This window comes from Stegodyphus dumicola, chromosome 1 (genome assembly GCF_044657685.1).
Source record: "Stegodyphus dumicola isolate Sdum_Otavi_A_Nest chromosome 1, ASM4465768v1".
NCBI classification, from domain to species: domain Eukaryota; kingdom Metazoa; phylum Arthropoda; class Arachnida; order Araneae; family Eresidae; genus Stegodyphus; species Stegodyphus dumicola.
Genome location: NC_140768.1, coordinates 194,942,278 through 195,014,366, shown reverse-complemented (window position 1 = coordinate 195,014,366; position 72,089 = coordinate 194,942,278). Strand labels below are relative to the sequence as shown.

The window sequence follows — 72,089 nt, the reverse complement described above, 5'->3', positions numbered from 1 at the left end:
TTGAGGGGGCTGGGAAACATTTTCTTAGAGCTCAGGGAAAAAAAGGCTCTTTCCATGACACCTAACACGCTTGAGCTTTACAAATGTATGAAACAATTCATTTTTAATCCATTTCAGCGATTGAGTGGGCTCGGAAAATTTTCTTAGAGCTCAGGGAATGTGTCTCCAGGTTGAATGCACAGAACACACGGATGGGAAGTCGAAACTCGAATGGCTTAAATAAATATACGAAATTTGGGTCATCGAGTGACTAGGAAAAATTCTCAGATCTCTGGAAATAATTCTGAGTTCAAGTATCGGACATGAGAACAGAAATATATTACAATCATCATGTCATCGTTGTTTTCGAAAGCCAAAAGAATTCCTCATCAAAGAACATCTTTTTTCCTGGTTGTGGGATGGAGTAGAGTTGCTGCATCTTGAACAACCCACACTGATCTGAACAGAAATATGAAATGTTTTTATAGATATAAGAAATGAACTCAAAGTGAAAGTAAAAATGAAATTGTATTGGCTGGAAATATTTCTTGGCTGTTGAATGGGAAAAATATTTCCAGAGCTGAAAAAAAACTGTTCCTTTTTTTCTATTAATTTGATGTCTTCACTTTGTTTACTTTGGAATGGAGAAACCCAAAGACTATGACTCATCCTTTCTAAAACATATAATTCCTAGAATGAGTCATGGTCTATTTTTAGAAACAGTGAGACAACATTCCCAGACAAAAGGGGGTAGGGTTAATTTTTGTCATGTCTAGAAGACATGATAAAAATTAACAAAAAGTTTTTTTTTTATCTTAGAATTTTTTTCTGAGCTCTGAAAATTTTTTCCCAGTCGGCAACCAAGTGAAAATTTTTCAGCCAAGACGATTTGGCTTTTACTTTCACTTTCATCGCTTTTCTATAAAAGTATTCCACGTTTTCTATTCAGAACCGTGCGGGCTATCCAAGGGGCAGCATGCTTTTTCTCTTTCTCTATCTCATCTGAACCCAGGAACATTCTTCTAGAAAGAGCTTCTGTGAACACAAGTTTCTTTCCACATTTTAATGTCTCACAGAATAGAAATCATTCTTCTGTTTAGGGGAAAATGTTTCCCTTTTGAAAAGCTAGGGCCCCTCGTTTGGATTTCATCAGCAACCGTTTATCAGGTTCTAGCGAAATTGGATGATCCATCCATGAATCAGAATTTCCCATCCGTGGTTTGGATGCAACAAGATTTCAACATAGTTTAATAAAAATCCTTCAATCCTATTTGAAAGGAGATGTCATGATATTGAAAGACACCTCAAACCATACCGTTGACGACGTGTGAGACACAAACCATGACATAAATTTCAATTTCTATGACAGCTAACACGCTTGAGCTTTAAAAATGTATGAAAGAAGTTATTTTTAATCCATTTCAGCGATTGAGTGGGCTGGGGAAAAAAGGCCCTTTCCATGACAGCTAACACGCTTGAGCTTTAAAAATGTATGAAAGAATTTGTTTTTAATCCATTTCAGCGATTGAGTCTGCTGGGAAACATTTTCTCAGAGCTCAGGGGAAAAAGGCTCTTTCCATGACAGCTAACACTCTTGAGGTTTAAATATGTATGAAAGAATTTATTTTTAATCCATTTCAGCGATTGAGTCTGCTGGGAAACATTTTCTTAGAGCTCAGGGGAAAAAAGGCTCTTTCCATGACAGCTAACACTCTTGAGGTTTAAAAATGTATGAAAGAATTTATTTTTAATCCATTTCAGCGATTGAGTGGGCTGGGAAACATTTTCTTAGAGCTCAGGGAATGTGTCTCCAGGTTGAATGCACAGCACACACGGATGGGAAGTCGAAACTCGAGTGGCTTAAAAAATAAATATACGAAATTTGGGTCATCGAGGTGACTAGGAAAAATTCTCAGAATTCTGGAAATAATTCTGAGTTCAAGAATGGGACATGACAACAGAAATGTATTACAATCATCATGTCATCATTGTTTTCGAAAGCCAAAAGAATTCCTCATCAAAGAACATCTTTTTTCCTGGTTGTGGGATGGAGTAGAGTTGCTGCATCTTGAACAACCCACACTGATCTGAACAGAAATATGAAATGTTTTTATAGATATAAGAAATGAACTCAAAGTGAAAGTAAAAATGAAATTGTATTGGCTGGAAATATTTCTTGGCTGTTGAATGGGAAAAATATTTCCAGAGCTGAAAAAAAATGTTCCTTTTTTTCTATTAATTTGATGTCTTCACTTTGTTTACTTTGGAATGGAGAAACCCAAAGACTATGACTCATCCTTTCTAAAACATATAATTCCTAGAATGAGTCATGGTCTATTTTTAGAAACAGTGAGACAACATTCCCAGACAAAAGGGGGTAGGGTTAATTTTTGTCATGTCTAGAAGACATGATAAAATTTAACAAAATGTTTTTTTTTATCTTAGAATTTTTTTCTAAACTCTGAAAATTTTTTCCCAGTCGGCAACCAAGTGAAATTTTCAGCCAAGACGATTTGGCTTTTACTTTCACTTTCATCGCTTTTCTATAAAAGTATTCCACGTTTTCTATTCAGAACCGTGCGGGCTATCCAAGGGGCAGCATGCTTTTTTTCTTTCTCTATCTCATCTGGACCCAGGAACATTCTTCTAGAAAAAGCTTCTGTGAACACAAGTTTCTTTCCACATTTTAATGTCTCACAGAATAGAAATCATTCTTCTGTTTAGGGGAAAATGTTTCCCTTTTGAAAAGCTAGGGCCCCTCGTTTGGATTTCATCAGCAACCGTTTATCAGGTTCTAGCGAAATTGGATGATCCATCCATGAATCAGAATTTCCCATCCGTGGTTTGGATGCAACAAGATTTCAACATAGTTTAATAAAAATCCTTCAATCCTATTTGAAAGGAGATGTCATGATATTGAAAGACACCTCAAACCATACCGTTGACGACGTGTGAGACACAAACCATGACATAAATTTCAATTTCTATGACAGCTAACACGCTTGAGCTTTAAAAATGTATGAAAGAAGTTATTTTTAATCCATTTCAGCGATTGAGTGGGCTGGGGAAAAAAGGCCCTTTCCATGACAGCTAACACGCTTGAGCTTTAAAAATGTATGAAAGAATTTGTTTTTAATCCATTTCAGCGATTGAGTCTGCTGTGAAACATTTTCTCAGAGCTCAGGGGAAGAAAGGCTCTTTCCATGACAGCTAACACTCTTGAGGTTTAAATATGTATGAAAGAATTTATTTTTAATCCATTTTAGCGATTGAGTCTGCTGGGAAACATTTTCTTAGAGCTCAGGGGGAAAAAGGCTCTTTCCATGACAGCTAACACTCTTGAGGTTTAAAAATGTATGAAAGAATTTATTTTTAATCCATTTCAGCGATTGAGTGGGCTGGGAAACATTTTCTTAGAGCTCAGGGAATGTGTCTCCAGGTTGAATGCACAGCACACACGGATGGGAAGTCGAAACTCGAGTGGCTTAAAAAATAAATATACGAAATTTGGGTCATCGAGGTGACTAGGAAAAATTCTCAGAATTCTGGAAATAATTCTGAGTTCAAGTATGGGACATGACAACAGAAATGTATTACAATCATCATGTCATCATTGTTTTCGAAAGCCAAAAGAATTCCTCATGAAAGAACATCTTTTTTTCCTGGTTGTGGGATGGAGTAGAGTTGCTGCATCTTGAACAACCCACACTGATCTGAACAGAAACATGAAATGTTCTTATAGATATAAGAAATGAATTGAAAGTGAAAGTAAAAATGAAATTGTATTGGCTGGAAATATTTCTTGGCTGTTGAATGGGAAAAATATTTCCAGAGCTGAAAAAAAAACTCTTCCTTTTTTCTATTAATTTGATGTCTTCACTTTGTTTACTTTGGAATGGAGAAACCCAAAGACCATGACTCATCCTTTCTAAAACATATAATTCCTAGAATGAGTCATGGTCTATTTTTAGAAACAGTGAGACAACATTCCCAGACAAAAGGGGGTAGGATTAATTTTTGTCATGTCTAGAAGACATGATAAAAATTAACAAAAAGTTTTTTTTTTATCTTAGAATTTTTTTCTGAGCTCTGAAAATTTTTTCCCAGTCGGCAACCAAGTGAAATTTTCAGCCAAGACGATTTGGCTTTTACTTTCACTTTCATCGCTTTTCTATAAAAGTATTCCACGTTTTCTATTCAGAACCGTGCGGGCTATCCAAGGGGCAGCATGCTTTTCTTCTTTCTCTATCTCATCTGGACCCAGGAACATTCTTCTAGAAAGAGCTTCTGTGAACACAAGTTTCTTTCCACATTTTAATGTCTCACAGAATAGAAATCATTCTTCTGTTTAGGGGAAAATGTTTCCCTTTTGAAAAGCTAGGGCCCCTCGTTTGGATTTCATCAGCAACCGTTTATCAGGTTCTAGCGTAAATGGATGATCCATCCATGAATCAGAATTTCCCATCCGTGGTTTGGATGCAACAAGATTTCAACGTAGTTTAATAAAAATCGTTCAATCCTATTTGAAAGGAGATGTCATGATATTGAAAGACACCTCAAACCATACCGTTGACGACGTGTGAGACACAAACCATGACATAAATTTCAATTTCTATGACAGCTAACACGCTTGAGCTTTAAAAATGTATGAAAGAAGTTATTTTTAATCCATTTCAGCGATTGAGTGGGCTGGGGAAAAAAGGCCCTTTCCATGACAGCTAACACGCTTGAGCTTTAAAAATGTATGAAAGAATTTGTTTTTAATCCATTTCAGCGATTGAGTCTGCTGGGAAACATTTTCTCAGAGCTCAGGGGAAGAAAGGCTCTTTCCATGACAGCTAACACTCTTGAGGTTTAAATATGTATGAAAGAATTTATTTTTAATCCATTTCAGCGATTGAGTCTGCTGGGAAACATTTTCTTAGAGCTCAGGGGGAAAAAGGCTCTTTCCATGACAGCTAACACTCTTGAGGTTTAAAAATGTATGAAAGAATTTATTTTTAATCCATTTCAGCGATTGAGTGGGCTGGGAAACATTTTCTTAGAGCTCAGGGAATGTGTCTCCAGGTTGAATGCACAGCACACACGGATGGGAAGTCGAAACTCGAGTGGCTTAAAAAATAAATATACGAAATTTGGGTCATCGAGGTGACTAGGAAAAATTCTCAGAATTCTGGAAATAATTCTGAGTTCAAGTATGGGACATGACAACAGAAATGTATTACAATCATCATGTCATCATTGTTTTCGAAAGCCAAAAGAATTCCTCATGAAAGAACATCTTTTTTTCCTGGTTGTGGGATGGAGTAGAGTTGCTGCATCTTGAACAACCCACACTGATCTGAACAGAAACATGAAATGTTCTTATAGATATAAGAAATGAATTGAAAGTGAAAGTAAAAATGAAATTGTATTGGCTGGAAATATTTCTTGGCTGTTGAATGGGAAAAATATTTCCAGAGCTGAAAAAAAACTCTTCCTTTTTTCTATTAATTTGATGTCTTCACTTTGTTTACTTTGGAATGGAGAAACCCAAACACCATGACTCAACCTTTCTAAAACATATAATTCCTAGAATGAGTCATGGTCTATTTTTAGAAACAGTGAGACAACATTCCCAGACAAAAGGGGGTAGGATTAATTTTTGTCATGTCTATAAGACATGATAAAAATTAACAAAAAGTTTTCTTTTTATCTTAGAATTTTTTTCTGAGCTCTGAAAATTTTTTCCCAGTCGGCAACCAAGTGAAATTTTCAGCCAAGACGATTTGGCTTTTACTTTCACTTTCATCGCTTTTCTATAAAAGTATTCCACGTTTTCTATTCAGAACCGTGCGGGCTATCCAAGGGGCAGCATGCTTTTCTTCTTTCTCTATCTCATCTGGACCCAGGAACATTCTTCTAGAAAGAGCTTCTGTGAACACAAGTTTCTTTCCACATTTTAATGTCTCACAGAATAGAAATCATTCTTCTGTTTAGGGGAAAATGTTTCCCTTTTGAAAAGCTAGGGCCCCTCGTTTGGATTTCATCAGCAACCGTTTATCAGGTTCTAGCGAAAATGGATGATCCATCCATGAATCAGAATTTCCCATCCGTGGTTTGGATGCAACAAGATTTCAACATAGTTTAAGAAAAATCCTTCAATCCTATTTGAAAGGAGATGTCATGATATTGAAAGACACCTCAAACCATACCATTGACGACGTGTGAGACACAAACCATGACATAAATTTCAATTTCTATGACAGCTAACACGCTTGAGCTTTAAAAATGTATGAAAGAAGTTATTTTTAATCCATTTCAGCGATTGAGTGGGCTGGGGAAAAAAGGCCCTTTCCATGACAGCTAACACGCTTGAGCTTTAAAAATGTATGAAAGAATTTGTTTTTAATCCATTGAAGCGATTGAGTCTGCTGGGAAACATTTTCTCAGAGCTCAGTGGAAAAAAGGCTCTTTCCATGACAGCTAACACTCTTGAGGTTTAAAAATGTATGAAAGAATTTATTTTTAATCCATTTCAGCGATTGAGTCTGCTGGGAAACATTTTCTTAGAGCTCAGGGGGAAAAAGGCTCTTTCCATGACAGCTAACACTCTTGAGGTTTAAAAATGTATGAAAGAATTTATTTTTAATCCATTTCAGCGATTGAGTGGGCTGGGAAACATTTTCTTAGAGCTCAGGGAATGTGTCTCCAGGTTGAATGCACAGCACACACGGATGGGAAGTCGAAACTCGAGGGGCTTAAAAAATAAATATACGAAATTTGGGTCATCGAGGTGACTAGGAAAAATTCTCAGAATTCTGGAAATAATTCTGAGTTCAAGTATGGGACATGACAACAGAAATGTATTACAATCATCATGTCATCATTGTTTTCGAAAGCCAAAAGAATTCCTCATGAAAGAACATCTTTTTTTCCTGGTTGTGGGATGGAGTAGAGTTGCTGCATCTTGAACAACCCACACTGATCTGAACAGAAACATGAAATGTTCTTATAGATATAAGAAATGAATTGAAGGTGAAAGTAAAAATGAAATTGTATTGGCTGGAAATATTTCTTGGCTGTTTAATGGGAAAAATATTTCCAGAGCTGAAAAAAAAACTCTTCCTTGTTTCTATTAATTTGATGTCTTCACTTTGTTTACTTTGGAATGGAGAAACCCAAAGACCATGACTCATCCTTTCTAAAACATATAATTCCTAGAATGAGTCATGGTCTATTTTTAGAAACAGTGAGACAACATTCCCACACAAAAGGGGGTAGGATTAATTTTTGTCATGTCCAGAAGACATGATAAAAATTAACAAAAAGTTTTTTTTTTATCTTAGAATTTTTTTCTGAGCTCTGAAAATTTTTTCCCAGTCGGCAACCAAGTGAAATTTTCAGCCAAGACGATTTGGCTTTTACTTTCACTTTCATCGCTTTTCTATAAAAGTATTCCACGTTTTCTATTCAGAACCGTGCGGGCTATCCAAGGGGAAGCATGCTTTTTTTCTTTCTCTATCTCATCTGGACCCAGGAACATTCTTCTAGAAAGAGCTTCTGTGAACACAAGTTTCTTTCCACATTTTAATGTCTCACAGAATAGAAATCATTCTTCTGTTTAGGGGAAAATGTTTCCCTTTTGAAAAGCTAGGGCCCCTCGTTTGGATTTCATCAGCAACCGTTTATCAGGTTCTAGCGAAATTGGATGATCCATCCATGAATCAGAATTTCCCATCCGTGGTTTGGATGCAACAAGATTTCAACATAGTTTAAGAAAAATCCTTCAATCCTATTTGAAAGGAGATGTCATGATATTGAAAGACACCTCAAACCATACCGTTGACGACGTGTGAGACACAAACCATGACATAAATTTCAATTTCTATGACAGCTAACACGCTTGAGCTTTAAAAATGTATGAAAGAAGTTATTTTTAATAGATTTCAGCGATTGAGTGGGCTGGGGAAAAAAGGCCCTTTCCATGACAGCTAACACGCTTGAGCTTTAAAAATGTATGAAAGAATTTGTTTTTAATCCATTTCAGCGATTGAGTCTGCTGGGAAACATTTTCTCAGACCTCAGAGGAGAAAAGGCTCTTTCCATGACAGCTAACACTCTTGAGGTTTAAAAATGTATGAAAGAATTTATTTTTAATCCATTTCAGCGATTGAGTCTGCTGGGAAACATTTTCTTAGAGCTCAGGGGAAAAAAGGCTCTTTCCATGACAGCTAACACTCTTGAGGTTTAAAAATGTATGAAAAAATTTATTTTTAATCCATTTCAGCGATTGAGTGGGCTGGGAAACATTTTCTTAGAGCTCAGGGAATGTGTCTCCAGGTTGAATGCACAGCACACACGGATGGGAAGTCGAAACTCGAGTGGCTTAAAAAATAAATATACGAAATTTGGGTCATCGAGGTGACTAGGAAAAATTCTCAGAATTCTGGAAATAATTCTGAGTTCAAGTATGGGACATGACAACAGAAATGTATTACAATATTCATGTCATCATTGTTTTCGAAAGCCAAAAGAATTCCTCATGAAAGAACACCTTTTTTTCCTGGTTGTGGGATGGAGTAGAGTTGCTGCATCTTGAACAACCCACACTGATCTGAACAGAAACATGAAATGTTCTTATAGATATAAGAAATGAATTGAAAGTTAAAGTAAAAATGAAATTTTATTGGCTGGAAATATTTCTTGGCTGTTGAATGGGAAAAATATTTCCAGAGCTGAAAAAAGAAAAAAAACTCTTCCTTTTTTCTATTAATTTGATGTCTTCACTTTGTTTACTTTGGAATGGAGAAACCCAAAGACCATGACTCATCCTTTCTAAAACATATAATTCCTAGAATGAGTCATGGTCTATTTTTAGAAACAGTGAGACAACATTCCCAGACAAAAGAGGGTAGGATTAATTTTTGTCATGTCTAGAAGACATGATAAAAATTAACAAAAAGTTTTTTTTTATCTTAGAATTTTTTTCTGAGCTCTGAAAATTTTTTCCCAGTCGGCAACCAAGTGAAATTTTCAGCCAAGAAGATTTGGCTTTTACTTTCACTTTCATCGCTTTTCTATAAAAGTATTCCACGTTTTCTATTCAGAACCGTGCGGGATATCCAAGGGGCAGCATGCTTTTTTTCTTTCTCTATCTCATCTGGACCCAGGAACATTCTTCTAGAAAGAGCTTCTGTGAACACAAGTTTCTTTCCACATTTTAATGTCTCACAGAATAGAAATCATTCTTCTGTTTAGGGGAAAATGTTTCCCTTTTGAAAAGCTAGGGCCCCTCGTTTGGATTTCATCAGCAACCGTTTATCAGGTTCTAGCGAAATTGGATGATCCATCCATGAATCAGAATTTCCCATCCGTGGTTTGGATGCAACAAGATTTCAACATAGTTTAAGAAAAATCCTTCAATCCTATTTGAAAGGAGATGTCATGATATTGAAAGACACCTCAAACCATACCGTTGACGACGTGTGAGACACAAACCATGACATAAATTTCAATTTCTATGACAGCTAACACGCTTGAGCTTTAAAAATGTATGAAAGAAGTTATTTTTAATCCATTTCAGCGATTGAGTGGGCTGGGGAAAAAAGGCCCTTTCCATGACAGCTAACACGCTTGAGCTTTAAAAATGTATGAAAGAATTTGTTTTTAATCCATTTCTGCTGGGAAACATTTTCTCAGAGCTCAGGGGAAAAAAGGCTCTTTCCATGACAGCTAACACTCTTGAGGTTTAAAAATGTATGAAAGAATTTATTTTTAATCCATTTCAGCGATTGAGTCTGCTGGGAAACATTTTCTTAGAGCTCAGGGGAAAAAAGGCTCTTTCCATGATAGCTAACACTCTTGATGTTTAAAAATGTATGAAAGAATTTACTTTTAATCCATTTCAGCGATTGAGTGGGCTGGGAAACATTTTCTTAGAGCTCAGGGAATGTGTCTCCAGGTTGAATGCACAGCACACACGGATGGGAAGTCGAAACTCGAGTGGCTTAAAAAATAAATATACGAAATTTGGGTCATCGAGGTGACTAGGAAAAATTCTCAGAATTCTGGAAATAATTCTGAGTTCAAGTATGGGACATGACAACAGAAATGTATTACAATCATCATGTCATCATTGTTTTCGAAAGCCAAAAGAATTCCTCATGAAAGAACATCCTTTTTTCCTGGTTGTGGGATGGAGTAGAGTTGCTGCATCTTGAACAACCCACACTGATCTGAACAGAAATATGAAATGTTTTTATAGATATAAGAAATGAACTCAAAGTGAAAGTAAAAATGAAATTGTATTGGCTGGAAATATTTCTTGGCTGTTGAATGGGAAAAATATTTCCAGAGCTGAAAAAAAAAACTCTTCCTTTTTTTCTATTAATTTGATGTCTTCACTTTGTTTACTTTGGAATGGAGAAACCCAAAGACTATGACTCATCCTTTCTAAAACATATAATTCCTAGAATGAGTCATGGTCTATTTTTAGAAACAGTGAGACAACATTCCCACACAAAAGGGGGGTAGGGTTAATTTTTATCATGTCTAGAAAACATGATAAAAATTAACAAAAAGTTTTTTTTTTAATCTTAGAATTTTTTTCTGAGCTCTGAAAATTTTTTCCCACTCGGCAACCAAGTGAAAATTTTCCAGCCAAGACGATTTGGCTTTTACTTTCACTTTCATCGCTTTTCTATAAAAGTATTCCACGTTTTCTATTCAGAACCGTGCGGGCTATCCAAGGGGCAGCATGCTTTTTCTCTTTCTCTATCTCATCTGGACCCAGGAACATTCTTCTAGAAAGAGCTTCTGTGAACACAAGTTTCTTTCCACTTTTTAATGTCTCACAGAATAGAAATCATTCTTCTGTTTAGGGGAAAATGTTTCCCTTTTGAAAAGCTAGGGCCCCTCGTTTGGATTTCATCAGCAACCGTTTATCAGGTTCTAGCGAAATTGGATGATCCATCCATGAATCAGAATTTCCCATCCGTGGTTTGGATGCAACAAGATTTCAACATAGTTTAAGAAAAATCCTTCAATCCTATTTGAAAGGAGATGTCATGATATTGAAAGACACCTCAAACCATACCGTTGACGACGTGTGAGACACAAACCATGACATAAATTTCAATTTCTATGACAGCTAACACGCTTGAGCTTTAAAAATGTATGAAAGAATTTATTTTTAATCCATTTCAGCGATTGAGTCTGCTGGGAAACATTTTCTTAGAGCTCAGGGGAAAAAAGGCTCTTTCCATGACAGCTAACACTCTTGAGGTTTAAAAATGTATGAAAAAATTTATTTTTAATCCATTTCAGCGATTGAGTGGGCTGGGAAACATTTTCTTAGAGCTCAGGGAATGTGTCTCCAGGTTGAATGCACAGCACACACGGATGGGAAGTCGAAACTCGAGTGGCTTAAAAAATAAATATACGAAATTTGGGTCATCGAGGTGACTAGGAAAAATTCTCAGAATTATGGAAATAATTCTGAGTTCAAGTATGGGACATGACAACAGAAATGTATTACAATATTCATGTCATCATTGTTTTCGAAAGCCAAAAGAATTCCTCATGAAAGAACATCTTTTTTTCCTGGTTGTGGGAGGGAGTAGAGTTGCTGCATCTTGAACAACCCACACTGATCTGAACAGAAACATGAAATGTTCTTATAGATATAAGAAATGAATTGAAAGTTAAAGTAAAAATGAAATTGTATTGGCTGGAAATATTTCTTGGCTGTTGAATGGGAAAAATATTTCCAGAGCTGAAAAAAGAAAAAAAACTCTTCCTTTTTCTATTAATTTGATGTCTTCACTTTGTTTACTTTGGAATGGAGAAACCCAAAGACCATGACTCATCCTTTCTAAAACATATAATTCCTAGAATGAGTCATGGTCTATTTTTAGAAACAGTGAGACAACATTCCCAGACAAAAGGGGGTAGGATTAATTTTTGTCATGTCTAGAAGACATGATAAAAATTAACAAAAAGTTTTTTTTTTATCTTAGAATTTTTTTCTGAGCTCTGAAAATTTTTTCCCAGTCGGCAACCAAGTGAAATTTTCAGCCAAGACCATTTGGCTTTTACTTTCACTTTCATCGCTTTTCTATAAAAGTATTCCACGTTTTCTATTCAGAACCGTGCGGGATATCCAAGGGGCAGCATGCTTTTTTTCTTTCTCTATCTCATCTGGACCCAGGAACATTCTTCTAGAAAGAGCTTCTGTGAACACAAGTTTCTTTCCACATTTTAATGTGTCACAGAATAGAAATCATTCTTCTGTTTAGGGGAAAATGTTTCCCTTTTGAAAAGCTAGGGCCCCTCGTTTGGATTTCATCAGCAACCGTTTATCAGGTTCTAGCGAAATTGGATGATCCATCCATGAATCAGAATTTCCCATCCGTGGTTTGGATGCAACAAGATTTCAACATAGTTTAAGAAAAATCCTTCAATCCTATTTGAAAGGAGATGTCATGATATTGAAAGACACCTCAAACCATACCGTTGACGACGTGTGAGACACAAACCATGACATAAATTTCAATTTCTATGACAGCTAACACGCTTGAGCTTTAAAAATGTATGAAAGAAGTTATTTTTAATCCATTTCAGCGATTGAGTGGGCTGGGGAAAAAAGGCCCTTTCCATGACAGCTAACACGCTTGAGCTTTAAAAATGTATGAAAGAATTTGTTTTTAATCCATTTCTGCTGGGAAACATTTTCTCAGAACTCAGGGGAAAAAAGGCTCTTTCCATGACAGCTAACACTCTTGAGGTTTAAAAATGTATGAAAGAATTTATTTTTAATCCATTTCAGCGATTGAGTCTGCTGGGAAACATTTTCTTAGAGCTCAGGGGAAAAAAGGCTCTTTCCATGACAGCTAACAATCTTGATGTTTAAAAATGTATGAAAGAATTTACTTTTAATCCATTTCAGCGATTGAGTGGGCTGGGAAATATTTTCTTAGAGCTCAGGGAATGTGTCTCCAGGTTGAATGCACAGCACACACGGATGGGAAGTCGAAACTCGAGTGGCTTAAAAAATAAATATACGAAATTTGGGTCATCGAGGTGACTAGGAAAAATTCTCAGAATTCTGGAAATAATTCTGAGGTCAAGTATGGGACATGACAACAGAAATGTATTACAATCATCATGTCATCATTGTTTTCGAAAGCCAAAAGAATTCCTCATGAAAGAACATCTTTTTTTCCTGGTTGTGGGATGGAGTAGAGTTGCTGCATCTTGAACAACCCACACTGATCTGTACAGAAACATGAAATGTTCTTATAGATATAAGAAATGAACTCAAAGTGAAAGTAAAAATGAAATTGTATTGGCTGGAAATATTTCTTGGCTGTTGAATGGGAAAAATATTTCCAGAGCTGAAAAAAAAAACTCTTCCTTTTTTCTATTAATTTGATGTCTTCACTTTGTTTACTTTGGAATGGAGAAACCCAAAGACTATGACTCATCCTTTCTAAAACATATAATTCCTAGAATGAGTCATGGTCTATTTTTAGAAACAGTGAGACAACATTCCCAGACAAAAGGGGGTAGGGTTAATTTTTGTCATGTCTAGAAGACATGATAAAAATTAACAAAAAGTTCTTTTTTTATCTTAGAATTTTTTTCTGAGCTCTGAAAATTTTTTCCCAGTCGGCAACCAAGTGAAAATTTTCCAGCCAAGACGATTTGGCTTTTACTTTCACTTTCATCGCTTTTCTATAAAAGTATTCCACGTTTTCTATTCAGAACCGTGCGGGCTATCCAAGGGGCAGCATGCTTTTTCTCTTTCTCTATCTCATCTGAACCCAGGAACATTCTTCTAGAAAGAGCTTCTGTGAACACAAGTTTCTTTCCACATTTTAATGTCTCACAGAATAGAAATCATTCTTCTGTTTAGGGGAAAATGTTTCCCTTTTGAAAAGCTAGGGCCCCTCGTTTGGATTTCATCAGCAACCGTTTATCAGGTTCTAGCGAAATTGGATGATCCATCCATGAATCAGAATTTCCCATCCGTGGTTTGGATGCAACAAGATTTCAACATAGTTTAATAAAAATCCTTCAATCCTATTTGAAAGGAGATGTCATGATATTGAAAGACACCTCAAACCATACCGTTGACGACGTGTGAGACACAAACCATGACATAAATTTCAATTTCTATGACAGCTAACACGCTTGAGCTTTAAAAATGTATGAAAGAAGTTATTTTTAATCCATTTCAGCGATTGAGTGGGCTGGGGAAAAAAGGCCCTTTCCATGACAGCTAACACGCTTGAGCTTTAAAAATGTATGAAAGAATTTGTTTTTAATCCATTTCAGCGATTGAGTCTGCTGAGAAACATTTTCTCAGAGCTCAGGGGAAAAAAGGCTCTTTCCATGACAGCTAACACTCTTGAGGTTTAAATATGTATGAAAGAATTTATTTTTAATCCATTTCAGCGATTGAGTCTGCTGGGAAACATTTTCTTAGAGCTCAGGGGAAAAAAGGCTCTTTCCATGACAGCTAACACTCTTGAGGTTTAAAAATGTATGAAAGAATTTATTTTTAATCCATTTCAGCGATTGAGTGGGCTGGGAAACATTTTCTTAGAGCTCAGGGAATGTGTCTCCAGGTTGAATGCACAGCACACACGGATGGGAAGTCGAAACTCGAGTGGCTTAAAAAATAAATATACGAAATTTGGGTCATCGAGGTGACTAGGAAAAATTCTCAGAATTCTGGAAATAATTCTGAGTTCAAGTATGGGACATGACAACAGAAATGTATTACAATCATCATGTCATCATTGTTTTCGAAAGCCAAAAGAATTCCTCATCAAAGAACATCTTTTTTCCTGGTTGTAGGATAGAGTAGAGTTGCTGCATCTTGAACAACCCACACTGATCTGAACAGAAATATGAAATGTTTTTATAGATATAAGAAATGAACTCAAAGTGAAAGTAAAAATGAAATTGTATTGGCTGGAAATATTTCTTGGCTGTTGAATGGGAAAAATATTTCCAGAGCTGAAAAAAAAACTCTTCCTTTTTTCTATTAATTTGATGTCTTCACTTTGTTTACTTTGGAATGGAGAAACCCAAAGACCATGACTCATCCTTTCTAAAACATATAATTCCTAGAATGAGTCATGGTCTATTTTTAGAAACAGTGAGACAACATTCCCAGACAAAAGGGGGTAGGATTAATTTTTGTCATGTCTATAAGACATGATAAAAATTAACAAAAAGTTTTTTTTTTATCTTAGAATTTTTTCTGAGCTCTGAAAATTTTTTCCCAGTCGGCAACCAAGTGAAATTTTCAGCCAAGACGATTTGGCTTTTACTTTCACTTTCATCGCTTTTCTATAAAAGTATTCCACGTTTTCTATTCAGAACCGTGCGGGCTATCCAAGGGGCAGCATGCTTTTCTTCTTTCTCTATCTCATCTGGACCCAGGAACATTCTTCTAGAAAGAGCTTCTGTGAACACAAGTTTCTTTCCACATTTTAATGTCTCACAGAATAGAAATCATTCTTCTGTTTAGGGGAAAATGTTTCCCTTTTGAAAAGCTAGGGCCCCTCGTTTGGATTTCATCAGCAACCGTTTATCAGGTTCTAGCGAAAATGGATGATCCATCCATGAATCAGAATTTCCCATCCGTGGTTTGGATGCAACAAGATTTCAACATAGTTTAAGAAAAATCCTTCAATCCTATTTGAAAGGAGATGTCATGATATTGAAAGACACCTCAAACCATACCGTTGACGACGTGTGAGACACAAACCATGACATAAATTTCAATTTCTGTGACAGCTAACACGCTTGAGCTTTAAAAATGTATGAAAGAAGTTATTTTTAATCCATTTCAGCGATTGAGTGGGCTGGGGAAAAAAGGCCCTTTCCATGACAGCTAACACGCTTGAGCTTTAAAAATGTATGAAAGAATTTGTTTTTAATCCATTTCAGCGATTGAGTCTGCTGGGAAACATTTTCTCAGACCTCAGGGGAGAAAAGGCTCTTTCCATGACAGCTAACACTCTTGAGGTTTAAAAATGTATGAAAGAATTTATTTTTAATCCATTTCAGCGATTGAGTGGGCTGGGAAACATTTTCTTAGAGCTCAGGGGAAAAAAGGCTCTTTCCATGACAGCTAACACTCTTGAGGTTTAAAAATGTATGAAAAAATTTATTTTTAATCCATTTCAGCGATTGAGTGGGCTGGGAAACATTTTCTTAGAGCTCAGGGAATGTGTCTCCAGGTTGAATGCACAGCACACACGGATGGGAAGTCGAAACTCGAGTGGCTTAAAAAATAAATATACGAAATTTGGGTCATCGAGGTGACTAGGAAAAATTCTCAGAATTATGGAAATAATTCTGAGATCAAGTATGGGACATGACAACAGAAATGTATTACAATATTCATGTCATCATTGTTTTCGAAAGCCAAAAGAATTCCTCATGAAAGAACATCTTTTTTTCCTGGTTGTGGGATGGAGTAGAGTTGCTGCATTTTGAACAACCCACACTGATCTGAACAGAAACATGAAATGTTCTTATAGATATAAGAAATGAATTGAAAGTTAAAGTAAAAATGAAATTGTATTGGCTGGAAATATTTCTTGGCTGTTGAATGGGAAAAATATTTCCAGAGCTGAAAAAAGAAAAAAAACTCTTCCTTTTTTCTATTAATTTGATGTCTTCACTTTGTTTACTTTGGAATGGAGAAACCCAAAGACCATGACTCATCCTTTCTAAAACATATAATTCCTAGAATGAGTCATGGTCTATTTTTAGAAACAGTGAGACAACATTCCCAGACAAAAGAGGGTAGGATTAATTTTTGTCATGTCTAGAAGACATGATAAAAATTAACAAAAAGTTTTTTTTTATCTTAGAATTTTTTTCTGAGCTCTGAAAATTTTTTCCCAGTCGGCAACCAAGTGAAATTTTCAGCCAAGACGATTTGGCTTTTACTTTCACTTTCATCGCTTTTCTATAAAAGTATTCCACGTTTTCTATTCAGAACCGTGCGGGATATCCAAGGGGCAGCATGCTTTTTTTCTTTCTCTATCTCATCTGGACCCAGGAACATTCTTCTAGAAAGAGCTTCTGTGAACACAAGTTTCTTTCCACATTTTAATGTGTCACAGAATAGAAATCATTCTTCTGTTTAGGGGAAAATGTTTCCCTTTTGTAAAGCTAGGGCCCCTCGTTTGGATTTCATCAGCAACCGTTTATCAGGTTCTAGCGGAATTGGATGATCCATCCATGAATCAGAATTTCCCATCCGTGGTTTGGATGCAACAAGATTTCAACATAGTTTAAGAAAAATCCTTCAATCCTATTTGAAAGGATATGTCATGATATTGAAAGACACCTCAAACCATACCGTTGACGACGTGTGAGACACAAACCATGACATAAATTTCAATTTCTATGACAGCTAACACGCTTGAGCTTTAAAAATGTATGAAAGAAGTTATTTTTAATCCATTTCAGCGATTGAGTGGGCTGGGGAAAAAAGGCCCTTTCCATGACAGCTAACACGCTTGAGCTTTAAAAATGTATGAAAGAATTTGTTTTTAATCCATTTCTGCTGGGAAACATTTTCTCAGAGCTCAGGGGAAAAAAGGCTCTTTCCATGACAGCTACCACTCTTGAGGTTTAAAAATGTATGAAAGAATTTATTTTTAATCCATTTCAGCGATTGAGTCTGCTGGGAAACATTTTCTTAGAGCTCAGGGGAAAAAAGGCTCTTTCCATGATAGCTAACACTCTTGATGTTTAAAAATGTATGAAAGAATTTACTTTTAATCCATTTCAGCGATTGAGTGGGCTGGGAAACATTTTCTTAGAGCTCAGGGAATGTGTCTCCAGGTTGAATGCACAGCACACACGGATGGGAAGTCGAAACTCGAGTGGCTTAAAAAATAAATATACGAAATTTGGGTCATCGAGGTGACTAGGAAAAATTCTCAGAATTCTGGAAATAATTCTGAGTTCAAGTATGGGACATGACAACAGAAATGTATTACAATCATCATGTCATCATTGTTTTCGAAAGCCAAAAGAATTCCTCATGAAAGAACATCCTTTTTTCCTGGTTGTGGGATGGAGTAGAGTTGCTGCATCTTGAACAACCCACACTGATCTGAACAGAAATATGAAATGTTTTTATAGATATAAGAAATGAACTCAAAGTGAAAGTAAAAATGAAATTGTATTGGCTGGAAATATTTCTTGGCTGTTGAATGGGAAAAATATTTCCAGAGCTGACAAAAAAACTCTTCCTTTTTTTCTATTAATTTGATGTCTTCACTTTGTTTACTTTGGAATGGAGAAACCCAAAGACTATGACTCATCCTTTCTAAAACATATAATTCCTAGAATGAGTCATGGTCTATTTTTAGAAACAGTGAGACAACATTCCCACACAAAAGGGGGGTAGGGTTAATTTTTATCATGTCTAGAAAACATGATAAAAATTAACAAAAAGTTTTTTTTTTAATCTTAGAATTTTTTTCTGAGCTCTGAAAATTTTTTCCCAGTCGGCAACCAAGTGAAATTTTCAGCCAAGACGATTTGGCTTTTACTTTCACTTTCATCGCTTTTCTATAAAAGTATTCCACGTTTTCTATTCAGAACCGTGCGGGCTATCCAAGGGGCAGCATGCTTTTTCTCTTTCTCTATCTCATCTGGACCCAGGAACATTCTTCTAGAAAGAGCTTCTGTGAACACAAGTTTCTTTCCACTTTTTAATGTCTCACAGAATAGAAATCATTCTTCTGTTTAGGGGAAAATGTTTCCCTTTTGAAAAGCTAGGGCCCCTCGTTTGGATTTCATCAGCAACCGTTTATCAGGTTCTAGCGAAATTGGATGATCCATCCATGAATCAGAATTTCCCATCCGTGGTTTGGATGCAACAAGATTTCAACATAGTTTAAGAAAAATCCTTCAATCCTATTTGAAAGGAGATGTCATGATATTGAAAGACACCTCAAACCATACCGTTGACGACGTGTGAGACACAAACCATGACATAAATTTCAATTTCTATGACAGCTAACACGCTTGAGCTTTAAAAATGTATGAAAGAATTTATTTTTAATCCATTTCAGCGATTGAGTCTGCTGGGAAACATTTTCTTAGAGCTCAGGGGAAAAAAGGCTCTTTCCATGACAGCTAACACTCTTGAGGTTTAAAAATGTATGAAAAAATTTATTTTTAATCCATTTCAGCGATTGAGTGGGCTGGGAAACATTTTCTTAGAGCTCAGGGAATGTGTCTCCAGGTTGAATGCACAGCACACATGGATGGGAAGTCGAAACTCGAGTGGCTTAAAAAATAAATATACGAAATTTGGGTCATCGAGGTGACTAGGAAAAATTCTCAGAATTCTGGAAATAATTCTGAGTTCAAGTATGGGACATGACAACAGAAATGTATTACAATATTCATGTCATCATTGTTTTCGAAAGCCAAAAGAATTCCTCATGAAAGAACATCTTTTTTTCCTGGTTGTGGGATGGATTAGAGTTGCTGCATCTTGAACAACCCACACTGATCTGAACAGAAACATGAAATGTTCTTATAGATATAAGAAATGAATTGAAAGTTAAAGTAAAAATGAAATTGTATTGGCTGGAAATATTTCTTGGCTGTTGAATGGGAAAAATATTTCCAGAGCTGAAAAAAGAAAAAAAACTCTTCCTTTTTCTATTAATTTGATGTCTTCACTTTGTTTACTTTGGAATGGAGAAACCCAAAGACCATGACTCATCCTTTCTAAAACATATAATTCCTAGAATGAGTCATGGTCTATTTTTAGAAACAGTGAGACAACATTCCCAGACAAAAGGGGGTAGGATTAATTTTTGTCATGTCTAGAAGACATGATAAAAATTAACAAAAAGTTTTTTTTTTATCTTAGAATTTTTTTCTGAGCTCTGAAAATTTTTTCCCAGTCGGCAACCAAGTGAAATTTTCAGCCAAGACGATTTGGCTTTTACTTTCACTTTCATCGCTTTTCTATAAAAGTATTCCACGTTTTCTATTCAGAACCGTGCGGGATATCCAAGGGGCAGCATGCTTTTTTTCTTTCTCTATCTCATCTGGACCCAGGAACATTCTTCTAGAAAGAGCTTCTGTGAACACAAGTTTCTTTCCACATTTTAATGTGTCACAGAATAGAAATCATTCTTCTGTTTAGGGGAAAATGTTTCCCTTTTGAAAAGCTAGGGCCCCTCGTTTGGATTTCATCAGCAACCGTTTATCAGGTTCTAGCGAAATTGGATGATCCATCCATGAATCAGAATTTCCCATCCGTGGTTTGGATGCAACAAGATTTCAACATAGTTTAAGAAAAATCCTTCAATCCTATTTGAAAGGAGATGTCATGATATTGAAAGACACCTCAAACCATACCGTTGACGACGTGTGAGACACAAACCATGACATAAATTTCAATTTCTATGACAGCTAACACGCTTGAGCTTTAAAAATGTATGAAAGAAGTTATTTTTAATCCATTTCAGCGATTGAGTGGGCTGGGGAAAAAAGGCCCTTTCCATGACAGCTAACACGCTTGAGCTTTAAAAATGTATGAAAGAATTTGTTTTTAATCCATTTCTGCTGGGAAACATTTTCTCAGAACTCAGGGGAAAAAAGGCTCTTTCCATGACAGCTAACACTCTTGAGGTTTAAAAATGTATGAAAGAATTTATTTTTAATCCATTTCAGCGATTGAGTCTGCTGGGAAACATTTTCTTAGAGCTCAGGGGAAAAAAGGCTCTTTCCATGACAGCTAACACTCTTGATGTTTAAAAATGTATGAAAGAATTTACTTTTAATCCATTTCAGCGATTGAGTGGGCTGGGAAACATTTTCTTAGAGCTCAGGGAATGTGTCTCCAGGTTGAATGCACAGCACACACGGATGGGAAGTCGAAACTCGAGTGGCTTAAAAAATAAATATACGAAATTTGGGTCATCGAGGTGACTAGGAAAAATTCTCAGAATTCTGGAAATAATTCTGAGGTCAAGTATGGGACATGACAACAGAAATGTATTACAATCATCATGTCATCATTGTTTTCGAAAGCCAAAAGAATTCCTCATGAAAGAACATCTTTTTTTCCTGGTTGTGGGATGGAGTAGAGTTGCTGCATCTTGAACAACCCACACTGATCTGAACAGAAATATGAAATGTTTTTATAGATATAAGAAATGAACTCAAAGTGAAAGTAAAAATGAAATTGTATTGGCTGGAAATATTTCTTGGCTGTTGAATGGGAAAAATATTTCCAGAGCTGAAAAAAAAACTCTTCCTTTTTTTCTATTAATTTGATGTCTTCACTTTGTTTACTTTGGAATGGAGAAACCCAAAGACCATGACTCATCCTTTCTAAAACATATAATTCCTAGAATGAGCCATGGTCTATTTTTAGAAACAGTGAGACAACATTCCCAGACAAAAGGGGGTAGGATAAATTTTTGTCATGTCTAGAAGACATGATAAAAATTAACAAAAAGTTTTTTTTTTTATCTTAGAATTTTTTTCTGAGCTCTGAAAATTTTTTCCCAGTCGGCAACCAAGTGAAATTTTCAGCCAAGACGATTTGGCTTTTACTTTCACTTTCATCGCTTTTCTATAAAAGTATTCCACGTTTTCTATTCAGAACCGTGCGGGCTATCCAAGGGGAAGCATGCTTTTTTTCTTTCTCTATCTCATCTGGACCCAGGAACATTCTTCTAGAAAGAGCTTCTGTGAACACAAGTTTCTTTCCACATTTTAATGTCTCACAGAATAGAAATCATTCTTCTGTTTAGGGGAAAATGTTTCCCTTTTGAAAAGCTAGGGCCCCTCGTTTGGATTTCATCAGCAACCGTTTATCAGGTTCTAGCGAAATTGGATGATCCATCCATGAATCAGAATTTCCCATCCGTGGTTTGGATGCAACAAGATTTCAACATAGTTTAAGAAAAATCCTTCAATCCTATTTGAAAGGAGATGTCATGATATTGAAAGACACCTCAATTCCATACCGTTGACGACGTGTGAGACACAAACCATGACATAAATTTCAATTTCTATGACAGCTAACACGCTTGAGCTTTAAAAATGTATGAAAGAAGTTATTTTTAATCCATTTCAGCGATTGAGTGGGCTGGGGAAAAAAGGCCCTTTCCATGACAGCTAACACGCTTGAGCTTTAAAAATGTATGAAAGAATTTGTTTTTAATCCATTTCTGCTGGGAAACATTTTCTCAGAACTCAGGGGAAAAAAGGCTCTTTCCATGACAGCTAACACTCTTGAGGTTTAAAAATGTATGAAAGAATTTATTTTTAATCCATTTCAGCGATTGAGTCTGCTGGGAAACATTTTCTTAGAGCTCAGGGGAAAAAAGGCTCTTTCCATGACAGCTAACACTCTTGATGTTTAAAAATGTATGAAAGAATTTACTTTTAATCCATTTCAGCGATTGAGTGGGCTGGGAAACATTTTCTTAGAGCTCAGGGAATGTGTCTCCAGGTTGAATGCACAGCACACACGGATGGGAAGTCGAAACTCGAGTGGCTTAAAAAATAAATATACGAAATTTGGGTCATCGAGGTGACTAGGAAAAATTCTCAGAATTCTGGAAATAATTCTGAGGTCAAGTATGGGACATGACAACAGAAATGTATTACAATCATCATGTCATCATTGTTTTCGAAAGCCAAAAGAATTCCTCATGAAAGAACATCTTTTTTTCCTGGTTGTGGGATGGAGTAGAGTTGCTGCATCTTGAACAACCCACACTGATCTGAACAGAAATATGAAATGTTTTTATAGATATAAGAAATGAACTCAAAGTGAAAGTAAAAATGAAATTGTATTGGCTGGAAATATTTCTTGGCTGTTGAATGGGAAAAATATTTCCAGAGCTGAAAAAAAAAAACTCTTCCTTTTTTTCTATTAATTTGATGTCTTCACTTTGTTTACTTTGGAATGGAGAAACCCAAAGACTATGACTCATCCTTTCTAAAACATATAATTCCTAGAATGAGTCATGGTCTATTTTTAGAAACAGTGAGACAACATTCCCACACAAAAGGGGGGTAGGGTTAATTTTTATCATGTCTAGAAAACATGATAAAAATTAACAAAAAGTTTTTTTTTAATCTTAGAATTTTTTTCTGAGCTCTGAAAATTTTTTCCCAGTCGGCAACCAAGTGAAAATTTTCCAGCCAAGACGATTTGGCTTTTACTTTCACTTTCATCGCTTTTCTATAAAAGTATTCCACGTTTTCTACTCACAACCGTGCGGGCTATCCAAGGGGCAGCATGCTTTTTCTCTTTCTCTATCTCATCTGGACCCAGGAACATTCTTCTAGAAAGAGCTTCTGTGAACACAAGTTTCTTTCCACTTTTTAATGTCTCACAGAATAGAAATCATTCTTCTGTTTAGGGCAAAAGTTTCCCTTTTGAAAAGCTGGGGCCCCTCGTTTGGATTTCATCAGCAACCGTTTATCAGGTTCTAGCGAAATTGGATGATCCATCCATGAATCAGAATTTCCCATCCGTGGTTTGGATGCAACAAGATTTCAACATAGTTTAAGAAAAATCCTTCAATCCTATTTGAAAGGAGATGTCATGATATTGAAAGACACCTCAAACCATACCGTTGACGACGTGTGAGACACAAACCATGACATAAATTTCAATTTCTATGACAGCTAACACGCTTGAGCTTTAAAAATGTATGAAAGAAGTTATTTTTAATCCATTTCAGCGATTGAGTGGGCTGGGGAAAAAAGGCCCTTTCCATGACAGCTAACACGCTTGAGCTTTAAAAATGTATGAAAGAATTTGTTTTTAATCCATTTCTGCTGGGAAACATTTTCTCACAGCTCAGGGAAAAAAGGCTCTTTCCATGACAGCTAACACTCTTGAGGTTTAAAAATGTATGAAAGAATTTATTTTTAATCCATTTCAGCGATTGAGTCTGCTGGGAAACATTTTCTTAGAGCTCAGGGGAAAAAAGGCTCTTTCCATGACAGCTAACACTCTTGATGTTTAAAAATGTATGAAAGAATTTATTTTTAATCCATTTCAGCGATTGAGTGGGCTGGGAAACATTTTCTTAGAGCTCAGGGAATGTGTCTCCAGGTTGAGTGCACAGCACACACGGATGGGAAGTCGAAACTCGAGTGGCTTAAAAAATAAATATACGAAATTTGGGTCATCGAGGTGACTAGGAAAAATTCTCAGAATTCTGGAAATAATTCTGAGTTCAAGTATGGGACATGACAACAGAAATGTATTACAATCATCATGTCATCATTGTTTTCGAAAGCCAAAAGAATTCCTCATGAAAGAACATCTTTTTTTCCTGGTTGTGGGATGGAGTAGAGTTGCTGCATCTTGAACAACCCACACTGATCTGAACAGAAATATGAAATGTTTTTATAGATATAAGAAATGAACTCAAAGTGAAAGTAAAAATGAAATTGTATTGGCTGGAAATATTTCTTGGCTGTTGAATGGGAAAAATATTTCCAGAGCTGAAAAAAAAACTCTTCCTTTTTTTCTATTAATTTGATGTCTTCACTTTGTTTACTTTGGAATGGAGAAACCCAAAGACTATGACTCATCCTTTCTAAAACATATAATTCCTAGAATGAGTCATGGTCTATTTTTAGAAACAGTGAGACAACATTCGCACACAAAAGGGGGGTAGGGTTAATTTTTATCATGTCTAGAAAACATGACAAAAATTAACAAAAAGTTTTTTTTTAATCTTAGAATTTTTTTCTGAGCTCTGCAAATTTTTTCCCAGTCGGCAACCAAGTGAAAATTTTCCAGCCAAGACGATTTGGCTTTTACTTTCACTTTCATCGCTTTTCTATAAAAGTATTCCACGTTTTCTATTCAGAACCGTGCGGGATATCCAAGGGGCAGCATGCTTTTTCTCTTTCTCTATCTCATCTGGACCCAGGAACATTCTTCTAGAAAGAGCTTCTGTGAACACAAGTTTCTTTCCACTTTTTAATGTCTCACAGAATAGAAATCATTCTTCTGTTTAGGGGAAAATGTTTCCCTTTTGAAAAGCTAGGGCCCCTCGTTTGGATTTCATCAGCAACCGTTTATCAGGTTCTAGCGAAATTGGATGATCCATCCATGAATCAGAATTTCCCATCCGTGGTTTGGATGCAACAAGATTTCAACATAGTTTAATAAAAATCCTTCAATCCTATTTGAAAGGAGATGTCATGATATTGAAAGACACCTCAAACCATACCGTTGACGACGTGTGAGACACAAACCATGACATAAATTTCAATTTCTATGACAGCTAACACGCTTGAGCTTTAAAAATGTATGAAAGAATTTATTTTTAATCCATTTCAGCGATTGAGTCTGCTGGGAAACATTTTCTTAGAGCTCAGGGGAAAAAAGGCTTTTTCCATGACAGCTAACACTCTTGAGGTTTAAAAATGTATGAAAGAATTTATTTTTAATCCATTTCAGCGATTGAGTGAGCTGGGAAACATTTTCTTAGAGCTCAATGAATGTGTCTCCAGGTTGAATGCACAGCACACACGGATGGGAAGTCGAAACTCGAGTGGCTTAAAAAATAAATATACGAAATTTGAGTCATCGAGGTGACTAGGAAAAATTCTCAGAATTCTGGAAATAATTCTGAGTTCAAGTATGGGACATGACAACAGAAATGTATTACAATCATCATGTCATCATTATTTTCGAAAGCCAAAAGAATTCCTCATGAAAGAACATCTTTTTTTCCTGGTTGTGGGATGCAGTAGAGTTGCTGCATCTTGAACAACCCACACTGATCTGAAGAGAAACATGAAATGTTCTTATAGATATAAGAAATGAATTGAAAGTGAAAGTAAAAATGAAATTGTATTGGCTGGAAATATTTCTTGGCTGTTGAATGGGAAAAATATTTCCAGAGCTGAAAAAAAAAACTCTTCCTTTTTTTCTATTAATTTGGTGTCTTCACTTTGTTTACTTTGGAATGGAGAAACCCAAAGACCATGACTCATCCTTTCTAAAACATATAATTCCTAGAATGAGTCATGGTCTATTTTTAGAAACAGTCAGACAACATTCCCACACAAAAGGGGGGTAGGTTAATTTTTATCATGTCTAGAAAACATGATCAAAATTAACAAAAAGTTTTTTTTTTTATCTTAGAATTTTTTTCTGAGCTCTGAAAATTTTTTCCCAGTCGGCAACCAAGTGAAATTTTCAGCTAAGACGATTTGGCTTTTACTTTCACTTTCATCGCTTTTCTATAAAAGTATTCCGCGTTTTCTATTCAGAACGTGCGGGATATCCAAGGGGCAGCATGCTTTTTTTCTTTCTCTATCTCATCTGGACCCAGGAACATTCTTCTAGAAAGAGCTTCTGTGAACACAAGTTTCTTTCCACATTTTAATGTCTCACAGAATAGAAATCATTCTTCTGTTTAGGGGAAAATGTTTCCCTTTTGAAAAGCTAGGGCCCCTCGTTTGGATTTCATCAGCAACCGTTTATCAGGTTCTAGCGAAATTGGATGATCCATCCATGAATCAGAATTTCCCATCCGTGGTTTGGATGCAACAAGATTTCAACATAGTTTAAGAAAAATCCTTCAATCCTATTTGAAAGGAGATGTCATGATATTGAAAGACACCTCAAACCATACCGTTGACGACGTGTGAGACACAAACCATGACATAAATTTCAATTTCTATGACAGCTAACACGCTTGAGCTTTAAAAATGTATGAAAGAAGTTATTTTTAATCCATTTCAGCGATTGAGTGGGCTGGGGAAAAAAGGCCCTTTCCATGACAGCTAACACGCTTGAGCTTTAAAAATGTATGAAAGAATTTGTTTTTAATCCATTTCAGCGATTGAGTGGGCTGGGAAACATTTTCTTAGAGCTCAGGGAATGTGTCTCCAGGTTGAATGCACAGCACACACGGATGGGAAGTCGAAACTCGAGTGGCTTAAAAAATAAATATACGAAATTTGGGTCATCGAGGTGACTAGGAAAAATTCTCAGAATTCTGGAAATAATTCTGAGTTCAAGTATGGGACATGACAACAGAAATGTATTACAATCATCATGTCATCATTGTTTTCGAAAGCCAAAAGAATTCCTCATGAAAGAACATCTTTTTTTCCTGCTTGTGGGATGGAGTAGAGTTGCTGCATCTTGAACAACCCACACTGATCTGAACAGAAACATGAAATGTTCTTATAGATATAAGAAATGAATTGAAAGTGAAAGTAAAAATGAAATTGTATTGGCTGGAAATATTTCTTGGCTGTTGAATGGGAAAAATATTTCCAGAGCTGAAAAAAGAAAAAAAACTCTTCCTTTTTTCTATTAATTTGATGTCTTCACTTTGTTTACTTTGGAATGGAGAAACCCAAAGACCATGACTCATCCTTTCTGAAACATATAATTCCTAGAATGAGTCATGGTCTATTTTTAGAAACAGTGAGACAACATTCCCAGACAAAAGGGGGTAGGATTAATTTTTGTCATGTCTAGAAGACATGATAAAAATTAACAAAAAGTTTTTTTTTGTCATAGAATTTTTTTCTGAGCTCTGAAAATATTTTCCCAGTCGGCAACCAAGTGAAATTTTCAGCCAAGACGATTTGGCTTTTACTTTCACTTTCATCGCTTTTCTATAAAAGTATTCCACGTTTTCTATTCAGAACCGTGCGGGCTATCCAAGGGGCAGCATGCTTTTTTTCTTTCTCTATGTCATGTGGACCCAGGAACATTCTTCTAGAAAGAGCTTCTGTGAACACAAGTTTCTTTCCACATTTTAATGTCTCACAGAATAGAAATCATTCTTCTGTTTAGGGGAAAATGTTTCCCTTTTGAAAAGCTAGGGCCCCTCGTTTGGATTTCACCAGCAACCGTTTATCAGGTTCTAGCGAAATTGGATGATCCATCCATGAATCAGAATTTCCCATCCGTGGTTTGGATGCAACAAGATTTCAACATAGTTTAAGAAAAATCCTTCAATCCTATTTGAAAGGAGATGTCATGATATTGAAAGACACCTCAGACCATACCGTTGACGACGTGTGAGACACAAACCATGACATAAATTTCAATTTCTATGACAGCTAACACGCTTGAGCTTTAAAAATGTATGAAAGAATTTATTTTTAATCCATTTCAGCGATTGAGTCTGCTGGGAAACATTTTCTTAGAGCTCAGGGGAAAAAAGGCTCTTTCCATGACAGCTAACACTCTTGATGTTTAAAAATGTATGAAAGAATTTATTTTTAATCCATTTCAGCGATTGAGTGGGCTGGGAAACATTTTCTTAGAGCTCAGGGAATGTGTCTCCAGGTTGAATGCACAGCACACACGGATGGGAAGTCGAAACTCGAGTGGCTTAAAAAATAAATATACGAAATTTGGGTCATCGAGGTGACTAGGAAAAATTCTCAGAATTATGGAAATAATTCTGAGTTCAAGTATGGGACATGACAACAGAAATGTATTACAATATTCATGTCATCATTGTTTTCGAAAGCCAAAAGAATTCCTCATGAAAGAACATCTTTTTTTCCTGGTTGTGGGATGGAGTAGAGTTGCTGCATCTTGAACAACCCACACTGATCTGAACAGAAACATGAAATGTTCTTATAGATATAAGAAATGAATTGAAAGTTAAAGTAAAAATGAAATTGTATTGGCTGGAAATATTTCTTGGCTGTTGAATGGGAAAAATATTTCCAGAGCTGAAAAAAGAAAAAAAACTCTTCCTTTTTTCTATTAATTTGATGTCTTCACTTTGTTTACTTTGGAATGGAGAAACCCAAAGACCATGACTCATCCTTTCTAAAACATATAATTCCTAGAATGAGTCATGGTCTATTTTTAGAAACAGTGAGACAACATTCCCAGACAAAAGGGGGTAGGATTAATTTTTGTCATGTCTAGAAGACATGATAAAAATTAACAAAAGTTTTTTTTTTATCTTAGAATTTTTTTCTGAGCTCTGAAAATTTTTTCCCAGTCGGCAACCAAGTGAAATTTTCAGCCAAGACGATTTGGCTTTTACTTTCACTTTCATCGCTTTTCTATAAAAGTATTCCACGTTTTCTATTCAGAACCGTGCGGGATATCCAAGGGGCAGCATGCTTTTTTTCTTTCTCTATCTCATCTGGACCCAGGAACATTCTTCTAGAAAGAGCTTCTGTGAACACAAGTTTCTTTCCACATTTTAATGTGTCACAGAATAGAAATCATTCTTCTGTTTAGGGGAAAATGTTTCCCTTTTGAAAAGCTAGGGCCCCTCGTTTGGATTTCATCAGCAACCGTTTATCAGGTTCTAGCGAAATTGGATGATCCATCCATGAATCAGAATTTCCCATCCGTGGTTTGGATGCAACAAGATTTCAACATAGTTTAAGAAAAATCCTTCAATCCTCTTTGAAAGGAGATGTCATGATATTGAAAGACACCTCAAACCATACCGTTGACGACGTGTGAGACACAAACCATGACATAAATTTCAATTTCTATGACAGCTAACACGCTTGAGCTTTAAAAATGTATGAAAGAATTTATTTTTAATCCATTTCAGCGATTGAGTCTGCTGGGAAACATTTTCTTAGAGCTCAGGGGAAAAAAGGCTCTTTCCATGACAGCTAACACTCTTGAGGTTTAAAAATGTATGAAATAATTTATTTTTAATCCATTTCAGCGATTGAGTGAGCTGGGAAACATTTTCTTAGAGCTCAATGAATGTGTCTCCAGGTTGAATGCACAGCACACACGGATGGGAAGTCGAAACTCGAGTGGCTTAAAAAATAAATATACGAAATTTGAGTCTTTGAGGTGACTAGGAAAAATTCTCAGAATTCTGGAAATAATTCTGAGTTCAAGTATGGGACATGACAACAGAAATGTATTACAATCATCATGTCATCATTATTTTCGAAAGCCAAAAGAATTCCTCATGAAAGAACATCTTTTTTTCCTGGTTGTGGGATGCAGTAGAGTTGCTGCATCTTGAACAACCCACACTGATCTGAAGAGAAACATGAAATGTTCTTATAGATATAAGAAATGAATTGAAAGTGAAAGTAAAAATGAAATTGTATTGGCTGGAAATATTTCTTGGCTGTTGAATGGGAAAAATATTTCCAGAGCTGAAAAAAAAACTCTTCCTTTTTTCTATTAATTTGGTGTCTTCACTTTGTTTACTTTGGAATGGAGAAACCCAAAGACCATGACTCATCCTTTCTAAAACATATAATTCCTAGAATGAGTCATGGTCTATTTTTAGAAACAGTCAGACAACATTCCCACACAAAAGGGGGGTAGGGTTAATTTTTATCATGTCTAGAAAACATGATCAAAATTAACAAAAAGTTTTTTTTTTATCTTAGAATTTTTTTCTGAGCTCTGAAAATTTTTTCCCAGTCGGCAACCAAGTGAAATTTTCAGCCAAGACGATTTGGCTTTTACTTTCACTTTCATCGCATTTCTATAAAAGTATTCCGCGTTTTCTATTCAGAACCGTGCGGGATATCCAAGGGGCAGCATGCTTTTTTTCTTTCTCTATCTCATCTGGACCCAGGAAGATTCTTCTAGAAAGAGCTTCTGTGAACACAAGTTTCTTTCCACATTTTAATGTCTCACAGAATAGAAATCATTCTTCTGTTTAGGGGAAAATGTTTCCCTTTTGAAAAGCTAGGGCCCCTCGTTTGGATTTCATCAGCAACCGTTTATCAGGTTCTAGCGAAATTGGATGATCCATCCATGAATCAGAATTTCCCATCCGTGGTTTGGATGCAACAAGATTTCAACATAGTTTAAGAAAAATCCTTCAATCCTATTTGAAAGGAGATGTCATGATATTGAAAGACACCTCAAACCATACCGTTGACGACGTGTGAGACACAAACCATGACATAAATTTCAATTTCTATGACAGCTAACACGCTTGAGCTTTAAAAATGTATGAAAGAAGTTATTTTTAATCCATTTCAGCGATTGAGTGGGCTGGGGAAAAAAGGCCCTTTCCATGACAGCTAACACGCTTGAGCTTTAAAAATGTATGAAAGAATTTGTTTTTAATCCATTTCAGCGATTGAGTCTGCTGGGAAACATTTTCTCAGAGCTCAGGGGAAAAAAGGCTCTTTCCATGACAGCTAACACTCTTGAGGTTTAAAATGTATGAAAGAATTTATTTTTAATCCATTTCAGCGATTGAGTCTGCTGGGAAACATTTTCTTAGAGCTCAGGGGAGAAAAGGCTCTTTCCATGACAGCTAACACTCTTGAGGTTTAAGAATGTATGAAAGAATTTATTTTTAATCCATTTCAGCGATTGAGTGGGCTGGGGAAAAAAGGCCCTTTCCATGACAGCTAACACGCTTGAGCTTTAAAAATGTATGAAAGAATTTGTTTTTAATCCATTTCAGCGATTGAGTCTGCTGGGAAACATTTTCTCAGAGCTCAGGGGAAAAAAGGCTCTTTCCATGACAGCTAACACTCTTGAGGTTTAAAATGTATGAAAGAACTTATTTTTAATCCATTTCAGCGATTGAGTCTGCTGGGAAACATTTTCTTAGAGCTCAGGGGAGAAAAGGCTCTTTCCATGACAGCTAACACTCTTGAGGTTTAAGAATGTATGAAAGAATTTATTTTTAATCCATTTCAGCGATTGAGTCTGCTGGGAAACATTTTCTTAGAGCTCAGGGGAAAAAAGGCTCTTTCCATGACAGCTAACACTCTTGATGTTTAAAAATGTATGAAAGAATTTATTTTTAATCCATTTCAGCGATTGAGTGGGCTGGGAAACATTTTCTTAGAGCTCAGGGAATGTGTCTCCAGGTTGAATGCACAGCACACACGGATGGGAAGTCGAAACTCGAGTGGCTTAAAAAATAAATATACGAAATTTGGGTCATCGAGGTGACTAGGAAAAATTCTCAGAATTATGGAAATAATTCTGAGTTCAAGTATGGGACATGACAACAGAAATGTATTACAATATTCATGTCATCATTGTTTTCGAAAGCCAAAAGAATTCCTCATGAAAGAACATCTTTTTTTCCTGGTTGTGGGATGGAGTAGAGTTGCTGCATCTTGAACAACCCACACTGATCTGAACAGAAACATGAAATGTTCTTATAGATATAAGAAATGAATTGAAAGTTAAAGTAAAAATGAAATTGTATTGGCTGGAAATATTTCTTGGCTGTTGAATGGGAAAAATATTTCCAGAGCTGAAAAAAGAAAAAAAACTCTTCCTTTTTTCTATTAATTTGATGTCTTCACTTTGTTTACTTTGGAATGGAGAAACCCAAAGACCATGACTCATCCTTTCTAAAACATATAATTCCTAGAATGAGTCATGGTCTATTTTTAGAAACAGTGAGACAACATTCCCAGACAAAAGGGGGTAGGATTAATTTTTGTCATGTCTAGAAGACATGATAAAAATTAACAAAAAGTTTTTTTTTTATCTTAGAATTTTTTTCTGAGCTCTGAAAATTTTTTCCCAGTCGGCAACCAAGTGAAATTTTCAGCCAAGACGATTTGGCTTTTACTTTCACTTTCATCGCTTTTCTATAAAAGTATTCCACGTTTTCTATTCAGAACCGTGCGGGATATCCAAGGGGCAGCATGCTTTTTTTCTTTCTCTATCTCATCTGGACCCAGGAACATTCTTCTAGAAAGAGCTTCTGTGAACACAAGTTTCTTTCCACATTTTAATGTGTCACAGAATAGAAATCATTCTTCTGTTTAGGGGAAAATGTTTCCCTTTTGAAAAGCTAGGGCCCCTCGTTTGGATTTCATCAGCAACCGTTTATCAGGTTCTAGCGAAATTGGATGATCCATCCATGAATCAGAATTTCCCATCCGTGGTTTGGATGCAACAAGATTTCAACATAGTTTAAGAAAAATCCTTCAATCCTATTTGAAAGGAGATGTCATGATATTGAAAGACACCTCAAACCATACCGTTGACGACGTGTGAGACACAAACCATGACATAAATTTCAATTTCTATGACAGCTAACACGCTTGAGCTTTAAAAATGTATGAAAGAATTTATTTTTAATCCATTTCAGCGATTGAGTCTGCTGGGAAACATTTTCTTAGAGCTCAGGGGAAAAAAGGCTCTTTCCATGACAGCTAACACTCTTGAGGTTTAAAAATGTATGAAATAATTTATTTTTAATCCATTTCAGCGATTGAGTGAGCTGGGAAACATTTTCTTAGAGCTCAATGAATGTGTCTCCAGGTTGAATGCACAGCACACACGGATGGGAAGTCGAAACTCGAGTGGCTTAAAAAATAAATATACGAAATTTGAGTCTTTGAGGTGACTAGGAAAAATTCTCAGAATTCTGGAAATAATTCTGAGTTCAAGTATGGGACATGACAACAGAAATGTATTACAATCATCATGTCATCATTATTTTCGAAAGCCAAAAGAATTCCTCATGAAAGAACATCTTTTTTTCCTGGTTGTGGGATGCAGTAGAGTTGCTGCATCTTGAACAACCCACACTGATCTGAAGAGAAACATGAAATGTTCTTATAGATATAAGAAATGAATTGAAAGTGAAAGTAAAAATGAAATTGTATTGGCTGGAAATATTTCTTGGCTGTTGAATGGGAAAAATATTTCCAGAGCTGAAAAAAAAACTCTTCCTTTTTTCTATTAATTTGGTGTCTTCACTTTGTTTACTTTGGAATGGAGAAACCCAAAGACCATGACTCTTCCTTTCTAAAACATATAATTCCTAGAATGAGTCATGGTCTATTTTTAGAAACAGTCAGACAACATTCCCACACAAAAGGGGGGTAGGGTTAATTTTTCATGTCTAGAAAACATGATCAAAATTAACAAAAAGTTTTTTTTTTATCTTAGAATTTTTTTCTGAGCTCTGAAAATTTTTTCCCAGTCGGCAACCAAGTGAAATTTTCAGCCAAGACGATTTGGCTTTTACTTTCACTTTCATCGCTTTTCTATAAAAGTATTCCGCGTTTTCTATTCAGAACCGTGCGGGATATCCAAGGGGCAGCATGCTTTTTTTCTTTCTCTATCTCATCTGGACCCAGGAACATTCTTCTAGAAAGAGCTTCTGTGAACACAAGTTTCTTTCCACATTTTAATGTCTCACAGAATAGAAATCATTCTTCTGTTTAGGGGAAAATGTTTCCCTTTTGAAAAGCTAGGGCCCCTCGTTTGGATTTCATCAGCAACCGTTTATCAGGTTCTAGCGAAATTGGATGATCCATCCATGAATCAGAATTTCCCATCCGTGGTTTGGATGCAACAAGATTTCAACATAGTTTAAGAAAAATCCTTCAATCCTATTTGAAAGGAGATGTCATGATATTGAAAGACACCTCAAACCATACCGTTGACGACGTGTGAGACACAAACCATGACATAAATTTCAATTTCTATGACAGCTAACACGCTTGAGCTTTAAAAATGTATGAAAGAAGTTATTTTTAATCCATTTCAGCGATTGAGTGGGCTGGGGAAAAAAGGCCCTTTCCATGACAGCTAACACGCTTGAGCTTTAAAAATGTATGAAAGAATTTGTTTTTAATCCATTTCAGCGATTGAGTCTGCTGGGAAACATTTTCTCAGAGCTCAGGGGAAAAAAGGCTCTTTCCATGACAGCTAACACTCTTGAGGTTTAAAATGTATGAAAGAATTTATTTTTAATCCATTTCAGCGATTGAGTCTGCTGGGAAACATTTTCTTAGAGCTCAGGGGAGAAAAGGCTCTTTCCATGACAGCTAACACTCTTGAGGTTTAAGAATGTATGAAAGAATTTATTTTTAATCCATTTCAGCGATTGAGTGGGCTGGGGAAAAAAGGCCCTTTCCATGACAGCTAACACGCTTGAGCTTTAAAAATGTATGAAAGAATTTGTTTTTAATCCATTTCAGCGATTGAGTCTGCTGGGAAACATTTTCTCAGAGCTCAGGGGAAAAAAGGCTCTTTCCATGACAGCTAACACTCTTGAGGTTTAAAATGTATGAAAGAACTTATTTTTAATCCATTTCAGCGATTGAGTCTGCTGGGAAACATTTTCTTAGAGCTCAGGGGAGAAAAGGCTCTTTCCATGACAGCTAACACTCTTGAGGTTTAAGAATGTATGAAAGAATTTATTTTTAATCCATTTCAGCGATTGAGTGGGCTGGGAAACATTTTCTTAGAGCTCAGGGAATGTGTCTCCAGGTTGAATGCACAGCACACACGGATGGGAAGTCGAAACTCGAGTGGCTTAAAAAATAAATATACGAAATTTGGGTCATCGAGGTGACTAGGAAAAATTCTCAGAATTATGGAAATAATTCTGAGTTCAAGTATGGGACATGACAACAGAAATGTATTACAATCATCATGTCATCATTGTTTTCGAAAGCCAAAAGAATTCCTCATGAAAGAACATCTTTTTTTCCTGCTTGTGGGATGGAGTAGAGTTGCTGCATCTTGAACAACCCACACTGATCTGAGCAGAAACATGAAATGTTCTTATAGATATAAGAAATGAATTGAAAGTGAAAGTAAAAATGAAATTGTATTGGCTGGAAATATTTCTTGGCTGTTGAATGGGAAAAATATTTCCAGAGCTGAAAAAAGAAAAAAAACTCTTCCTTTTTTCTATTAATTTGATGTCTTCACTTTGTTTACTTTGGAATGGAGAAACCCAAAGACCATGACTCATCCTTTCTAAAACATATAATTCCTAGAATGAGTCATGGTCTATTTTTAGAAACAGTGAGACAACATTCCCAGACAAAAGGGGGTAGGATTAATTTTTGTCATGTCTAGAAGACATGATAAAAATTAACAAAAAGTTTTTTTTTATCTTAGAATTTTTTTCTGAGCTCTGAAAATTTTTTCCCAGTCGGCAACCAAGTGAAATTTTCAGCCAAGACGATTTGGCTTTTACTTTCACTTTCATCGCTTTTCTATAAAAGTATTCCACGTTTTCTATTCAGAACCGTGCGGGATATCCAAGGGGCAGCATGCTTTTTTTCTTTCTCTATCTCATCTGGACCCAGGAACATTCTTCTAGAAAGAGCTTCTGTGAACACAAGTTTCTTTCCACATTTTAATGTCTCACAGAATAGAAATCATTCTTCTGTTTAGGGGAAAATGTTTCCCTTTTGAAAAGCTAGGGCCCCTCGTTTGGATTTCATCAGCAACCGTTTATCAGGTTCTAGCGAAATTGGATGATCCATCCATGAATCAGAATTTCCCATCCGTGGTTTGGATGCAACAAGATTTCAACATAGTTTAAGAAAAATCCTTCAATCCTATTTGAAAGGAGATGTCATGATATTGAAAGACACCTCAAACCATACCGTTGACGACGTGTGAGACACAAACCATGACATAAATTTCAATTTCTATGACAGCTAACACGCTTGAGCTTTAAAAATGTATGAAAGAATTTATTTTTAATCCATTTCAGCGATTGAGTCTGCTGGGAAACATTTTCTTAGAGCTCAGGGGAAAAAAGGCTCTTTCCATGACAGCTAACACTCTTGATGTTTAAAAATGTATGAAAGAATTTATTTTTAATCCATTTCAGCGATTGAGTGGGCTGGGAAACATTTTCTTAGAGCTCAGGGAATGTGTCTCCAGGTTGAATGCACAGCACACACGGATGGGAAGTCGAAACTCGAGTGGCTTAAAAAATAAATATACGAAATTTGGGTCATCGAGGTGACTAGGAAAAATTCTCAGAATTCTGGAAATAATTCTGAGTTCAAGTATGGGACATGACAACAGAAATGTATTACAATCATCATGTCATCATTGTTTTCGAAAGCCAAAAGAATTCCTCATGAAAGAACATCTTTTTTTCCTGGTTGTGGGATGGAGTAGAGTTCCTGCATCTTGAACAACCCACACTGATCTGAACAGAAACATGAAATGTTCTTATAGATATAAGAAATGAATTGAAAGTGAAAGTAAAAATGAAATTGTATTGGCTGGAAATATTTCTTGGCTGTTGAATGGGAAAAATATTTCCAGAGCTGAAAAAAAAAAACTCTTCCTTTTTTTCTATTAATTTGGTGTCTTCACTTTGTTTACTTTGGAATGGAGAAACCCAAAGACCATGACTCATCCTTTCTAAAACATATAATTCCTAGAATGAGTCATGGTCTATTTTTAGAAACAGTCAGACAACATTCCCACACAAAAGGGGGGTAGGGTTAATTTTTATCATGTCTAGAAAACATGATCAAAATTAACAAAAAGTTTTTTTTTTTTTTTTTTTTTTTTTTTTCTTTTAAATCACAGAATTTTTTTTTCTGAGCTCTGAAAGTTTTTTCCCAGTCGGCAACCAAGTGAAAAGTTTGCAATCGGCTTTTACTTTCACTTTCATCTCTTTTCTATAAAAGCATTCCACGTTTTCTGTTCAGAACCGTGCGGGCTCTCCATGGTGCAACATGCTTTTTCTCTCTCTACTTCATCTGCAGCTAGGATGTTTTTCCTTCTTCAAGAAGTGGAATTTTTTGGGAATACCTTACGATTTCACGAGCTAGCTGTTTCTTATATTTCGAGGAGATTTCAATGAAATTGTTTATAGATGTCACCTATTGCAGATGGGGAAAAAGTCTATACTGGATCGCTGGAGACATCTCATCCAGATAGGTCACGTTATATTTTTTCCCACACCTAAATAAATTGGACATGAGCCATCCTTTTGTTTTCTCATCCAACAAAGATAGACACTGCAGACCGTTTTGGGTTTTCACTCTTCGCGAACCGAGACGAGCCGCAGCGACTTTTTGCGTTTTCTATGAACTCAATAATGGATCACGTGAGCAGCTATTTTGTTTCCCATCTCACCCAGATAGGTCATGTTGTATTTTGTTTCATGCACCTAGCCAATTTTGGACATGAGCCATCCTTTTGTTTTTTTTTTTTCTATCGAACCAAGATGGACTCTGGAGACAATTTTGTTTCTCAACGGAAAAGTAAATTTTCTGAATGGGTGCCGGTGTTCGAATACTTTTGTGACCGACTGTACATTCTGCTTCTCTATAGAAGACTGAAATAAAACTTTTCTTGATAAAGTTGGAGCCATTTTAATATTATCATTTTTTTTATTCCATACAATTTTTTTAAATGTAGAACACTGGAATTGTAAACAATATTTGAGTTTTAAAATGACGGTATAAAAAATGTTTGGTTTGAATCTTTCTGATTGAACCAGTTGTTTCGTATAGATTTCAATAAATGAACTGTATCAAGTAATATAAATATAGGAAGATTATGCATGGTAGGGTTTATAAATGAGGATTTTAATGCACCACCACAAAGCATTTCGAACATATTTCTGTTAATTCTATTATTGTCTGATATTAGAGTTATAATTCGATAGCCACAAGACTGTACATGGTCAATTACTTGTTTTGTAAACATTAATAATTTATGTGATGATAAGTTTTTTACGGGAAACATCGCTACAATATCTGTTTTTTGATAATATAGAGCTTATCATAAATGTTTGCAGAGTTGTGGCGTCCATCTGTGAATTATCCGAAAAACCTAAAACACGACTACTTTTATACGAAACTTGTGGTTTTATATATATCTCATCTAATAATAAATTGACAATTTTTTCAGAATCATTTAAAATTTCACATTTTTTTTCTCAAATACATCCAGTGACTTGCTTGCAATCCAGAATCTGCTCGGCCAATTTTCAGAGATAACTTCCTTAAGTATGACGGATGAGGCAATATAAAATACTTACTGTTACGTATAATATTGTAGCTGTTTGGATTACAATAAAATATATAACAAGACCAGGCAAGGAATTCTGCACTATACGAAGGCTGTTTCATTTGCATCAATTGAATCTGTTCATACAAAAACTTAAATTTCTCAGAATGTGGGTTATTTTCTGTTTCTGCACATTTCAACAGTAGTTTGGATATTTTATCTAAATTTAAATTGCAGTCATCATGAACATCAGAAGCGGAAAAAACATCCAAATGGCTAATCATTGTCTCAAGTTTAGACCATTTATCACATAGCTTTTCTTCTCCAAATATCCATTTGAACTATTCAATGGGAATTTCATTTTCGTTGAAAAAAACTCTTACATTTAAATCTTCCAATATTTTTAAAGATACAAGCACTTTTGGACAGTTTAAAAATTCTAATTTCGATAGCCAAAAGATCTTACCTTTGGTAAGGAATATCCATGAAGAGGGAAGATCTATTTTTTTTTGCAAAACCATTTATTAGGTTTTCAAAATTGCTAATAATATCATTCTTTTTCCACTGTTCAAATTGTTTATCACAACGAATATCAATTTCTGCTTCTCTTTCTTCCGGTGTTTTTCTTTTTGTGGGAACTTTCTTCGATAAATAAGATGGCTGGTTTTGAAAAATCGTTGGATAAGCATCTTTTTTTAAAGCTGGAATAGTTCTAGGAACTACTAATACCGTCCCATCATCACGAACAGCTTTATCTTCTCGAACGATAAATTCTTCGAAATACTTAATGCATACACTACTGTGTTTGCCAGCTACAAAATCTTTGCGATTAATATTTTTTATCCATTTCTGAGGGAGTACAGGATCCGAAGGAAATTTGAAAGTGGACACATGTTCAGTAGTGCTATCGTAATTTGATTGGCATTTAGGTACACTACACTTTCTTGGCATTCTAAAACACACTTTTTCTTATAAATTCGAATTCACAATATAATATTTTACTTTCCGGTAAAATACAAAATTTTTCAGAAGAAAAAACACATGCAAACAATTATCTCACTAGCACTAGTCCTACGGCGAAGCAAGCTCAACTTACAAATTTGAAAGCCTAGGATTATGACGTCAGATCATGTGATCATCAGCTTGGAGCAGGCCTGTAGATATCTAGTTGGCCTTGGCCAACTCAACGAGTCAATGCCTAACCGGATTAGAGTTTGCATTAGAGCTGAAGGCGGGCCACTGCATTATTTATTTTACTTTTGTAGCTGTATTTCCTAAATGAAATATTAAATTCCTATCATACTACTTTCGTTTTCAATCCATCTACAGATTTTCGTCTCATTCAGATAACTCCTTTTTGGTGTGTCTTTTTATATGTTACAGAAATGCAATTGAAATTGTAGGTTAAATTAATTGAATATGGCGATGTTTACAAAGGGTATCTGCTTAAGAGGAACGATGCTTTCATGGAGGACTTATTAGGATAAACTGGCTCATATTTACGTTACGCATGGGGAGTAATGGCCTTTATTTGTGTGTCGTTCTAATAAAATCTTACATAGACTGCTATCTATCTTATAGACAGAATAGAGCATTTTCACAGGCTGTTTTCATAAATGTTATCAAAATAATGTTAGAATTAATGAATTCGTTTTTCCTACATTAAATAATTCCTTCACTACCTAAATGCTTAACTTTCCTCCTAATATTCATTAATTACCAGGGACACAAGTGCAATTTCTCCCATGCTAAGACAGATCTTTTTTTCAGTGTCCTTCAGCTGTTTATGAAAAATACTTTAGCTATATAAATTCTATCTTCTTTTTGTAATAAAGATTATTTACAATATTTTTCTTATTTGCTATAACACTTCAGTTTTGCATTGACAGGACAATCAAATTAACCTCTTTTGCAGTTCTTGATAAAGATGCCTATAAATCTGAAAGTAAGGCATTAAATTGTTTTAAATTTTACAAACTGTGCATGTAAGTAATTTTAGAAAAATTTATATAATTTCATCTTTAAATCTATGGAAGATTTAAGGATGCTTTCATTTGAAGTGCTGCTATGGTTTTGGTGCTAAGAAACATCTTGTTCTAGGCAGATAGCACTTGAAATGCATATGCTTATGATTAACCCTCCAGGCGGCAAGGCCGTATATATGCGTTCGAAAATAATGGCTCTCATAGCGGCAAGGCAGCATATATGCGTCCAAATATTTTGGTCCTCATGGCGGCAAGGCAGCATATATACGTAAACTTAAATTTTGGCCCGAAACGGCAAGGCAGCATATATACGGCCTGTCTCAGAGTGCCCTCCCCTCTCTGCTCTTAATGTAAACTGACAGGTGATAATTTTTCTCTGCGGGAGGTAATTGAGGAGAGGAAACTATCTATTCGCTAGGGGCAAATGGGTTTTATCGTTAGGTTTTGAATAACAGCTCGGAATAAATAGCTCGTTCAAAACTTCCAGCTGTTCCAGCTGTTCTGTGCTTATACCAGCTATAGTAAACTTAAATGTTTATGTTTGTAAAGAGAATTTTCATTTTCCAGCCTAATTATTCTCCAAATTTTAGATGCAGTTTGGCAAAATGTAATTGGAATTAAAATTAAAATTGCAAGAAACTGCAACAATATTTTGAAATATGTGATTTCAATTATATTGCAATTGTAATTAGCTTCGCAATTACAATTAGAAAGTAAGTACTTTTTAAATGCAACAATAATGTATGTAATTGCATTTTAATTCTTAAGTCTTACAATTACAATGCAATGATAATCACAAACATTATAATTATATAATCTAATTACAATTACAAATTTTATTGCATCTAATCACAACTACGGTAATATTAGCTAATTACAACGTAATTTGAACTGCAATTGCAGTAGGTAATTATAACTACGTAATTAGGAAAGTAATTGTCTCTGATAATTAGAATTACTTAACATAGAGAAATTATGATCATAATTGTAATTCTAAGTGTAGTATGCAATTGTAATAAAATTATGCAATTACTAAGTAGTTATAGTTAAAAAGTAGCTGTTTTTTTAATTACAATTACAATTTACGTAATTTCATTTAAATTACAATTACTCTATATTTGTAAAATCCAATTTCATATTCAATGCAACTGCAAACATATAATCTAATTACAATTACACTGTCATTGTAACTCCAGTAAGTAATTATAATAATGTAATTAGGATAGCAATTGTTTCTGATAAAAGCAGTTACGTAGCCCAGGAAAATCATGATCTTAATTGCAAATGTAATTGCAGAATGCAATTGAAAACACATAGTAATTGGAATAATATTATGCAATTATCTTGTAATTACAATGTAACAGTTTTTAATTATATATACAATTTACTCAAATGCATTTTAATTGTAAAATCTAATTGAATAAACAGTATAACTGTAATTATATAATCTAATAAAAATTACAATGCAATTGTAATGACCTCTTAATTAAAATTGCGCAGCAGATGATTGTAACTATTTAATCAGAAAAACAACTGCCCCTTATAATTTCAGTGACATAGGCTATGGAAATCGTGATAATATTTGAAAATTACAGTCAATAATATTATATTCGAATTGTTTCTGCATTTTGGATAATGAGTTTTTAAATAATACAACGGGACAATCACCTATAAGAAAAATATTAATATTTTCTGTCATGTCTTCTGAATCATCTTACATATATTGTAGTTTGTGGTACCAGCATAAATAGGAGTTTATTTAAAGGAAATATTTTATATAGACCGAAATGCACATAATGTTAGTAAGCAAATATGTATGTTTATGATCTTCGATATACATGTGAACTTAAATTACAAGATTAAGGGAAAGCAAGCAAAGAGTTTATGCCAGTGCAAAGGGATGTTTTTGCAAAGGATTTGTTACGGGACGCTTGTCTTGTTTACATTACACAAGAAATAAATCATAAAAATTACATTTATCCTTTTCTTTTCAGAAAGGAGATCATCAAGGACTAAACTAAGTCTCATAATTTTATCCAACCTATTGCTTTAGCTGGTAAAAAACGATTCTGATCAGCAATCAGTATGCTTAATTGCTGTGTGTATTAGACATTTTATTAAATCCATTTATTATGAATTACCGCCCAGACAGTAAAGCGGTTCGTGATTCTGGTTGCCGTACCGAAGAGCCTGGGTTCGAATCCCGGATAGGGCATGAATGTAATTTGTTCGTCCTCTTCATAAGTGGCAACAGTGGCCCACGTATTAGTTCCCTCCTTAATAACATGACCGGCCTTAATAGTGATCAATGTCTATAAACGGCTACTACCTGCCATTGGAAAAAAAAAAATACGAATTGGTCTTTTATTCAACATAACACACATTTTCCATAAATAGTTAAAATGCATTATTCAGTTACAAGTGAAAGTACTTGCATGAACTATTTTCCATCATTGTTTCACGTAAGAACAAATAAAAGTACAATTTTCTTATGCACCTGTGATTGTCATATTATTTGGATTACGGTAAATACTGCAAAGATACTTCTGTGGAGGACTTTCTAAGGGAAACTGGCTCATGTTCACATCACCCGTTAATAAAAGCAGGAAAAGATCTTTATTTAATTGAATGCAACGAAACGTTTAAGAAGAATGATGTACTCATAGAGAACTTTCTAAAATAAAATGATTTGTATTCATGTTATACATAAGGAAATCCACGGAGCTATCTAAACATTTAGATTGTTTGCCAAAATGGGCATCCGATTTGAACTAGTAGTATTCAAAAGACGACTTATTACTCTGCTGAGCAAAAAATCTAATTGCTTTTGAAGTTATATTGTAATTCGAACAATCATTGTATTACAATTATTATTATTATTATTATTTATTTTCTCCCCAATGGCAGATTGGGAACAGTTACAGTGCAACACAGTCCATTAGTCTATACAAGGCCACAAGTTGCAGTCACTTTATTATGGAGGCATCTAATATGTGGGCTACCATCGCCTCCTATGAAAGGACGAACAGTTAAAGCCATGCCTTCTCCGGGATTCGAACCCAGGCTCTTCGGTATCGCAGTCAGGCTTCCCTAACCACTATTCCATCTGGGCGTCACAATTACAATTATAACTGCATTAGTTGTAGTTTTAACTACAAAGTAACTACAATGAATTACCAGCTTTTCTCAGTCAATAACAGATAGCTTGAACTTTAAAGATAAATGGAAGGTCTTATAATTTGTCGAATGGCAATATTCTAAGAAAGTGTAGTCTCCAGGATGGTCGAAGTTTAATTACACTCTTACATTTCCAAGATTATTTCTGTTCACCTCATCCATTAATTTTGGAGACAGAATAATGTCTAGAGACATTTTTTTCTGAGGACAGTATTTTATATAATAGAGGAAAAAAAATAATGCGTCTCCCTCAAGGTGCAGGAAACAACGAGTACTGATAAATTTAGTTGAAATTACAATTATAATTCTAGTTAATACAAATACAATGTTACTTTAACGGTTAGAATTACATTATAGTTCTGATGGCAAAAATATCAAATGAGTGTTGTAGATTAGTATACTTTTACTTATCACAATATTAAACTTTTAATACCGTTTTATTTTATTTAGCTTATCACAATATTGAGCTTTTTAATACCGTCGGTACTGAAAAAATGTTTTACTACTGTCATGAAATGTATATTCGATAATAGTTTCTCATTGATGTTTTTCTTATATATTTTTCTGCATAATTCATAAATGTTTGCAATGGAAATAATTCTGAGGCTTTTATAATACTTCTAAATTTTCATGAAATAAAGTTCCATTAAGGTTTACTTGAAGGAGACTCTCAATGCAAACACTCGAAAAGAAGTTATGCTACATTTACATATTATGAAATGGTTGAATGTACAGTATTTACTTGTAACAGCGGTGCTCAATATATCGCGTTTTCTGAAAGAATGCATATGTTGCCTAAAATCGAATTTAAATCACTATAATCAGAATAATTGGCTAAAGTATTAAATTGTAATTTTTACAGCATCAATCGAATTAGTGGATTATATTGAAGATAAAAATGTGTTGATATTGACAAGCTATATTAGTTTTTGTACTATAATGAATGCTAGCTAGTAGCTATATGAATATAATGAATGTACTATAATGAATGCTACCTAGTAGCTACTCTAGCTAATAGCTAGAGTAAAACTCAGGATATGGTAACATTAAATAAATAAATAAATTAAATTAAAAAAAAAAAAGAAGAAGAAGAAGAAGCAGAAAACAAAAGCGAAAAGGAACTGAATACATTCAGAAAGAGAAGGCTTACTATGGTGAAACATTAGAAACGTGTAGACAAAGTGTTAATACTTATATGTGAGAAAATACTAAGGACAAATTAAAATACATCATAACTACGTTTGGTGCTTTCTATATTATTTGTATCAATATTAATATAAGTACCGAAAAATACTTAAAAAATAGGTATTTTCGAAAATTTAAAGGAACAAAATTGCAGTCTGAAAATTTATAGCAGCGGAACTTTTGAAGTAATTTGATGCCTTCTGAAGGTCGCCATGAACATAACAATTTATAACTGTCAGCTTTTACAACTTGGAATCAGATAAACTCTATTGTTTGGTAAACCGGACTGTCTAGTAATGTTTTCGGTACTGTCTATTTTCCGGGAATGGCGATGTATGCAAGCTTTTTCCTCTTTCTGCCCTAAGAATAAACAGCTCATAGGGGAAATCTGAACGGAAAGCAATCATCACTTACGGATAGAAGAATGTTCTAAGAACTACGGGATAAATTTATAATGGGAATAAAAGAATGAAAGAAATCGGAAACTCTTTTCTAGTAATCATTTTACTCCTCGAAAGTTGGTTTCAGTATCACCTTTTTAAGGAAATAACACATGAAATGGATTTCAGAAACTGAATCTCGAAATCATCAATAACTATCCAATATTCTGCATTTGTAAATATTTATTTAATTTGCATTTCAACCAAATGTTGAAAACAAAGCGGAAAAAAAATCTCCTTGCAAAAGGTATTCGTGTGTGTGAGTATGGCAAAGCCTCGAGGGCTATCTGCCTAAGAGGAGGGATGCCTTCGTGGAGGACTTTCTAAGGGAAACTGGCTCGTATACACGTTACACATGGGGAAAACCACGAAAACGCCCATGCAGCCAGCCCGTTCGCGGGATTCGAACCTCGGACCGAACTACCAGTGTTCAGCGTCTTTACCGCTCGGCCGATGGTGGGCCCTTGCAAAAAGGAGAAAAAAAAAGATTCCCATTCTTTTACAGTGATATTCCATTAAATTATATCAGAAAATCATATCACTGTTGGATGCAATAAATACTAATTTCAGACATGTTACCTGTTTATGTTGTTAACTGTCTTTTGCAACTGAACACTGGTAGTTTTGCCTAAGTTTGAATTCCGGCGAATGCGTTCGTTGCTTGGTATTTTGGTGAATTTTAGGTTGAATATACCAAACCAGTTTCCCTGAAAAAGTCATCTACAAACGCATCCTTTTCTCAAGCAGGTGCCCATCGTATGCTGCCTGACGAATATGCAAGAATTTTTCTTCTTTTACACAGCTTTCATAATCACATATTACCCACCAGCGGCCGAGCGGTAAAGACGCTGAACACTGATAGTTCGGTCCGTGGTTCGAATCCCGCGAACGGGCTGGCTGCATGGTCGTTTTCGTGTTTTTCCCCATGTGTAACGTGTATACGAGCCAGTTCCCCTTAGAAAGGCCTCCACGAAGGCATCCCTCCATTTAGGCAGATAACCCTCGTGTGCTTTGCCTTGAATAGTACCATACCAATAATACCATAATCACATATTATATTATTGAACATTTTTAATTTGCAAAACTATAAGTTATGGAAAACTCTATGACATATTTATTTAGATTAATAAAAAGATAAAAATTAAGTGCGTCATCGGCATCATTTTGTTAGTAATATCATTATATAATCTATTGTACTTTTTTTTTTTTTTTTTTTTTTTTTTTTTTAGTGTACTGGGGAATCAAAGAAAATTTCTCAAAAGTATCATCATGTTTTCGTAAACTGATATATAGTGTTAAATTATTACATTAAATTTCAGTTTATTATAGCAGAAATCGTAAATAGCTGCATTATGTATAGCTCTTGCTTCACTGAGCTTTCGGAAGTTAATCTGCGTCCATCCGCATAATCGAGAAGCAGGTCGATTTGTTTCTCAGTGCAATCGCTGTGGGATCTTAATTCTACTGACCGATGTTCTATAAATTTAAAATATTTTGCCCTGCCTAAATTCTGTAGCTCTCTACATTCTAAAACTTTTGCCGTTGTCAAGTGCCAAATTCTTAGAATTTCGCCATCCCTAAATTTTCTTGTTCGATGCCTCTTTAAATTCTAAGAATTTTTCAGCCATTAATCTGCCTCCTGGCCAGACGTGTTTTTCGATGCCACATATGTCACTGAAAAAGGTTGAAAAATCGGAATTTTAAAAGCAAACTTCCTACTTTTCATCAAATAAATTTTATCGATTAGCAGTGCTATGGAAGCATTAAAACATTTATGTAATAAATACACAAATACTTCAGAAACATTTTTTTCTCTCTACTGAAGAAAGGCCTGTCTCTGACTACCTGCGAATTTGATTAAGTTTTATCCAACATCTACGTCAAAGCGTTTCTTTTTGGCCTAATATTAAATTTTACATTGGCATGTTCCTGTCCCTGCTTGATGTTGACAAGATTTATTCAAAACTGACTGTTCTTATTTTTTATTTTAAAACAAACAATTTAAATGGAAATCCTCATCTTGCTTTTATTTATTTAACTAATAACATTTGATAATGTGAATTGAGATCTCTAAGTAATTTGCGTATTTGAAAACAAAAAAATTTTAAACACCAATTTTGAAACTTTTGTTTTGGTTTGCTTTATTTTTCCTTCAAAGCACGCGAGAGCTATCTGCCTAAAGGGAGGAATGCCTCCGTGGAGGACATTCTAAGAAAAACTTACTCGCGCCCACATTATGCACAGAGAAAACCACAAAAATTCCATTTTGAAAGGTAAAAGTGTCTAATTTTTTAGAGCGCGATTTTCCTAACAATGAATTTTAGCAATTTAATACAAGTGCTATATTTAATTAAGAATTAAAACAATGTTCTTTTGTGATTTATGTAAGGTAACTCTTTCTGTCAAAAATAATCATATGAAAATGCACCGAATTTCAGTACCATGTAATTTAGTTCGGAAACTGAGAGGTATCTGTGACATCTTGTCTATATGTAGAAAATTTTTAATAAGGTTATTATGACTGAAATTTGTTTCAAAATATTCAATCAACCAATAAATGCGATGAAGGTAAACTCCCCTTTTATAAATATGAAACAAGATAAACGAAATAAATTTGTGGTAAAATGAATTACAAACATTATGTCGAAATGACTGACACTGAGCATGTATTTGTTATTTTAATAGTAATTTAATTATCAATTAGATGTAGCTTTCAATAGGAATTAGGTATTTTAAGCCTCTTATAAATTTTTTCTTAGCGTTAAAGTTCGATAACATGAATCAAAAACAGAAAATTAGTTAAACTACACTGTCTCACTAGTCGTAAGATTATATTACTGAAATATGCATATAAAAACAAATTAACATTCTATAAACGTACATTAAAATACCGAAACGCAATAAAAATTAATAACATTTATACTTAAAAAGCAACAAAGCCGTGCTCATGTGAATCACTAGAAGAGGCGCCAAATTGGCTATGCGAATTCGAAAATTACTTTAATTATTAGGGGAAATAAGCTTCGTCAAACTTAAATCAATAAAACAAACCAAAAAAATTGCAAGGAAACCTGGAAATTAATGCAATATGCATTTCAGTGTTATTTCTTATTTATCAAACACGAATTTTTTAACGTTTTCATTTGAAAATTATAAATAATTGGCTACATTATTTCTCTGAATTTATAAAACTACGATTAAAAAATACTTTAAGAATTATGGTATAATTATACTATAAGAGTTATGACATTTTGATTTAATACAATTACTTTTGCTTAATACAAGTGTAGCTATTTTTATATTTATATGGACGCGCATTGACCTTTCTGCCTCAGGTGAAAAAATATCTTGGCACGGCTCTGATAAGCAATTAAGATTAGAAATATGCACAAAATTAGTAACAATGCAATACAAAACTTCCTTTTCTGTTTTGGATTTCCAGAAAAAAATATCTTTTTTCGTCTAACCAAAGCATGGACACAAAACGTGTTCCTTCCTCCGTAAGGGCAAAAGCAGCCCATCTGCTTAATCGCCTCTAGGCGGTAATCAAAGGACAGTAGGAAGCCATCACTTAAGTGAAACGACTTGTTGATCGCCCTACAAGGAGGGGGGAAGAAAATCTAACAAAGGCCGTTTTCAGGACAATTTTGGTTCACTCCAAGTGAAAAAAAAATTGTAAACATGGTTAATTTTTACTGCAGTTTTCGAGACGTAAATAGATTTGAATGCGAGCCGCCCGGTGGGTTAATAAAACATTAAACCACATGGTCAAAATTCAGTGTAAAACTTGTCATCCTTTTGTAAAATGTTTTTCAATACTGACATGTAAAGTTGAAAGCCTTATGAACTTTCTTCTTGTTGCTTTATTTATACAAGATAATCTATACTGTACAATGGTTATATCTATAACACATTTTCTTTCTCTATGTAACATTGTAATTTACTACTCTTGGTATTCTGAATAACTATTTACAAGAAATTACTCTTGGTATTATAAAAATTTCTAAAACTATTAATCTCAATGTTTTTGAAAGAGAGTTTTTTCCCCATCCTTGAATTTTGCATTTACGGTAAAAGAATTTTAAATGCCAGTTTAATGCAAGACATACAACAAAAGTGTCATCAATTATGATAAAGCAGAATTTATTTTACTCTGTAAATGACAGCACATGTCTTATAACTCACAGGTAACCAGTGGCTGAGTGGTAAAAAATCACTGAATACAGGCAGTTCCTATTCGATTTCAGAAGAGTTGGGTTGGCTGCATGGGTGTTTTCATGGTTTTCCCTACCTGTACCATGTATATGAGCTAGTTTCCCCGAGAAAGTCCCCCACAAAGGCATCCTCCCCTTAGAAAGAAAACCCTAGTTTGCTTTGCAATAATCAACTAAACCAAACCAATTATGACTCACAGTTCAAAATGCCTCTAATATACTAAAAATATACCAAGTTTATGAAATGAATTTAGTTACATAATGTGAATGTGCCTAATTTCTTATTAACAGTTTCAGATATATACATACCTTAAAATTTATGATATACTGAGATTTATAATAGCCTGAGATATTTCAATAATTACTTTTGTAAAAATTAAGTAAGTTTAATTAATAAACTGATCACTAAAATTTTGAAATTCTGTAATAAATACAATTTTTTAAAATAATAAATGATAATTAAGTAATAATTAAGTAAGTAATAAATGAAAGTCCCCAAATGTGCTCTGAAATGAAAATATATAATTTGGCAAACGTGCTCTGAAATGAAAATAAATTTGAAAACATAAGATTGTGTATGCAAAATAAAGTGCAACTCATTAGCCAATGGTCTTGTATTTATCTTTTTCTATCATCGGCTGCTCTAGGAAACTTTTGCTTCAGAATTCAAATGCCTACATGCCAGAAAGAATATGACATTCACGCCTTCTCTGAGATTTGATACATGAAACTGAACTAGGTTGAGGTGACAAATTCTGTTTGACTATTAGGATTATCTGGGTTACTTGTAGAAGGGTGACTGCTATCTTGGGGTTTAGATGAATCAAGATGTTTTTTTACTAGTTACATATTTAGTAGCATTTTTTGGAAGTTTTCTTCTGGCAATTTTAGAAAACCTTTAGGAATACCTTCAGATTTTCTTCATTACTACCAGAAAAAGTATCTGGTTTCCTTTTAAGATGCAAGATTTCATTACTTTGTGTACTTAATTTATTTATTGTCAGGAAGTGTAGCCTGCTATAGAAATAAAAACCCATTCCTTTCACTGCATAACATTAAGAGTTCTCTCCCCCCCTCCCTTTTTTTTTTTTTTTTTTTTTTTTTTTTTGTTAAATATTTTTGGCAGTTTTCAAAGGTGAATTTATGCAAATATCAATCTATGGAGTAGATCTGTCGAGCCATACAGAGTATCCCTTGATTAATGATTCCATAATGTGATCCAATTCTTGTACTACCACTTTGATAGTTTCAATATCTGTATAATTCAGTAGTATTCTTCAGTAAATGAAGTACCTATCTTGTTATGAAGTATTCAGGAACAGGCTCATTCCAATCAATCTTTCCATATGGAACAACATCACTCGCTGGCCTTCCAAGACTGAAACCTGAATGCATGATATATACAAGGTATGTCTTATGAATGTGTACAATTATGATTTTTATGAAGGGTACACTTTTAAACTGAATACTTTGCATAATAAGCATTGAGCAAGTTTTTAATTACACAAGTATTATTGGGGTCACATGTATGAATACAAGTCATTTGCAAAATGACAACACAATAGTCTCAATATCACAGCTTAAAAACAGAAATTAAGTCGATAACTGTTTCAAAGAAAAATGTAAAAATACAATGCAAAAATTTATTCCATCATAACAAAAATGTGCCCACCAGTGCTTGAGCAGTAAAGTTGCTTAAAGCTGGTAGTTTGAGCTGACTGCAATTCTAGGTAAACAGATTGGCTGCATATGTAATGAGGATACGAGTGAGTGTCTTTAGAAAGTCCTCTATGAAAGCATGCTTCTGCAAATAGCTCTCACATACTTTGCCATAAACAAATCATGCAGACCAAGCCAAATCAAATTAAAATAAAAATCACAATAAAATAAGTCAAACTATTACTAAATAAGTAAATTAAGAAGTATGTAATTTGAGTTTAGCTGTAATTCTGTAAAATGTCCTATGCATTATATGTTTTTTTCAAGAAGGGAGGCAATTAGCTAATCTAGAATCAATATTATTGTTAAACATATTAGTTGAATAACTGTATTGCTCTTACATGAGTAACAGATTTTACATGTTTCATTATTTACATGCCTTACAGATTTTCTATGCCTCATTACTTACATAGCTTAGAGGTGTTAAATGTCTCATTTTGTTTTTATTTGGTAAAAAGGAGGATAATAAATTTCATTGCAAAACATTTTGATAGGTAGTTATGTAGATGACTAATGATATGAACTCTATATTCAATTATCATATAAATACTATTCCTAATCTACATAAAATTTAATTTTTATTTGCCTCTATAGTCAATCCTCTAAGCTATAATATAGCATGGCTTAAGTAATAATTTTTGCAATACAATGTATTGTGGAATGTGAAACATGAATACAGAAATATATTAAGTGCAAAGAACATAGAGAATAAAATGCCATTTTAATCACAGATATTTACAAGAAATAATGCTTGATATTTATCAGAATTGTTCAGATGAACTGTTACTAACTGCGATATATGCATCATGTGAAGTTGAACCTCTACCTGATTATCTTTATTTTGATGTAATTTAGTAAATCGCGATTGGCAACAATTGAGTTTTTACATCTACGTTTTTCGAGTTTGTTCTATTGTTTACTTTCGTTTTAAGTAATGAGAATAATGACTTTTTGAGATGTTTTTCATGAGTATTTAAAAACTGATGAGTAATATATTATGCCATTTATGTTCTGAGTATTGCTTTGAGGTGTCAAAGCTAAAACTAACACTTAATTAGAGTTGTAAATAGAATTGTAATATTAAACCGTTTGTGTTGTGACGAGATGTCTTTCATTGGATAATTGATTGTATACTCATTTTCCATCATAATTCATCTGATATCGAAGGTAAAACGGGATATCTGGCGTCCGTGACAGGACTACGGCTGCATTTTTAAGAGTGAGTGAAAAAATATTTTTATATTTTCTTTTATTCTTTCTGCATTATGGATATTGTTTTGAAAGATAGAAAGCAACTTAGAAGGTTGTTTACTCGAGCATGTGATACTTTTGATGAGGAAGAAATAAAATTAAATCGTGCTGATAAAATTAATAAATTAAAGCTAATTGAAGAGAAAGCTTGGTTGATCTTTACAATATGGTAACTGGTAGTTTGGCGACATTTTGGAGGCGATAAAGGTTACTACCTGGGACTTTGGTAATAATGTGAGCAGTACTCAGTTCCGATTACGCATTATTTTGTGTGAGGGAAATGAGAGATCATGGGATATGTCATGTGATATTAATGGACGAATTACGGTTCTTTAATCGGAAAAGGGGGGAAATCGGGAAAAAATCTGGAAGTTTTGTATTTGGCTTTATTCTGTGTTGTGTGAAACAGTGTTCGTGAATTTTTGGATCCCATGGCCGTAACTAAAGTGAATTCGAAATGGGTATTTAAGTATGTATTAATTTAATGTATGTGCTCATTTATATTTTAAGTAGTGTTTTTGAATTTAATTATATTTTAATTAAATGATAGTTATTTTGTGAATTTTATGTTTGTAGGAATTTGGTATACGTTTTAGTTGAAAAAAACGTGCATGGAAATAATTTAAATATCTCACACTAAGTATTTGTAATGGTTGCGGTATGAATTCGTTGGTGATGTGTATAATGTAATAGATGATTTAGAGGTAAAAGTTTTTGGATATTTTATTTATTTTATATGTGGAAATGTTCATATTTGGAAAGGGTAAATACTTTTTCGCGATCAGGTAATTTCATATATGTTCTTTTTACCGGGTTTAAAGATTGAGAAAATTGTCATGTATTTTCGTGAAATTTTTCTAATTTATGAGAAAAAAGCAGTGTACATGGATATAGTGAAGAGTGTGAGCAATGCCATTTTTGTGCAATTCTGGGATGTTTTTTTAAGTAAAAATAAGTCGACGTGTACATGGTTTAGTGATATTTTAATTAAATGATAGTTATTTTGTGAATTTTATGTTTGTAGGAATTTGGTACACGTTTAAGTTGAAATAAACGTGCATGGAAATAATTTAAATTTTTGATACTAAGTATTTGTAATGCTTGCGGTATGAATTCGTTGGTGACGTGTATAATGTAATAGATGATTTAAAGGTTTTTGGATATTTTATTTGTTTTATATGTGGAAATGTTCATATTTGGAAAGGGTAAATACTTTTTCGCGATCAGGTAATTTCATGTATGTTCTTTTTACCGGGTTTAAAGATTGAGAAAATTGTCATGTATTTTCATGAAATTTTTCTAATTTATGAGAAAAAAGCAGTGTACATGGATATAGTGAAGAGTGTGAGCAATGCCATTTTTGTGCAATTCTGGGATGTTTTTTTAAGTAAAAATAAGTCGGCGTGTACATGGTTTATGTGTATGTGTTATTTTGAAAAACGCGTAAGGAGTATGGTATTGTGCACTTTTTCCCAATTTTGCAGTGAATATTTGTCATGATTAAGCAGTTTTGTTAGATAAAATTTCTAGCATAAGTGTAATTCGGCTAGTAGATTGTTGGAAGAAGTGTTCAGTAGATAAAAAGAAAAGAAACATGTCTTTACTTCATGAAGACAAAATGGCGGCGGAAAAAAAAAATAGAGGGTTGCTGTAGGAGAGTTGGTCGCCAAATTTTCGCCAAAAAAACGCCAAGTTACCATAATGTAAAGATCGACCGAAAGCTTTATTAATGATAGCATGTGAAGAGAAATATAAACATTTGTTGTATTCTGAAAATACTTCCGATACCGAAATAGAGAAAGCGGTAGATGAGTCAGAAATGTATATTGATCGATGGAGATCTTTAAAACAGAAGCTAGAAACACTAGTGAGTGAACAATTATCTTCTAAAAATGAAAATTTGAACATTGTTTCGCAGCCGAACACTTTATTACGTTACCCAAAAATAAAATTACCTACTTTTGACGGTAGTGTAAGAAATTGGCTATACTTTTGGGGTCACTTTCAAAAAATTGATGAGGACATTAATATCGATTTTCACGATAAATTTTCGTATTTATCTCAAGCAATGGAAAAAGGCAGTCCTGCTGAAGAATTAATTAAGAGCTATCCCCCAGGGGGTAATAGTTACGAAAAAGCTTTAAAACAGCTGAAAATGCGTTTTGGCAGAGAGGAACTATTGATTCAGGTATATGTCAGAGATTTATTAGTATTAGTTCTTCAAAAACAGAACACTTCTAAAAATTCATTAAGAAAATTGTTCGATCAACTTGAGAGTAAACTGCGATCACTTGAATTATTAGGTGTTACTAGGGAAAAATATGCTGCAATGCTTTTTCCACTTGTTGAATCATCATTACCCGAAGAAACTCTTGTTGCTTAGCAGCGCTATAGATTTGCTCATCGTAGAATTCGAGAAGTGAATTTAGATGATTCAGACAAAAGTAAAACTATAATTGAGAAAAGTGATTTAGAATGCATTTTAGAATTTTTACAAGCCGAAGTTGAAGCTGAAGAACGCATTTTTTTAGCCTCTCAAAGTTTCAACACATCGAAACCAAAAGCAGAAGTAAAACATAATCTTTCCTATGAGAAAAAGGTAATAGAGAACAAATGTAAGAGTAGAAAGTTTTCAAATATACCTAGTGCAACAGACCTTCTAACTTCATCTCAAGTATCAAAAGAGTGCATATTCTGTTCTAATTCACATTTTTCTGGAGACTGTTTAAAAGTAAAAAAAAATACCTTTAAGGCAGAGGGAGTCACTGGTTCAACAATCTCACAAGTGTTTTTTGTTTGAAATCTGGACATTCAGTCAAGGATTGTAACTTGAAAGCTGGTTGCTTGTGTTGTGGTAAAAAACACCATATTCTTCTGTGTGGAAAGATGTACCAAATAACTATGTCAAAAAATGAAGAATCACCTGAAGTTGAAAAGAAAACTGAGATTAGTGCTGTAGTGGATCAAGCCAACACCGACTCTACTTCAAGCCTAAATGCGCGGTTCGAAAATCCGTGTGACGTCACGACTTCTGGTCATAATAAACTTCGGAACGTATGCAGTGGCTCTTTGCTGATTGCTGAAGCTTCTTACGTTGTGCGAACACTGAAGCAGAATACTTTGATTTTTTTATGGTTTTAAAGTTGGATGTATTTTAGAGAGGTAAGAATACATTACTTTACTTCTGTAAAGTTATATTTTTCTAATTATATCAACGTTTTTAGGCGTATGTTCTAGTAAACATGTGTTATTTCTGGTAGAGACAAGGCTGCTGGGCTATGTATAATTTCTTTTTGAATAATGTTGTGTCAGCCCATCGTAGAATAAACGGGCTTTGCATAATTATATTACCTGATCTGTTTCAGAATAAAACATTTTTTTTATGGACCTGTATAAATTTGATGTTATAATATAAGCTAACGCAGCTTATTCTTAAAATTTTACATGCCATTAGGTATACACTATAACTATTTACTCCCTTTTATATTTAAAAATAATTAATTTATATTTTATACATAACTATTTACTCCCTTTTATATATTAATTTAAATAAAAACATTTCAGTTATTAAAATGCCGGGTAGTTGCTGTGTACCATTATGTAAGGGAAACTACCCAACAGGACTAAAAGTGTCTGTATTCTCCTTTCCTAAAAATGAAGATTTGAAGAGAGAGTGGCTTTCTGCAATCTAACGGAAAGACTTTTCACCCAAAAAGAGTTCAAAGGTAAGTAAAGTAGAGTTATTAATTAATAGTGTAGATTCTAATTACATATAAGGGTTCATTCAGAAATTTTTAAATGATAATATTTTGTTACATAAACCAGGATATACAGAAATAAAGGATTGAAATAGAGCTTTAATCACTGCAAATATTCTCTGGTTCTATCTGTGAAATGAATATTCTTTACTACAAATGCTCAGAATGAACTCTCTGATTTTTAAACTATTACTATTAACATAATGTTTTTTTTTTTTTTTTTTTTTTTTTTTTTTTAAATTTTCTCTAAAGGTTTGTGAATTGCATTTCAAGGAAAGTGATTTTAAAGTTGAATCTTCAGCATTTGATTCTAAGAATGGAATTTTAATTTCTGCTCCACTTTAGGTGCGTAGATTAAAAGAAAATACAGTGCCATCAATATTTAAAGACTATCCATCTGTATACAGTTCAAAAAGTAGCACCATTGTACGAGAAGATCCTGATGCAAAAAAAACTGCCCGCGAGTGCCATAATTTACAGAAAGCATTGCGTGAAAGCCTTAAAGAATATGAAATGTATAATAATGATTTGAAAATTAATTGTTCTAATGATATTTTGTCATGTATTGATCGCTATGGAATATCAGCATTTTGGCATGTATACACAGTTCCAGATACTTCAACTGTTTGCTTTATTCATATTGTTTTTAGTCCTGGGCCATCAATTGATTATTCTGTAGTTGTGAATGACAATCAAGAAATGTCTGTATTTATTAAAGAAAAATCTATTATGCAATTATCTCCTTACACATTCCCACATAAAGTTACAAATTTTAATGAAATTAGGATTGTTTTAGATAAATTGGCTAATCTTTAAACCAAAGAGTTAAATTCAAAATTAACCATACAATTGATATAATTAATGAATTACTGCAAACTATCTCTAACGACAAAAATGAGAGCAATTTTAAATTTTTGCAAGACCAGATGAATCTTTTACTTTGCCCTAAAAATAATTTTAGATACAATCCTGATGTACTAGTGTTAGCATGCTTGTTAAATACTATATCACCACATGCATATAAATTTTTAAGGGATAGTGGCAGTATTAATTATGCCTCATCCTTCGACTTTAAAAAAATTTGTAGCAATTTAGTATTGTCACCATGTAATGAAACTATTGATGAACATTTTTTAAAATATATAAAAAATCGTGTAACTTTCCTTGAGGATCGAGAAAGAAAAGTGATTCTTTTGGTAGATGAAATTTATGTTCAGCCATATTTTGATTACAAAGGAGGCTCTGTCGTTGGGGCTGCATTTGATTCTTCCAGTCTGGCAACCAGTGCATTTGCTTTTATGATATCCAGTTTGGAATCTTCATTCAAAGAGGTAGTACATATTATGCCTGTTAACACAATAAATTTTGAAACATTACATTATGTAATTAAAAAAGTGATTAGAGGTCTTGAAAATATGGGAATTATAGTTATTTGTGTTATTACAGACAACAATGCAATAAATAGAAAAGTCATGAGTTTGTTTTCAAATCCACCACGTAATTCATTTGTTTACAAACATCCAATGAATGGGAATAGGCCTCTTTTCTACATAATAGATGCAGTTCATTTATTTAAAAATATAAGGAACAATTGGCTGAACCAGAAAAATCCTGGTACATGTATGTTTTTTCCAAATATTGAAGATCTTTCAAAGAAGCACTTCAAAACTGCTTCGTTTATGTCTTTGAGAAAGCTACATGAAATTGAAAATGACCAACTGATTACATTTTCTAATGGTTTAACTTCTAATGGTTTAAAAAGTCTTTCACCTTCTAATTTAGAGAAACAAAACATTAAACTGGTTCTTAAGATTTTCAATAAATTTACTATTGAAGGTCTGATTCATTTGGGTCCTTTGCATGAAATACCACACTATTCAGATACATCTGAGTTTCTATCCATAATATGCAAATGGTGGGATATTATGAATGTTAAAACTATGTTTAAAGGTATACATCAAAAGAGTGAATTTATGAAGCCATTAACAGCAGATGATTCTGATCCAAGAGTTATTTTCCTCAATCAGTTTCTTAACTGATCAGATGCATGGGAATCAATGAAATGTTCAACAGGCATGCTTACAAAAGAAACTCATGCAGCTCTCAAACAAACTACTTATGGTATACTGGAATTGACTAGATATTGTGTTGAAGAGCTTGGAATGAAATATATACTTCCAGGAAAAATTCAGACTGATGCTCTTGAAGCCCGGTTTGGTAAATACAGACAACTTTCTGGTTCTCAGTATCATATTTCAATGAGACAGTTATTAGAATGTGAAAAAAATTAAGAATACAATCAAGTATTAAGTTAGAATTGATTATTAAAAATACTACTGTCCCTTTAACATCATTTGAATATGATGATAATCTTCATGATATTATAGAATTAGATAATACAGTATATTACCCATCATTAAACATTACGGAGAGTGATGTGAAGGGCATTAGTAGCCATCTGCCAGTTCTGACTTATTTGGGTGGTTACTGTTGTCATGCAGTTTTAAAGAAAGTGAAATGCTGTACCTGCAAACAAAACATTACAATAAATTCCACAGTTAATCATGATCAAACGTATGATCTTATAAAGAATCTTGATCGTGGTGGACTCAGGTGGCCAAAACCATTTATTGTAAATATAATTATGTATAATTATTTGATTGTAAATAATTGTAAATAAGCTGTGTAGTGAAAAATATGAAGATTTTTTGTTGGAACAAAATCAGAGAAAAATTGTTGCAAATTTGACTTTTAAAATTTTAGAATTAAAAGAAATGCTCTTTGATGATATTATTTGTGATAATGGTCATACAAGTGAAAGTATAAGCAAACTGATAATTTGGATATCAACAAATATCATGCTCAAGAATCTTTGCAATAGGAAAAATGACGATATTAAGTCCAATAAAGAAAAAAAAAAAGAAAACTTCAGACACTTGCAAAGTAACATTGATGCTGTCTTTAAAAGTAATTTTTAAAGTTCTCTCAAACTGCATCTTTGCTAAATATCTACGTGTCATCTTTGGTGAGCAGCTGAGATTTAAGAAGCATGTTTGTTATACATTTAAATTGCTTTATGCCAAAATTTATTTTGGACTTGTATATATTATTCTTTGCTTATTTAACCAAGTTTTTAATATTACTCAAGATTTTATATAATTTTTAATTTGCTTTATACTAAGTTACTTCTCAAGGTCCTGAAATTTCTATATTGTATTTACAAGCGCCTTTGCTAAATATCTACGTGTCATCGTTGCTGAGCAGCTGAGATTTAAGAAGCACATTTATTATACATTTAAATGCTAAATATCATATTTTATTCTGGACTTGTAGATATTATTCTTTGCTTATTTAGTTATTTAACCAAGTTTTTGGTATTACTGAAGATTTTATATTATTTAAAATTTTCTTTATACTCAGTTACTTCTCAAGTTCCCAAAGTTTCTATTTTGTATTTCAATTGTGTTTCTTAAAATGTTCATCATTATTTAAGATTTTGTATCCTGCAATTACATGGCATAGTGTAGTCATAGTGTAGTAGTGTAGAAAGAACATATTACATGGCATAGTGTAGTAGTGTAGAAAAAAGACAAATTCCATAATGTCTTCTTTCTGCACAATCTAACTCTAATATTTCTATTTATGCAATAATTGTATGGACTCTTTCTGGATAGTACTACATGTTCAGCTCAAGTAATATTTGCTCTTCACATTATTCACAGTGAATAAGCACAAATCAATCTACTAATATACCCGTGTGGTGACCGGGTGTGAAAGAATAGTCCCAATGTAGCTCGTACATGTCGTAAAAGGCGACTAAAATGGGTACCCAGCGTCTGGGGGTATAGCCGGGCACCCTGCCCCTGGGGATTATATCAGGGAACTGGTCCTCCAGGTTGGGGGTTGGGTGTGGGGCTAACTACCCCACCCCATAAAAAATCTCACTGTTAAGAAATCCAAAGATAGAATTAGCCAAACTGCTTCTACTGGAAAACGACTTGGAAATGGCCTAGGGACTTTTCGTTTTGGAACATGAAAAATAAGCAAACAGACTAAAAGTTTGAAAAGTTATTGAAATAATTAAATAAAGAATGATGAAGTGTGACTGCAAGGGACGTCCGGTATCCTTTTCTGTCATTGCACTTTTCCTGACATGATAAGGCTCTACCACGTACACTTTGGTAACAAGGCTTGGAAACCTCGGCTAACACCTTGTTGTTTATTAAAAAGAAAAAGAGACATACAGCAATAATTATATTTCATAATAATAATTTTGACCCAAGCTCTATAAATATATTATGATATTAATTTATAAGTCTTTACAAAGTTACATACATAGGTCTTTATAACATTTCACCTGTATAATATTTATATGATATATGATTTTAAAGACTAAAAAATAAATTTGTTCTGTTCTTTCTTTCTTTGTTTCAGGTATTCATAACAAAGAAAGGAGTGTTTTTATCATGAAATGGCTCTCAGGTGTAAAAATGCATAGGATATATCTTAGTTTATTGAAGTTAAGAATTGGTGCTTTGTGGACTAAAAAATATGTGCAATATCCATTGTCACACCATTCTGTTCAAGAATATCGATCAGTCCTGAATGATAAAGAAAATGATTAACAAAGGAATATCTAGAACTTGATTGTGTGCATGATTTAATTCCAAATATAAGTATTGGAATAATTCATCCTCCTTATTTTCAACAAAAACTCTTCATTTGGTAATATACATTTGTGCTTATCAGTGTGGTGTCTTGTGTAACAAATCGTCAGTATTATAAAATAGATGGAAAGATCTTTGATTATTGCAAGAGCTTTATGTGCTGAAGAAGTAAAAAAATGTCCCAGATAATTGTGGATATTATGAAACTGAGTATCATAAGAATGGAAAAATATTTCTTAAACAAATTACCTTGTGATGCATGTAATGGGTATGTTTATTTTATTTCATATAACTGTAAATTTAATTATTGATAATAAGCAAACTTTTTTTTTTCCCCCCTAAAATGCCATTGGTGTATTGTCATTATTCTATATTGACATGCATTCTTTTACATTTATCATTGAAACCAGAGATTTTATAATAGAATATGGGAAACTTGTGTTGAAGGCCTGTTGATTGAAATACAAGTGACCATTACATCTTTGGAATTTGCATTCTCATTGCCAATTTTGAAAAGACATTCTTTTACATTTTCTTAAAAATGTTAACATTCTAATGACTTTAGAAGTAAACATTGGCGACTTCATATGAACCAGTCTCTTAGTGAGTTTAGCAAAAAATTTGCCGATGGCTTCCCCATAGCAGAACTGTACTGGATTCTATACCTGAATATTGCAATAAAAGGAGAGAAAACCATTTATTATGAAGATAATAAATGATTCATATTATGAATGTTTGTTTCTTATAATGATCGAGTTTTATATTCTTGCATTGTATTTCTTTTGTGTCAACACAGAATAAATTGTGTCAGATTTCAGTTATAATGATATGTGTAAAGATGCTGTAATAAAATTTGTTATAAATGTACTGTTGTGTATTTTTCTTTAGCAGTTGAATTTATGAAAATTTGTATTATTTTCTAACAAATAAAATTTTATATTTTAATATAAATCCATCTATGGACATTACAACAGATATTATATTCTGGAAAATAATTTATTATGCCTTTTCAAAACTAAGTTTAAAATGAAAACAAACTTGAATGCATAATCATTTTTAATGAATAAATAAAATGTGAAATATGAAAAGTGTTCTGACATGTCACATTAAGACTGCAATCAAATAAAGAATTCTTTATACGTGCATTGGTTTTTGTTTACAATTTGCATAGTCTTGAATATTTTACTGATCTAAATTCATTTTAAAAAATTTGGTGTCATGATGAGTAGTGATTTTAGGTAAAAGTTTACAATTGGGTGTCCCTTGTATTTTGGCGATTCCTTTTTTGACACCGAGATTGGCGTCAGGAAGGCACAATTTCAAAATGGCCGCTATACAAAACCATAATAAGAAGTCAAAGAATCACACAAGCCCACCAGTGGGCAAGCGGTAAAAGCCGCTGAACACTGGTAGTTCGGTCCAGGGTTCGAATCCCGGCAAATGGGCATTTTCGTGGCTTTCCCCATGTGTAACTTGGATATGAGCCAGTTTACCTTAAAAAGACCTCGGTTTAATCCTAGTATCCGGTGCACACAGGATTTGGCGACTTTATGATGAGCAGTAAAAACAGAACATATATGATGAGTAGTAAACACGTCATTCAAAGAATATATATAGTTATACATAGCATATACTATGTATATAGTGTATAGTATATACATAGACGTTCTTTGGGTCATTTTTGGTGTTGGCGATAAGTTTCAAAATCGCACCAAGGCTGCACCATATACTAGGATTTTAAAAGTTTAATCCTAGTATCTGGTGCACAAGGGATTTGGCTACAATTGCCCACTTTATGATGAGCAGTAAACGGGACATATACGATGAGTAGTTAAACAGGTCATTTTGATGTTGGTGATAATTTTCAAAATTGCACCAAGGCTGCACCGTATACTAGGATTTTAGCAAGACCTCCACGGGGCATTCCTCCTTTTCCTGTAGTGCCTAAAGGCGGAGCATGTAATAAGTAAAAGGAAAAAAAAAGAATTGCACGAACTCTGTGTCCATGTACACATCGATATGTTTTCACTTAAAAAAGCATCCTAGAATTGCACAAACTAGGCATTGCGCACTGCCTTAAATTTGTCCATGTACACATCAATCTATTTTCATTTAAATAAGGAAGCTAAAACAAAGTTAAAACTATCATGGTAATCTGAAGCGAGGTTTCATTGCCAAAATAAAAATAAAAAAAAAAAAAAGTCGCTAATCAAAGGGGCACCCAATTCTACACTAGAGCCTGATTTTATTTTCTTAATATATATATATAATGTTTAAAAACTGATATCATTTTTACTTTAAACAATATTCCCGAAAATATATGCTCTCTTAATTATTTCTTAAATATAAAGTAATTAAATACTTTCATTATCCCTATGATTATAAGAATTATAACTGAAAGGGCATAAACAAAAACACAATTAAAGGAAATGCAGTACTGAAAGTTTCTGGTTAGCGAAAAATTTGCAACAGAGCAAGCCATTACAATACTATAAGAATTGATTAGTAAGGTAAACATTAGTTGAGCATTCTTCCACAGTAGCAATAAATTTTTCATTTATAATTCTTAAAACACGCCAAAACAGATTCACGATTGGTGCCTCTGATTTAAGGTCACACAAAAGTAAATTTGATTTAGCAGACCAAGAGATATTCCATGTCAAATTTACAAGAAAGATCTTCACCAATGTTAAGCTTATTATCTAATATTCATAACAGTTTGGTTAGTTGACTATCACAAAGCTCAAAAGTGCTATCTGCTCATGGTGAAGGACTTTCTAATGAGAACTGGCTTGTATTCACTTTATAGGTAAAAAAAAAAAAACCAACCATGCAGACAGCATGTTCAGAAAAAGAACAGAAAATGTACTCTTAGCATTCAGTAACCTTAACCATTCAGCTACTCGTGGGTATAACTATTGTTCTAAGAGATAAGCAACAATTTTTCAGCAATAACTAATGTACTTTTTCACAGACAGAACTGAACAGTAAAAACTTCTTAAACTGTCGATTCAGATTCTAATTTAGTTTCTTTTTTTTTAAAGCAGGAGCTTCAAAACTTTCCTCATGCTGCTTTTTATTTTGAATAAGCTTCTTGAAAAAAAAAAAAAAATTCCACATGCAGTCAAACATTTTATGATCTTTGTTTTGATATTGTAACAGGAGGAAATATTTACCTCATCTGATTTTGCATATTTATAAATTCTTCGTCCATAGTTATATTTCCACATATTATTTTGTCTTGAAAATTTTTAATTATTTTTTCACATAGAGAGCATAATTTAAAAATTTCAGGAGGACTTTTAAATCCCCCCTAAATTTGCAAAATTAATTAATTAATACTGTTAATTAAAACATATTTCCTGTTCACACATTGAAAATAAATTTAAAGTAACTATAGTTAAAAATACAACATGAAGGTTTACTATAACATAAAAGCATGATAATAGGATCAAAATGATGCATAGAATATTTAAAGGCCTCATTCAATTGAAACATTTAGTGATCATTAGTCGTCATACGTCATCAGTTGCGATTGATTTTGCTGTTTTGGTATTCAATTGAAACGCAACAATCACTCTGAGCTCGCGATCGCTCGTTCTCATAGCGATACAAGCGTCTAGCCCCTCAGACGCTAGTTTCCTCCGGGTTGCATATAAGCAAAATGTACACTGCTAGGACAACGGCTTAAATTTGGCCAATGACAGTCCAGATGAGTCCAGATTAACTCCGCCCACATTAGTGACATCATATTTCTGACGTTTGTTTACATTCTACTGTTTGGAGTTACGAAGTGCGTTTTTTGAATGTACATTTAGTTTTTCCGAATAAAAGTGTATATATATGCGTATATATCTGTATATAACGATTTAATGTTTGTTTCGAATATTAAGGATTATTTTTCTGTTCCAATACAAAATTAGGTCTAGTCAGATGGAAGTTACTGATGGCTGGAAGATACAATGTAAAGTGTGGTTTACAAATTATTCTGCATTTTGATAATCAGAAACTTTTAAGTGACAATGACTTAAATCATCTACTATATAAAATGTACTTGCGGGAATTAAACCAAGTGAAGGTTATGTTAAGTTAGTAAATCCAAGTGCTATTTTGTGTCAGTAATTAATGCAGTAAATATTTTGAATCAAATTGCCAGCAGTAACTGTTGACATAGTGTGTGTCAAGAAAATTTCATATATATATATATCTATCTGAATATTTACAACATTAATTGTGCTTTGATTAAGAAATCAATATGATTTACAGGATTCAATGTGCTTTCTTAGAAATAAACTTCATTTCATTATTAGAACATAAAGAGTATAAAAGATGAAAAAGTGTGTCCACTCTAATGAACATATTGAAATGTAATTTAGCTGTGAAACTACTGAAGTTAAATGATGAACATGTTATTTAATAAGAACTGAATATATTTAAGATATGCTACCAGCTCTGATATTTCAAGACTGTTAGATATGCTTATCTATGAAGATTAAATCACTATTAACTGACAAATTATGGTTCTGGTAAAGCATATATCATATTTGGAATCGTAGAAAGGAATTTCATTATTTTTCTGAAATGTAAAGAAAATAATACTGAATAATTGTAAGTGCTTAGTGTAATAGACCTACTGAAATCTAATTTAGCTATAAAACTGCAAATGCTAAAGAACAAAATTTAGCAAGAACTGAATTTAGTAAGATATGTTAACAGTAATGATTTTTCAAGACTATCGAAAATGCCTAACAATGAGGTATCTTAATCAAATTCAATTTTAAAAAATCACTATTAACTGACATTATAGTTCTGGTTTGGAATTTTCATTGTTCAGTATGCATTCTTAGAAAGGAAGCTCATTGTTTTGTTAAAATGTTAAGAAAATAATAGTGAATAACTGTAAGTGCTTAGAGTAATAGACCTACTGACAGAGGCGTAGCGCCGTTTTTCAGCGCCCGAGGACAACTAAAGATTTTCTGCCCCTTTATGTGTGCCACGAATGGAAAACACTTCATTCTAAAATTTCGTACCATCAATTTGGCGCCCCCTGGATGCTGCGCCTGGGAACAGTTTCCCCCCCCCCTCTGCTCCACCCTAGCTACACCACTGCCTACTGAAACCTAATTTAGTTATAAAACTGCAAATGCTAAATGATGCTTAACATAATTTAACAAGAACTGAATTTAGAAATATATGTTACCAGTTATGCTATTTCAAGACTATCGAAAATGCCTAACAATGAGGTATCATTACGTGTTCTAAGGTGTAATGTTGAATTGAATCCGATAAGTATACTTTTATTTCCTGGAAACATACCTTCAAGTGAATGTGTGTTCATAGTTCTTTACATCTAGTTAAATACAGTGAAACTTACATAAGCCAAAACTGAATGGATTTAAAAAAATAACTTAAAGTTGTATTTCAAATTTTACATTTTGTCGTATTAAAGACTGATTACCTGGGTTTCCACTGATGGTTGCACTTGATAAAATATGTCTTGAACAGGCAATTTTTTTTTTTTTTTGAGAAAAAGTATTAATTATTGATTTTCTTACATCAGTATGTATTTTTAACTGTGAAGTTTGTGCATTTAAAAATTGTAATGACATGTAGATTATTATATTTTCATTTATTTCCAATTTCATTAAAAGTATTTTTTACAATTTACTCCTGATTTTATACATTATATGTATGAGTAATAAATAATTATTGTAAATATGCTATGTAACTTATATTGTGATCTTTATATTGAACCAACTTATATATTATATATGTATGAGTCATTCATCAATTCATGGCAATTGAAATTGAATTGTTAGTAAGAAATTAATGATAATAAGATGCATTGATGTATCTAATAAGATGTATTATTGATGACAGTACATAAAATTAATCAAAACTGTAAGATATACAGTTAAAAGGTACTATTCTATTTTCGGAACCAGATTTTGTATGTATTCATGTTACGTGTGTGTATGCACACACACTTATACACACGTGCATAGGCCCACCAGTGGCAGAGTGGTAAAATCTTTGAACACTGGATTCGAATCCAGGCAAATTCTTTGGCTTCATGGGCGTTTTTGTAGTTTTCCCCATTTGTAAAGTATATACCAGCCAGTTTCCTTTAGAAAGTCCTCCACAAAGGCATCCCTTCCCACAGGCAGATAAACCTAGTGTACTTTGCCATACTAAACTAAAATGAAATCCAAACCACTCGTTGATACATACATTATTTGTCTGAATCCTGTCCTGATAACAGAAAAGTACCGTTTAAAATTGGGCTTTTAAAGATATGTGAAAAAGAGTTTTGAATTAAAATCCACACTATAATTTCATTATCTTGTAATAAATACATTGGACTTAAAATTGCACTGTAACTATTTAATATGAGTTCCACTAAGCTGTCAATAATGCTTTACATTAAGTACCAACTAAAATCAAGATCAGAATGTTATGAATTAGTATTATTGTTCGCATAAGTGCTTCACATTTAGAAGTCCATTCTATTATCAATAATTCAATATCCATTCTTAATAAATAAGAACAATATGATACTAATTATTACATTTATTTATTTACAAGTTCTATGAATTGCAATAATTTCCTTTTCCAATATCTTCTTTTACAAAATATTTTCAGTCTATAATTCCTTTTTTAAATGTTAATTTCTCTTCATCATAAGTAAAATATATGCACACATTATTGAAGAAAAATTATTTAATTAAAATGTTCAAAGTATATGTTACAAAAAACGAACATATTGATGTCTATAATACATTTATTTACTACACTGAAATAATCAAATTCTCAGATTAATAGATAGAGTTTGAAAAGCAGAGGTCTAAGAAATCGTGTAACATTTGTTTTACATAAAAATGACTGTATATACATAATGATCACAAGTTAGCTTTTACTCAGACATTTCATGCTAACCTGTTTTTATTGCATTCGAGTTTTAAAACTAAGTATTTTTAATGATTTTTCTACTACTGTTTCAAAAATCTGATTTTTATGCCAGTCAGAAATGATTTTCTTCGAGTATACAGAATTAAATTATTTATTTCTGGATTAGTCATCGAGTAATTTAAAATATAATACTTAGTACTATTACAAAATTTAAGAAATCCAACTTTTAACATGCTGCTTTTTATCACATAAAAAAATTAACCAAAATGTAAACTTATAATATTGAAAAATTTCTCTCTTAAGTAAAATTGCCACTACATAATTTCAGCACAAACTAAATATTACAGTATATAAAAGAATACAGTGTATTGCCTGTAAAATTAATGATACTTACATATTAACACAACCAGCTTAGCTCAATTTGGATTTAACACATGAAAAGGTAAAAATTATTCATTGGGTGCCAGTTGATGCTTTGCACAACTTTTCTTAAATAGATACCCAAATTATTGATATCTATCATAAGTTGGCTAACATTATCGAATTATAAAAAGAAAACATACTTTAGAATTTGAAATATAAATTTTAATTATTAAATAAGGAAATAAAACACGTTCATCTCCAAATCTTTCTGTAATTATTTTGCCCTATTCTTTTCCCCAAGCGGTTTGTTTTTGCTTGAAAAAAAATTAAATAATTTCAGAGACTCAGCATCACACAAACTTCAGCATCGGCTATCTACCAAATGCATTTCCTTTTTCTTTCTTTTAGAAATTTTGTATTCCTGTAGAGTTTCCACTGTAGTTTTTTCCATTGTTGATAAATTCAAAAGAGCATATTTTAAAATTAAGGCAAAAAATATCACAATTTGTTCATAAAAATGTTGAAACTTGAAATACAACACAAAGAATGTATACGAAAATGGCGACATTGTCCTATTAAAGGATTGTTATGAGCATGGTTGCTAGAGTTTGACACATTTTAAAAATTTGACGAGTTCTACTGAGGTGGTTGCAAGTAATAAAGTAATTGCATTGTAATATGTGCATTTTTACTGTTAAGAATATAAAATTTTTGCTTATAATAAATATCTGAATATGCTAATTATTTATTTGCCCTCTTATGTGATTTTGATAAATTAGACACTATTTATTTTACATCAGTAATCTTCAGACTAATTTTAAATTTAGTTTCAGTGTGAATTTCTTTTGTTCTCTGCTTTCTTATGTTTAAATTGACATCATGTAAAGCAACATAAAAAATATATGAAAAGCAAACAAATAAACAGATATGAAAATTTATCAGTTCAGTTTCATAGATATTCCGTACAATAAAACCCCTAATTAATAGGTGGAACTAATGAAAAGTACAACTTCACATACAGGATCTGTCAGAAAAATACATAGAAACTTTAATAGATGATATCTATATATTGGTTTCTAAGTTGAATTATCTTTATAATATGTAGTATGATATTTCCTTAACATGTTTCTTACTCTCACATATATGTAACACATGACAGTGAACCAAAATGGATTTGGAGGACTCTGAGCGATGTTGTGTAGTACAAGAAATCGGTTAGGCTAGAGGTCCTTCATCAAAAAATTATGGCAGAATGTGCAGCAGTCGCCTCAGACACATCGACTAAACATTGTTCAAATAACTGCTCAGTATTTATTGTGCTATAACTCTAGCTGTTAATGTCTACCGCTGTGACTGAGCAATCTAAGTTACTGTACATATTCATAAATATTATTATTAAACCTAGCATAGCCTCTGATATGTATGATTTAATTATAATTAAGTTCAATACTAAAGCACAAGAATTTACGAATAATCTTTGGAATATGGTAACAGGTAGTTTGGCGACATTTTGGTAAGGTGATAAAGGTTACTAGCTAGGACTTTAGCAGTGTACATGGATAAAGTCAAGAGTGTGCACAATGCTATATTTGTGCAATTCTGGGATGTTTTTTTAAGTGATACAGATTGCACATACAACACCATATCCGTGTACACGAGGTTGACGTGTACATGGATACGGTGTTGTATGTGCAATTCTTAAAAACGCGGCAAGCAGTGGACGATTCTGCACTTTGTCCCAATTTCAAACCTAATCTTCATCATGATTAAGCACTTTTGTTCCATAAAAGTTCTAGCATAAGCGTAATTCGGCTAGCAGATTGTTGGAAAAAAGTGTTGAGTTTAAAAAAAAAATCTTTTGTCAAGCTTGTGACTATCATACATTTTTCTGTAAACTTTAAATTTAAAACTGTGTAACTTCACGTTCCCTTAAGTCAAGGATGAATATTCCATAACATGTGAAGAAAACATATATTTATTTTCTCATATGTCGAACCTTTTTCAGTATTATACTCAAATATAAGACTTCATACTATATTTAAAGTTTATATATATATATCAATATACCAGAGCCTGGTCTTTACATTAAAAAAAAATCACATCACAGGAAATGAAATTTGAGATTAACATTACATGATATTCAAATTTATATAATTTTAATTTCAGCTTCAACAGTATTCATTTCCTAGATTAAATCTTAACATGGACTATTTAGATATGTTATGTCCTACACTTCCTTCCCTGCAGAAAAAGGAGCCCACCGGCGTCAAGCGGTTAAGTCGCTGAACACTGTTAGTTCGGTCTGAGGTTCGAATCCCGCGAACAGGCTGGCTGCATGGACGTTTTCATGGTTTTCCCCATGTGTAATGTGTGTACAAGCCAGTTTTCCTTAGAACGTCCTCCATGAAGGCATCCCTCTGCTTAGGCAGATAGCCCTCGAGCTATAAAATGCTATAAATCACATAAACCAAATCAAACCCTGCAAAAAAGTTAGGAACAGATTATCATTTTAACACAGTAAACTTTTTCTTTGTGATCATTTCTGAAACTGACTACTTTTCCTCAATACACAAATTCTGGTACTGAACATCTTCTTTTTGAAATGACAAGCTTTACACAAAATAAAAATCATGTAGAACTGCTGGTGGTCATCTTAGAGTTCACTGTATTTATTAAAGGTCAGAAATTTATTCAACTATTTCTAAAATGCAAATTAATCAACAAAATCTGTACTTTGTTTCTGTAAGCATAATTAATAACAACTCCGAGTTTGATTTAGGATGTATGATTACAGTTTATTACATTAACGAATGTCATTTGCTTGACAGATATGAAGAATTTCTTTTGAGGAGCTGTTTTGCTTGGAGGGTTGGTTTGGTTTGTTTGATTATGGAAAGCATACAAGGTCTATGTGGAGGATTTTCTAAGGGAAAAACTCTCATATCCATGTTATGCATGTGGAAAACCAGATAAGTGCTCATGCAGCCAGCCTGTCCAACTGAAATCAAACTCAGATTGAACTATCAGCGTTCTAGTCATTTTACCACTCAGCCTCTGTTGGGCTGTGTGGGGAGAGCCATGAAGGTTTGGTTAGGTTAGGTTATTTAATTATGGCAAAGCCTCGAGGGCTATCTGCCTAAGGGGAGGGATGCCTTTGTGGAGGACTTTCTAAGGGAAACTGGCTCGTATACATATTACACATGAGGAAAACCACGAAAACACTCATGCAGCCAGCCCATTCACGGGATTCGAACCTCGAACCGAACTACCAATTTTCAGCGACTTTACCGCTCGGCCGCTGATGGGCTCGAGGGCCATGAAGAAGAATAATTACATGCACTGAAAACTGAATTCTAAACTAAATGTATAAAGAAAGCAATGGAAATTCACTTATCAACACTAGTTCTTATTAAATTAAAATACTGCTTAAAATAAATTTATAAAGCTATTGAATGAAAATTTTCTGTTAACCTGTTTTGGACATGTGTAAGGAATAACAAATTAATTATTTGTAATATTATTACGTAATTTTCTTATAAAGGAATTAAAAAATAAAAACAAACAAAAGCTTCTTTAGAGAAATTATTCTACTATTAAAAATCATATACTACTGGAATTAACATCCCACTTTATCCAAAATTAAATAAATGCATTTTTAAGTGATAAATCAAGTTGTGCAGAAATATTAAATATGAATAC

At 33.7% G+C, this 72,089-nt stretch overlaps 1 protein-coding gene across 2 annotated transcripts; it reads left to right on the top strand.

The window, feature by feature from the left end:
* Positions 1-52,340: 52,340 nt before the first annotated feature.
* Positions 52,341-61,985, top strand: LOC146999432 (uncharacterized). 2 transcript variants are annotated; one of them, XR_015043189.1, is made up of 3 exons: positions 52,341-52,661; positions 56,258-56,418; positions 60,886-61,985. XR_015043189.1 is itself a non-coding variant. In XM_085824505.1 (3 exons), exon 1 carries the CDS (start codon positions 54,423-54,425, stop codon positions 55,074-55,076), a length of 654 nt encoding a protein of 217 aa, XP_085680631.1. In that variant the 5' UTR covers positions 52,682-54,422; the 3' UTR covers positions 55,077-55,855; positions 56,258-56,418; positions 60,886-61,985. The 2 variants fall into 2 exon arrangements, 1 of the variants encoding a protein (XP_085680631.1); XM_085824505.1 differs by lacking the exon at positions 52,341-52,661 and adding an exon at positions 52,682-55,855.
* The last annotated feature ends 10,104 nt before the right edge of the window (positions 61,986-72,089 follow it).

Excerpts from the sequence above, each read along its gene's own strand:
- LOC146999432 (XM_085824505.1), top strand. The coding sequence starts at position 54,423 with ATGATAGCATGTGAAGAGAAATATAAACATTTGTTGTATTCTGAAAAT.